Source organism: Schistocerca cancellata, chromosome 4 (genome assembly GCF_023864275.1).
Source record: "Schistocerca cancellata isolate TAMUIC-IGC-003103 chromosome 4, iqSchCanc2.1, whole genome shotgun sequence".
NCBI lineage: Eukaryota > Metazoa > Arthropoda > Insecta > Orthoptera > Acrididae > Schistocerca > Schistocerca cancellata.
Window position 1 is genome coordinate 318,233,746 of NC_064629.1, and position 72,089 is coordinate 318,305,834.

Below are 72,089 nucleotides of genomic sequence, written 5' to 3' on the forward strand. Positions count from 1 at the left end.
CTTCTTGTTATACTCCCTAGATGTCTCTTCCATTTCATTCATAATGACTCGTAAACTCTATTGCCTATCAATGTTTCCATTTTAACTTTCATTAATATAATTTCCTGTGTTAATATAATCGATAAAAACTACCTAGGTACTAGCGTCCACTAGGTTATTTATCGAACCCGTAACTCCAACTCCTCAAGCCATTTCCTGCTCCTCATTTTCTGTTAAACCATTCATTTCGCATTTTTGACCATCCTTAGCTATCGCCAGTGAGCGAATCTATAGTTCCATGAGCCATGAACTGCTCTGCACTCTCTACTAAAGCATTTATCCCAACTTCGTGATGTTCCCCTGCGTTTCCAAAGATACTTTCCGATGTATTTTCTCCCCACCATCTGTTAAACCACTCATATTAACAATTTAGCCTTTCGCATAGCTTTCTTCAAAATTCTTATAAGATTCTTCTGCTTCTCTACCGTTACTTATCCACACGCATTTGTAGAAAATTCTTCGTCAGTAAATTTTATGTTACTTTGAGTATTCATATTAAATTCTTCTACTTTCACATTTAAATACTCTAGAAACTTAATAGAATTCTGAACAGACTATTCTATTCTCCCACAGAGAACACTTAACTTTTCATCAACATCATCCCATGGTATTCCAAATTTATTATACCGAGCGAGGTGGCGCAGTGGTTAGACACTGGACTCGCATTCGGGAGGACGACGGTTCAATCCCGCGTCCGGCCATCCTGATTTAGGTTTTCCGTGATTTCCCTAAATCGCTCCAAGCAAATGCCGGGATGGTTCCTTTCAAAGGGCACGGCCGACTTCCTTCCCCGTCCTTCCCTAATCCGATGAGACCGATGACCTCGCTGTCTGGTCTCCTTCCCCAAACCAACCAACCAACCAAATTTATTCCAGGATTCTACACATTCGCCGATTTCTTCTTGATTCCTACCGACTTCACGTGTTTTTTAAATCAGTCTCCTTCATGTTGTCCCACACGGCACTGTTAATGTCCTAGACATATGCTTGAACTTTATCAGCTTTATACTAATACCGTGTATCCTAAGACTCATAAGTTCTCTCCTTCGCTTTTGTACCATTTCCTCCAACTTTCGGTTCGTATCCCTGATGTATTTACTTTGTTCGTCCTGAATGTTTCAGCGTCATCAGCAGTACATTTTGTTAAATCCACAGTTCTTTCACTTCCTCCTAGCTCCTCGCGTACTTCTAACTTACTCATTTCGCCCCCCATTATTTTGAAGGAACTCAAAGAGAATATACACCATATTACTTAATTAATAAATTCAAGCACTGGTGTCGCTAACGTACACCTAGATTAACCTTCTGCGAGTTTCTGCGCTCTTTTTTGACGATGTAACTGTCTGAAGAATGTGCCTACTTCTCGCCAACGCACCTGATACCATACCTCTGCGAATGCGCTCTAACGCACCATACACTGATGCTGTTGTCACCCACAGTCGTATGCATGTATCACGGCGAACAATCCTGCGTTACTGACATTTCAGAAAAGTGGGATTCTAAGGACTATAAAGCCATCCTGCGTCTTTTCTGGTTTCACAGCAAGGGTAGTTCCTTTACCAAGGTACGTACAATAGCCTCATCCCCCTCCCTTCTCATTTCCTTCCCCTGCGCGCAGCTATGCCTCCGCTGCATGCGTGGCTATCCTCACCATGTTTGTTGCTGCTCTCTTCTTTATACTTCCTCGCAGTGTTATCTTGATGATCATTAGTTATGTCTCACTCGCAAAATGTGAGTAATACTTGGACACGACTTTTTTTCCCTCGCAACGCAAACTTATTATGTTTCGTGACACACATTTCGGACTGTGGGATGCACGCAATTATTATTTCACGTTTCAACTCGCCAGCAAACTTTCACAGTTACTTTCAGTTTATCGTTCCATTTTTGCTTCTCGTTCCGATCCACATGATTTAATATCGCATTTCCTATACTCAACACAGAAAATTTATTTTGCATTGCAAGAGATGCCATCTGCAAGATCTGTCATGTGCAACCCATATCTTCAGCAAAGGTTTTTAAAACGTTGCGCCACAAGGCGATGTTATTTACGAGATCCCCTTATGGTACCAGATCTCCATAAAAGTTTTTTTGCTGAGAATGACACGGTGGCCGGTCGGTACCGCTGGGCCTTCATGGCTTGATCTGGCAGAGTTTAGTTTGTTTTCTGTGTATTTCTCGTTGATTTTCTCCTTGAAGCAGTTCTTGTAGCACACTGGATCCCTCGGAAGATGCAAGCAGGTAATCAGTAATTATAAGTGGAAGAGTGGGTAGCTAATAAACTTTAAAGACGTCCTGTAATGCCATTATGGTGCATTTATTAGCAAATACCACAAAACTGTTACAGTTAGATTGTATGGGACGATATGTCTTCAGAAGTTAATGAAATTAGAGAGAATGGTAAAACCGACTACCACAGTATGGCACATTCTGGTTCCCTTCCGTCGTCAACTACCATCTGCCGTCGACTAGCGAGTTTGGCACGCAGCCAGAATCTCTTACATACTTTGTGAAACCTCGTAGCTATTCGTACATTTCGGTAGCTTAATAATATTCGTTTGTTTACTGATTTCACTGGTTTGCAAGTCCGCAGCTCGTGGTCTAGTGGCTAGTGTTGCTGTCTCTGATCACGGAGTCCCGGGTTCGATTCCCGGCCGGGTTGGAGATTATATCTGCCCGGGAACTGGGTGTTTGTGTTGTCCTCATCATTTCATCATCATCATTCGTAATAGTGGCTACATTGGACTGCGTAAAAATTGGAGAGTGAAAAAATTTGGGACTTCGTGCGGGCGCTGATGACCGCGTAGTTGAGCGCCCCACAAACCAAACATCGTCATCATCATTATCACTTGTTTGCAGCATAGTAATATTCTATTAAAGCTCTCCTGTATTTAATGTATGAGAAGTTAATCATAGTAGCTAATATTTAACAAAGAAAATATTGAATTTCGCACCTGAATGATTGTGGTTCCCATATGTACTGATCGATGAGCATGAATCGGGCTAGTGGATTGATTACACCTTCTCGCTCCAGTGACTCACTACTGTGCCATATGGTCAATCCTTAACCGATGTTCGAGTGGAAAAGAGCACCTCAGTCACTTCTGTCATATTCTACAGAGCTGCTAGAGGTAGCGAATTATTTCTGCCATGTAGCGTCCCAATAAAATGTCAAATTTAGAAAAAAATAAATGATGTCCAAAATAGTAGAAACCTTACACTACACATGATCTACATACAGATCACTGTATTGGCTGCTAGTAAGGGATGATAACAGCAGTCCCATGATCTCCAGCCGCTTGGCGTAGTCGCGTGTTCTTAGAGGCCTTGCCACGGTTCGGGCGGCTCCCCCCATCGGAGGTTCGAGTCATCCCTTGGGCATGGATGTGTGTGTTGTCCTTAGCTTAAGTTACTTTATGTTAGATTAAGTAGTGTGTAAGCCTAGGGGCCGATGACCTCAGCAGTTGGGTCCCATAGGAACTTACCACATCTACCACCACATTACTTCCATTTGATACTGCGTAAATATATCAGCACTACCCAAAGAGGCCAGAGGTACGAAAATTTATCTGTGCCCAGGCTTATGACTGAATATTATGAGGCTGAATGTAACTGATATGAAATCGGGTATGTTGGTTTCTAAAACAATGGGCCCATTCTTTTTGAAAGGTATCCACAGTATGGGATCTCTCATTACTGCTCTTGACAATAGTTACATTGAGGTATTTTGGATAGTATTCTATCCCTGGTATTGTATACTTACGGTATGGAGTGGATGACGAAGCTGACTGTAATACAGTGTGTGTCTCATATTTAGCAAGTATTATGTGCTGTGCAGATTGTTTTATTTCGTAATTAGAGAAAATTATAACGTAAATCTCTGCATTTCAGCCCTGGCTGCAGCATCTCACGCTCCGTTATCTGAGAAACAGCGGGAGTGCGTTCATGAATCTTCGATTGAGTCTCTTGAGTTAAGTGGATGTGAAGGCGACAACAGTCCTGAAGCGTAAGTACCCATTGTATGATATTAACTTTCACTTAGATCAACGAGAGAACATGTAGATATCGTAACATACCTTTGTTCTGCATTATCTACGTAATTTCGACTAAACTCATGTTCTCTACATCACATGGAATTTTTTTCGATGTGTGTACAATCTACGTCTTCAGACACTTTCAACAGATGTTCTGTCACTGTATTGCATACAATCGTCATTTAAATTGTCTCTCATAAAAAAAGTATCTGAAATCGGTGTTTTAGGATGTTTACTACTAATCTGTAAATTTCTTTGTTGCAGTACACATTAGTGCATTGCACACCTTAATGGTACCGTATCGTCCACAACAGTTACAGGGGAGAAATACTCATCTAGTCAGACAATCTAATTTTACTTACACTAAGGAAGAAAGGTGTTCTTAAGACCAAGACCAGAGATCCAAAAAACAGTGACACCAATAAGATAGTTTTTTTTTCATAAAAGTCTGCAGGGAATATTATCCGCTTTATGCAATAGTTCTTTCATGTTCTTTTGTTCTAGTCTGAACAAAACAAGAGATGGTTACCGAATCCAAAATCTCTCTCATTTGATATAAAGCGCAGATCCGTTCAAAATATTTCTGTCTTACTTCGATATTACTGACAACAAGTTTATATTTGTTTTCCACTACATTATAACGTTCTTAAACATTGTTAACTATGAAAGTGAGGCAGATAAAAAATGTAGAAGTGTAAAAAACAGAAAATGGTAAAAGTAACCTGCAGCTGGTCAAGCTCGTAATAGTGTGCCGAATGTGGTTTCTCAGTCTCGAAAACGAATTCCTTTCCACAGGAGTTGAGGCAATATATCAACACTAGGGCACTTGCATTTTCCCAATGTAGATTATAGTAAAAAGCGGAAAAGTATTTACTGCGGGTATAGAGTAAGTAAAATTTAAAATAAATATTTAAGATCTTCAGTTGACCTCCCATTGCATATATGTATCACGACAATACAGTACTGTGTTGCTGACCTTTGTAAAAAATGGGATTCTAAAGACTATAAAGCCATCCTGCGTTTTATCGTGGTTTTACTGCAGTGGTAGTTCCTTCATCAAGATAGGTACAATAGTCTCACTTCCCTTCTCCCATTTCCTTTCTAACTGCTACAATGCACAGTCTCTAATAACCTCAAGGTAGTCAGTTGTAATATTGTTTCCTTTCATATTACACAGAAATTATTTCATCTCTCATCTTAGGAAGTTTTCTCTACACCGCTCGGATCAAAACCAAACCGTGTTATTTCTATCGTTTAAAAGAAAACAACACAACACTCATATATTTTTTAAGAACCATAGATTAAAACTGCAAAAAATGCGGAAATGTAGATAATTAAGGAGAGGGTTGGTTGGTTGGTTGTTTTGGGGAAAGAGACCAGACAGCGTGGTCATCGGTCTCATCGGATTAGGGAAGGATGGTGAAGGAAGTCGGCCGTGCCCTTTCAGAGGAACCATCCCGGCATTTGTCTCTAGTGATTTAGGGAAATCACTAAGGAGAGGGCACCTGGGTAAATTGACACAGAGATGCTTGAGAGTTTCGAAAGAGAACTTTAGACAACAACTAGCTGAAACAGGGGAAAGACATACAATATAAGACAAAAGGATAGCTTTGAGAGACGAAATAGTGGAGGCAGCAGAGAATCAAACAGGCAAAAAGTCATGTTCATGCACGTAAGTAACTATGTAAGAAATGCACCAGACAAAAGGGAATAAAGACGTCTAAGAAGTTATACTGAAGCTGAAGAATGCCACCTGGAGTAGACTACATTCCCTGACAGTAATTAAGATCCTCGGAAGAGCTAACCAGGACTAAGGTATCCCATCTGATATGCAAGACATGAGACAAGCGAAGTACCTTCAGAATCCGAGAAGAATATGGTAATTCTAATTCCAAAGAAGTCATGTGCTGACAGGTGTGCATATTACCGAATCAACAGTTTAATAAGTCATGGTTGGAAAATATTTTCACGAATTATTTACAGGAGAATGTCTATACTAGTAAAGCCAATCACAAGAAAGATTATTTTGTATTCAGAAGAAATGCGAACATAGATACGAAAAGGTTTGCGAGACGGCGAAATGATACTTTCTCCAAGGACAAGCCTGTCAGGAATTGCGTGGTACTAAGGATGGGAGGTCAGAGTTCGATAACAGTGGCGACAGAGCTTCTTCGGATAGTGTTTGTTATCCTACTTAGTTATGCAAACCATCCGTGGGCAATGTAAAGTAACGCCCGCGAAATGCTTCCATTTCTAAAGATCACGTTTCAAAATAGAACACATGTCAGGAAATTCACAAAAGCGTGTAATCAGAATAATAGCTGGAGTCCACCCAAGATCATCCTGCAGACATTTATTTAAGGATCTAGGGATATTCACAGTAGCTTCTCAGTATATATACTCTCTTATGAAATTTGTTATTAACAACCAAACCCAATTCAAAAGTAATAGCAGTGTGCATAACTACAATACTAGGAGAAAGGATGATCTTCACTATTCAAGATTAAATCTAACTTTGGCACAGAAAGGGGTGAATTATACTGGCAATAAAGTCTTTGGTCACTTACCAAATAGTATCAAAAGTCTGACAGATAACCAACAAGTATTTAAGAAGAAATTAAAAGAATTTCTGAATGACAACTCCTTCTACTCCATAGAGGAATTTTTAGATATAAATTTAAAAAAAACAAAAAAAAATATTAAAAAAAATAAAAATAAAAAACACAAAAAAATGAAAGAGTTGTTATATTAACTTAAGTATGTTGTTAAATTAACTTAATTATGTCATGTATTGGAAAATTTGACTCGTTCCACATCATTACGAAATATCGTATTCATGATCCATGGAACTAGTATTAATCTAATCTAATCTAATCTAATCTGAGCGTTGTGGGGCATCGAAGAAAGAGGACGATTTGGATATGATGAGTGAGTATTCGACATTTCGTTAAGGAACCGAACGAAGATGACACTCCGTGCTGCACATAACAAAAGGAGTTCATTATTGTGGTCTCCAACTTGATTGCAGGGTGCACACCGGTGGATCAGATTGACAAACATTGTGTAATAAATGCAGCTGTGAGTTCTGTATGTTATTCGCAGCGACTAGTTTCTGATCTAACTGTACAGGAGTAACCACACCATAGTGTTCATACTACAGCACAGGAAATTCTGGCGTGAAATATGCTCTGGTGACAGTGATGGGCCTTGAATAGGTCCCACTCTTCTAGTCGTTAGATTTGGGACGGTGGCGCCACGGTGGTAACCCACAGTTGTGTCAAAATGAGCTGAAATTCCGCTGTTTTTCAGCTACAGTCTTATTTATCCGAAGTAGCACCTGATTCAATATCGTAGGAAGTTCATCTTTGAGAAAAATGAGTTATATCGATCATATTAGTCTGATTAGTATATAGATGACAAATGATCCCAACACATATGTTCGCACTGAACTTGTATTAATTCTCTGTAACCACTTACCCACGAAAATATTCGTCTGTTGAAATACGAGTGTTCTGCAAGTACAAAGACAGATGGAAAGAATGTGTGCGTAATGGTTAAAAAAAAGGAGGGCAGCTTTGATTAAGTTTCAGCTTTAGGAATTCAAAAGGGTTTAGAAGGCTTTACTAACACCTGCAAATCTATTATGCGATTGAGGAATGGGATACTGTTGATTCATACATCTCGTTCCTACCAAGCAACACACCTCCTCCAGACAGCTAAATGCCTCGGGGAGTGGGCTATCCAAACGTAGATACACATCACGTTGAACTACAGCAGAGGTGTTGTGTCATGAAGGGATAGAATAGATATTCTCAAAGGAGAACTTGGGAATGAGTGGGCTCAAATAGAGGTGAAAAATTTCGTGAAAAAGTAGACGTCGAATTAGTGAAATCGGGCTCCTTCGCTCTTTCGTTTAGTAGTAAAATTCTTCCAGGACATTTCAAGGCAGGTTTAATTGGTCTAACCGTGTGGCCTTATATACCCAAACCAACGTGCTGTCTTAAATGTAAGTAATTTGGGCAGAGCATTCGAGCGTGTAAGGAGAAGCCACTTGTGACAAATGTGCGAGGGGTGCACACAGAGGAGTCGTATGCTCATCTCCTAGGAAGTGTGTTAACTCCTCTGGGGGACACCCTGTGTGGAGTAGAGACTGCAGTGTCTACCTTGAAGAAAGGGAGATACAGGAGCTAGGAAAAACGAAGTTTATTCTGTGTGCTAATGCAAAAAAACCCACTCCCACCAAATCCTTTGCTTCAGATCTTAAACAGCCTGTTCAAAAAACCAGTGCTTCAACACAAACGGAGATTCATAGTTCTAGCACTAATACCTGCATTTGTAAATGCAATTGCAACGGTGCTGTTATTGTGAAATCTGTAACTCCTCCTTAGAACATCTGATAGGGCTACAGTTGCTGGCATTGTAGAGCTTCTGGCACCTGAAGAGTCACGCTCCAGTAAACAGGTCAGCACTGACGCTACCACTGTCACGAACGTTCCTCCGAAGTCCCGTTTGGCAACCAAACGGGAAACGTCGACCACAGAAGACTGGTCACGAATTGGCAGATCATAAAGATGTCATTCTATATGACTATTCAAATGATGCGGCACTGGAGATAATGGAATAAGGAGCCTGCCCGAGACAACCACCTAACCCCCAAGATTAAGCCTCCATCCGTGACAGGATCTCTACCACAGTACATACATAGGCTGAAAGAAAAACCTCAACAATAAAATGATCTCACACTAAGGTGGAAAATCAATGGGTGTAGGTCACATTGGGAGAAACTGAAAGTCCTATTGCAGGCACGTCCCCTGTGTTTGTGTTTGCAGTAAACACATTTAAAACGTACTGACGCCAGCATGACATGGGGCTATATCGTCTACTGCAAGGATGACTTGACTGGGAAAGTGCCAAGGGAGGAGTAGCTGTGTTTGTCAATAACACACATACTACTCTTCTGCTGTTTCCCTGGTTACCGTCCTGCAAGCTGTTTCCATTGAAATTCATGTGTCAAAGAATCACTATCTGCTCTATTTATTTACCGCCGCAAGTATGATAGATTATGAGCGTTTCACGGATCTTAGAGACCATTTCCCCTGACCGTTTCTCTTACTTCAGTACCTATAATGTGTTATAGGGTTCTCACTCTATTTGCCTGTGGCATCGTTTCAAGGAGTCTCATAATGTCTCAGAAGCTCTGCATTCTCAACACAGGCAGTCGCACTCATTTAAAAGCTCCTACTGGTCCCTCATCTTCCTAGACCTCTCGTTTTGTTCTGCAGCCCTCGCAGGTTCTGCTCAGTTGGACGCTACTGATGACCTTAAGTCCAGTGATCACTTGGCATTCTGGAGCCATCCACCAAATGGAGCAAATCTCGAAAGGGAACCACCAAGCTGAATGATCAGCAGAGGTAACTAGACACCGTTCAGCCAGCTCACTGTGTCTGAACGCCGAGGTGGCGTTCAGGAATGGTTGCACCACAATACAAGTGCGATCCACCATGCTGCCGACTAATTCATTCCTAAGTTATTTGGTGACCTTCAACGGCAGCCTGTATCTTTATGGACTGATGCATGCCGCTCAGCAGTGTGGGTTAGGCGTGAGGACCTGTTACGGTTAAAGTGATCCCCCAACATCAGAAAACCCGGCCGCCCTTCGAGTAATGAGAGCCAAACATCGACGCCTAATCAAGAAGAGTAAGGAAATATCGTGGCACTCTTTCGTAGCCTCTTGTTGGTCACTCCACATGTTCTACGAAGGTATGAGGAGTCATCAGGAGGATGTGAGTTAAATGCAGTTGGTTGCCTATAGCAGTGGTGCTGAAACAGGGTTGTCTCCAAATAACGCCCAGAGACATAGCCTGGACAGTGGCAGAGCATATTGCGACGACTAACGCTGCTGTCAGCTGTGATCCAGCTTGTCACCGCTACCTTTCCATCAAGGAGAATGGTGAGTTGGACTTCTTTTCCAACAATTCTGAATCGTATGCATATATGTTTGATTTAGAACAGTGTGCGGATGGTGATATTGTACACAGTCACGACTAAATCCGATGTAGAGCGCTGTGTAACTCGCAAACAACGTCAAAGGAAATCCTCTTAGAATGTTTTAATTCTGCATTGCGGACAGGACAATTTCCCAACTCGTGGATGGAGGCATTTTGATACCTCTCTTCAAACCAGAAAATGTCCAAACGTGTCCGAATAGTTAGCGGGGAGTCGCCTTAATCTGTGTGGGAATGGCCTTGAAGTGAATAGTAATCCATCGTCTGGTCGGCAAACTAGAGACAAGATAGCTCCTTATCCGCTCTCAATGTGAATTATAGAGATGTCGATCCATTGTCGCCAAGTTGGCTCAAATGGCTCTGAGCACTATGGGACTTAACATCTGACGTCATCAGTCCCCTAGAACTTAGAACTACTTAAACCTAACTAACCTAAGGACATCACACACATCCATGCCCGAGTCAGGATTCGAACCTGCGACCGTAGCGGTCGCGCGGTTCCAGACTGAAGCGCCTAGAGCCGCTCGGCCACCAGCGGCCGGCTGTCGACAAGTTCACCCTGCCAGAGAGTACTACCCAGCAGGCTGTCCTACGTAAAAAGTAATGTATGAAGATATTTTCTGACATAAATGTGGTGTGCGACAAAACGTAAAGGGATAATATTCTCAGTTAGCTTCGCCAATGGGGCTTCCTTGGCCACCAACTCATATTCATTCGGTCCTTCTTATCTAATAGCTTTCTCAAGAACCAAAGAGGTGTCGTGCTGACAGACAATTATGAGCAGAAGAATGGTGTTCGCCAGGTTAATGTTTCAGATGCCAGCATATTTGTCATAGCCTTTATCAGCGTAACGTTTACGGTAAGTAGTTCTGTGACTTACGATTTTGCATTGTGTGTACGTGTGTGTGAATCCCAGTCAACCAGATGCACGCTTCACTTTCTTCCACGCCAGAGTGTGTGAGTAGGTAGAGCGAGAAGGGGAAGAATGTGCGAAAGTGCCTCATGTGGCGTGCGCCTTTGTTTCATATTTCACATTTCTTAATGGCATAGATCACAAACAAAACGAATGTTTAGTATTACTTAGTTATTTTTGAGGCGCTGAAATTTATACCTGGCACGCATTGTCGGAATAAAGACAGACGGAGACAGTTTCGCAGAGTTGCGTCACTCAGGTATCCACGTAATCGTGACTTACTTAGTTTCATAATCGAAAAGAGATTTCCACGCATATATGTTGATCGAAATATTGATATGACGTTTACAATCCCATTATGGTAACGTGGAAACTGTTGCCGAGGAAATCAACGTACAACACCGGACCATTCTTAATGTAAAGAAATTTGTCTTTCAAACAGGAATTACACTGCAGATCGACCAGTTTCATCTGCAGCTGCACAGGGGAACTTTAACTGAAACGGCAAACGGTCTCGAAAAGCACAAAAACAGATGTAAGGTTGGCAGAGTCCTCAAACGTCAACATATCTGTTCCTGTAGTTCCTTGAGTACCATAATGGATTGTTCAAAATTCGCGTTTCCTTTAACGCCACTGAGCTTAGTGTAATGGACAATGTGCCATATCAGAAGTTGTTCGTTCTTCAATGCGATTTTCCTTTCGAATGTATCCACTTCCGCCATCAAATCAGAAAAATAAGTTGATTTGCGCCTTACTGAGGGCAGTTTGCAGTAAACTCTATTTAAAATTCAAGATTTGTAATCCATACCAGATCTTGTAATAATTGTTCTTCTTCCCTTTTTCCTTTAGATATTTAACAATGGCTGGTCGTAATTCGAAAACTCATTCCTTGCCCTTTGCGTTAACCGACGTACTCTGCAGTAGAAGCTAACGTCTCCGTACTCTTCGATTCCATAGAAAACAGTTGCAAGAGAGGATGTAATAATGCACGTGACTTCAGACAATTTACTATTCGCATCACCAATCCATCACGTCTTCCGTCCCTCCATATTTAGCATAGGTTAATGCTTGATGTACGGAACAATGAATCCCGTACAAATCGTGTGTCGTTCGTTACAATTTTTAACACTGTCATCGTTAGGAAAATCTTTAAATGCACTTTGCACATTGTTGTGATGCTCTTTAATATAAAATTGTCACTGCCCGTCGTTTTGAGATTACGTAATAGATATTAAGAGTACTCACGCTTCACGTCTGAGACTCCCATTCACTTGCAAAGTATTGCGACGAGAGATCTCTAGGCTGCCTCTTTTTGCGCCTAACCTCCACTGGACCTGTAAACTTCCTTTATGTGCCGAACAAATAGCAAAGAGTAAAAAGTGCTTACACCACGATTGCACAGAACTGAAGCAAGTCGTGCCGACCAAAATAAGCCGCATCAAATACTAAAATAAAGTGTCACACCGAAAGGCTAAGTAAAATGTCGCGCTGTACAGAGAAGCACTGAGAAAAGCTGAGACGTGCCGAGATAAACCGAGCCTCGGACTGCGCGCGTACGGCACATTGTGTATGCGTCTAAAGGTGCGTTTACACCTGTGCTCCTTACGGCTCCTCTCCTCACGGCTATAGCCTGCCCTACACAGAATCAGAGTCGTGCATATAGGTGCATGCCTCATCTTTCACATATGTGTGCGAGTGATTCCATTCACATCTGCGTTTACATTGGGCGCCTCTACTTCCGCATGCGGAAAGCTACAAGCCCCACAGGTGCAAACACAAAAATGGTTCAAATGGCTCTGAGCACTATGGGACTGAACATCTGTGGTCATCAGTCCCCTAGAACTTAGAACTACTTAAACCTAACTAACCTAAGGACATCACACACATCCATGCCCGAGGCAGGATTCGAACCTGCTACCGTAGCAGTCGCGCGGTTCCGGACTGAGCGCCTAGAACCGCTAGACCACCGCGGCCGGCGGTGCAAACACAAAATGACTCTGAGCACTATGAGATTCAAAATGGTTCAAATGGCTCTGAGCACTATGGGACTTAACATCTATGGTCATCAGTCCCCTAGAACTTAGAACTACTTAAACCTAACTAACCTAAGGACAGCACACAACATCCAGCCATCACGAGGCAGAGAAAATCCTTGACCCCGCCGGGAATCGATCTGGGAACCCGGGCGTAGGAAGCGAGAGCGCTACCGCACAACCACGAGATGCGGGCAGCACTATGAGACTTAACGTCTGAGGTCATCAGTCCCCTAGAACTTAGAACTACTTAAATATAACTAACCTAAGGACATCACAAACATCCATGCCCGAGGCAGGATTCGAACCTGCGACCGTAGCGGTCGCGCGGTTCCAGACTGTAGCGCTCAGAACCGCTCGGTCACAGCGGCCGGCTGCAAACACACCTTGCAGCGCTGAGATAGGAGTCGTGGACTGCAACGATGAGTTTTACATTTTCTGCAGATAAGTGTGTGTGTGTGTGTGTGTGTGTGTGTGTCTGTGTGCTAATTTTAATCAGTCTCCTCGTATTATTAACTTACCTGACTTGCATATGAGGGACACGGATCTACATTTTAAAGCCTCTGTGAAGTTTCCCGACACATTTTTTTATCCCAAACTGTCCTGATTGTAGTAATCAGGGGACTTGAAGGCAAGGACGCAGAAAATACCGAATATCTTTAAGTGCCTCAGCCCCAGGTCTTAGTGAGATGACAGGGTGCATCTACTTACACTACAAAAGACTTTAATGCAATCATGGCTAGACTATCAGGGCTCAGTGTACGAATCAGAGATCGCTCTTACCTGAAGATCATTGGCGCTATCCACCATGAGGGGATCTGGCTGGCCACACGTGCTTACACAAACACCGCCGTACCCAGTCTCTGTGCTGAGGATGGGAAACCACCACTCACCACCTGGTGGCAACTCCTCATCGTGCGTCAGATGTAGAAGATCCTCGCTGTTCCCAGATCACCAACATAGCGTACTACTGCTCGTCCAGCTATAGTACACGTTTCTCCAATCGTCCACAAGCAACACAGTCGTTTGGGATCTGCGTGAAGCATGTTCTGAGGTCACTTGGTGTAGGGCAAGGACAAACCCAAATCCAGGTTTGGAACTGGAAATCACTCTGGTTACTGCAGTGGCCCAGAGAAATATTAGGAAAAATTGGGAATTTGTGGTAAGATCTTATGGGACCAAACTGCTCATGTCATCAGTCCCGAAGCTTACACATTGCTTACTCTAACGTAAACTAACTTTCACTAAGGACAACACAAACACCCATGCACGGGGGAGGACTCGAACCTCCGACGGGGGGAGCCGGAATATTAGATTTAGAGCGGTACAGAAGAGGCTGCTCTCCTGCATCTGTTTTTAATACCACACTTTAGGACATTTCAAATTAGCACCACGACTACATAGATGTATAGAGGGCCCAAACAGTGGGTTTAAACAGTTGGACTCCGCTGAGTGCTCTCTTGATTTCCCTAACCGTGTCCTCAAGATCCGATTGTCTCAATAAATCACCGTCCGCCCCCAGTAGCTGAGTGGTCAGCGCGACAGAATGTCAATCCTAAGGGTTGGGGCTCGATTCCCGGCTGGGTCGGAGATTTTCTCCGCTCAGGGACTGGGTGTTGTGTTGTCCTAATCATCGTCATTTCATCCCCATCGACGAGCAAGTCGTCGAAGTGGCGTCAAATCGAAAGATTTGCACCCGGTGAACGGTCTACCCGACGGGAGGCCCTGATCACACGACATTTACATTTAATAACTCACCGTGTTTGATGTAGAATGATGAGTGATCTTGAGGGCACTGCAGCAGATGAGATTTGTTGCGACTGCTAAATTCCTCGTCTGTTCCACCGTACCTCTCTACAACACTTGCGTCCAGCCGATAAAGTAGTGCAGAATGTCCAGGATGCCTTCCTCCACTTACAAAGGCTGGGAAAGAAGTGTCTTTCTGCTGGAAGGAGAAACGAAATGGTAGATGTAGCAATCAGAGGCATGTCGCGATAATCAAATCGTTCATTTCACTTTCCCCTTACATGCTATCTTTGCACGGTTGAGTACCTGAGTCATGCGTAGATAGAATGTAGATAGGCTGTCAGAGACAGAAAAAAAAAGCTGCATCTTATAAAGTCAACAAATCGGCCACGGCATACCTCCTTTCAGCCACGCAGATGGAATGATGTGCTTCTTGTTCGTATTTGCACAGGACACAGTTCCTTAATGCATGGCTGCTGGCTCCGCCAAAAGGACGCTCTACTGTGTGGTGGTTGAGGTGTACAGATCACTATGCGCCACGTTTTAGTAGAATTTGTTTTATATTCAGACAAGAGGGCAGCGTTTAACTTACCGAAAAATTTGCCAACTGATAACCAAACGAATGCGGTATCCCGATTAAGGTACGTGGTGCATTCAAGTTCTAAGGCCTCCGATTTTTATTCTAATTAACTACTCACCCGAAATCGATGAAACTGGCGTTACTTCTCGACGTAATCTCCCTGCAGACGTACACATTTTTCACAACGCTGACGCCATGATTCCATGGCAGCGGCTAAGGCTTCTTTAGGAGTCTGTTTTGACCACTGGAAAATCGCTGAGGCAATAGCAGCACGGCTGGTGAATGTGCGGCCACGGAGAGTGTCTTTCATTGTTGGAAAAAACCAAACGTCACTAGGAGCCAGGTCAGGTGAGTAGGGAGCATGAGGAATCACTTCAAAGTTGTTATCACGAAGAAACTGTTGCGTAACGTTAGCTCGATGTGCGGGTGCGTTGTCTTGGTGAAACAGCACACGCGCAGCCCTTCCCGGACGTTTTTGTTGCAGTGCAGGAAGGAATTTGTTCTTCAAAACATTTTCGTAGGATGCACCTGTTACCGTAGTGCCCTTTGGAAAGCGATGGGTAAGGATTACACCCTCGCTGTCCCAGAACATGGCCACCATCATTTTTTCAGCACTGGCGGCTACCCAAAATTTTTTTGGTGGCGGTGAATCTGTGTGCTTCCATTGAGCTGACTGGCGCTTTGTTTCTGGATTGAAAAATGGCATCCACGTCTCATCCATTGTCACAACCGACGAAAAGAAAGTCCCATTCATGCTGTCGTTGTGCGTCAACATTGCTTGGCAGCATGCCACACGGGCAGCCATGTGGTCGTCCATCAGCATTCGTGGCACCCACCTGGATGACACTTTTCGCATTTTCAGGTCGTCATGCAGGATTGTGTGCACAGAACCCACAGAAATGCCAACTCTGGAGGCGATCTGTTCAACAGTCATTCGGCGATCCCCTAAAACAATTCTCTCCACTTTCTCGATCATGTCGTCAGACCGGCTTGTGCGAGCCCGAGGTTGTTTCGGTTTGTTGTCACACGATGTTCTGCCTTCATTAAACTGTCGCACCCACGAACGTACTTTCGACACATCCATAACTCCATCACCACACGTCTCCTTCAACTGTCGATGAATTTCAATTGGTTTCACACCACGCAAATTCAGAAAACGAATGATTGCACGCTGTTCAAGTAAGGAAAACGTCGCAATTTTAAGTATTTAAAACAGTTCTCATTCTCGCCCCTGGCGGTAAAATTCCATCTGCCGTACGGTGCTGCCATCTCTGGGACGTATTGACAATGAACGCGGCCTCATTTTAAAACAATGCGCATGTTTCTATCTCTTCCCAGTCCGGAGAAAAAAATCGGAGGCCTTAGAACTTGAATGCACCTCGTATTGTGAGTTGCCTGACTTGTTCCATAAATTTTAGAGACAGTTTTATAACGCGATATCAGTGTGGTTGGCTCATTCACGTTCTTTCTAAGTCCCAGTGACATATTCCTATGTACTTATTCTACTATCTATTGAACTATTGAGTACAACTACTGGAGCTTCCTCAACTCGTCAAGCCTCAGCAAGACACACAAGAGTGCTGTTATTCACCACCTACAATGTGACTGTTAGGGGCTCTAAATACATCAATGTAGGCGTAGCATCTAACAGTGACCTTAGAACAGTTATAGAAATAGAAAAAATTTTAACGTATTAATTGTATTTTGATTGACAGTCATCTGACAATTTTGATATTATCTTATGGGATGTGAGATAGTGTGATTTTGTGGCTGAGATTGGGAGTGAGTAGGTGCAAACTGACTCTTACTTCTTTTATCATTTTTTTCGACGTGTTAATTGCATTTGTTTCTACTGCATTTTGTAAGGGCGCTGATAATTTCCCTGTTGAATGCCATATACCGGAAGTCTCTCTCTCTCTCTCTCTCTCTCTCTCTCTCTCTCTCTCTCTCTCACACACACACACACACCACACACACACACACACACACACACACACAAACAAACAAACAAAACTACTCGCGCAGGATTGCTCAGTGAGTGTATCTACACTAGACTAAAGGCTATTAGCAGTAGAGGGTCACTGTGGGTTCCAACCAAAACCTCTGGCTTAGCATCATATTTTTTTCCATTGTCATATTATAGCTGATGCAATTATGAATGATATACTCAAGATTAATAGCGACACATGTATACATCACCACTCCTGTCTCCTCCCTTTTCTTCTCCAACTTTGCTCTAACAAAATATGAAGCGTTTGATGTATGTACACAGTAGTGAAAGAATGATCGTGAAGTGTTGTCAGCAGAGATTGTTCAAAAAGCTGATGAAGGTTGGAAATAAGTATTTATATTTTAACTAAATATATCAGTAATACTGTTATTAGTCATTTATAAATATATTCGTTTATATTTGCGTTTCGTTACTTTTTATTCGAGCAGCACAGTGTCCCCTGCAGAACTGTTGGAAGAGGACACTCAAGTGTTCAATATACCATTACCCATGCCACAAAAGCAGGAGCCCAGAGACGACCTTCCGGATTTATCAGACTGGTGTTAAACTATTAAGTACAACCACTGGAGCTTCCTCAGCTTGTCAAGCCTCAGCGAGACCCACAAGAGTGTAATTACTCACCACCACATACTATGTGACTGTTACAGGTTCTGAATACATCGATGTAGGCCTAGCGCCTAACAGTGACCTTAGAATAGTTATAGAAAGAGAAAACTTGTAACGTGTTGATGCTGAAGTGCACTATTCATGGTATGAGTGGGACTGACTGTGCAGCATAGGCTAGAAGGAAATGATGACGATTACGATCTCATAAGCCAACTGACGTCCCAATGTTTGAATGTAAAGTGTCAGTAGTTTATGTGTACAGTGAAGCTGTGTTTGAATTAACTTCACGGGACAAGTGCATTTACATGAAACATCCAGGTGTTCAGAACTTGTTTGATCTATACTGTGTGTTAATCATTGCGGCAGATAGGCAAAGCCGCTGTGGTCTATATACACTGATGAAAAAAAAATCTCAGTACCAAGAATGACTTGTGCAAAGAAAACGAAAGTTGGTAGCTGTGTTTCTACATCTGAAAGATGATGTCATTCAAATTTCGCTCCAATCGCATAAGAGAGCCGTTTGTAGGGCCACTATGAGGATGCAAACCAGATAGGCTGTAACGGTTGTGAGCAATATTTACTTTTGAGACTGGGTGTTGTGAGTTGATATTAGTCAAGAATGCCTTTAATGTGACACAGACACCATTGTCAACACTTTGCACACTTCATAACAATGAGCCGTATCCGTCTCTTATAATAAGACACTCTGACCATATTAACTGGGGCTAACTGATATAAATTCCTCTCAAAATTCGCTGTGGATATCCCAAGTCATCGTCTGAGCCTAATGTCAGACACTGCACACCAAACCAGAACTGGAAAATCTGGTAGGACCCTACCTTACTCTCCATTGCCAAAAATGACAAGAAAGCAGTTCTGAACTCCTCCTACCACGTTCTTGATGCTACACGTTGCGGCTGCCGACGACGTCCACGATCCAGCTGTCTGTGGCGGGAACAACTGTGACATCACTTGTAGAATTTGGGGGTGTATGACTCCTACGGATTCTAGTAGAGCAGGGCTACTAGTGGTCAGAAAGGTCTTCAGCTCTTCACCCACGGCGTGGTTGCAGCTGTGTGGTTAGTAGGTACCAGGTAGTTATCAGACGTCAAGTCATAAAAAAACATCAATTTCAGTCATATATTTATACTGTACCAAAATACATCAGTCATGGTGGTATTAGGCGGCGGTCAGTGCCCCCTAAAGCGCACGCTGGTCTCAGGTGGTGACGTGTGCTTATATCAGTAGATGACTTGTCACGGCCAGTGTGTGACGTCGCCTCCGTCTAGCAGGCTGCAGGCGAAACTACATGGTCAGCAACCAAGCGGTGGAACGCTGATTCAGTCTTTAGGCAGGGCGGCGTGCAGCTGCCGGAGAAGGCAGCCACACCAACTGCACACAGATACACAGCTTAGTGTGGAAGAAACTACTGTGTACAGCCAAATTCTGGACCCCAGTGTGGACAGCATTGGTCACAGTGGTGTAGTCAGCCCACACAAAGCGACGAATATCAACAGCGTTTGCCTGCAAAGAGCGTCGAACAGCAGCAAAGTTTGCCCATACAGGGCATGGCAGCTGGGCGGCTAGTTGGACTAAGCACGAACTGCGGGCCTCCAAGGTAGTCAGTCTACCACTGATGGAAGCAGTAGGTACACCACCCGCTGGAAGGCACCAAGTCAACAGAAGTAGTTCTTAGCGCGGATACCAGACATGCAGATAGTGAAGACGGCGTCTGGCCTCAACAACTCGGTGACCAATTTCCTAACGAAGTTATGTGCAGTCTTCTCCTCGTAGCTGGCTTCTGTCACTGACAGACACCGTCTATCTAAAACGGGTACGGTAGTATTGATACGAGCTCGATTCATCATTGTTTCTGAAATGACAGCACTTTTAGCTCCTAAATCATTAAAGACTCGAGGTGCAGTGCGTGGCTGTTGGGAAACCATATCAATATACCAGACTTTCCTGTGTGTCAGCGATTCCACAGGCCTTGCTACGCTATGTTAGTGTAGTAATTACACCTTCCAGGAGCCTTGGGCGATAATTTCTGCAAAGCCAACTTGATGTGAATACCACTTTTTATGCAAGAACATCTCTCTCTGTCCCTTTTACTGTTGTATCTACCGTCACCCTTACGATGACGTCTCTTCCTAAATCGGTCACAGGGTTATTCTGCTACGCCAGGTGGGACTATGTTGCAGCAGTGGACGGCTGGTACAAATTATGTACGGATTACCAAATGTACCCCTTGAGTCAAATAAGTTTAGAGGCTGGATTAATAAAAAAAAACAGAAAAAAGCTAGGATGGCGGTTTTAACCCTTCAGCTGTTCTACGCAGTCTCCTCTCACTTGAATTTAATACGCAGAACGTTCATACAACCATGTGAAACTCTCAAAAACATCCTTCTCTGAAATTTTGTTCAATTTGCACATCCCAATGGCTTGAAAGTCATTTATGCTGTCAAATTTCTGCTCTTTGTCATCTTGTAGTATAGTACGCTACTGGCCATTAAAATTGCTACACCACGAAGATGACGTGCTACAGACGCGAAATTTAACCGACAGCAAGATGATGCTGCGATATGAAAATGATTAGCTTTTCAGAGCATTCACACAAGGCTGGCGCCGGTGGCGATACCTACAACGTGCTGACACGAGGAAAGTTTCCAACCGATTTCTCATACACAAACAGCAGTTGACCGGCGTTGCCTGGTGAAACGTTGTTGTGATGCCTCGTGTAAGGAGGAGAAATGGGTACCATCACGTTTTCGACTTTGATAAAGGTCGGATTGTAGCCTATCGCGATTGAGGTTTATCGTATCGCGACATTGCTGCTCTCGTTGGTCGACATCCGATGACTGTTAGCAGAATATGGAATCGATGGGTTCAGGAGGGTAATACGGAACGCCGTGCTGGATCCCAACGGCCTCGTATCACTAGCAGTCGAGATAAGAGGCATAAGACACCTTCCTCTTCCACGTGCTATATCAAGGTCACCAGTGTTACAGGATTTCATAATGTCTTCTTTAAACGATTTAATGACATCAGGCTACTCCTCAGACCTTCCAGTCAGTGATGAAACTCTGGAATTGCTGCCTTTCTCGTAAAACAGTTTCACTAAGAGCGTATGGTCTCTCTTCTCGATCGCCATACTTTTCACTAACGTTATGGTTTGTCAGATGACAAAGTGAACACCGTACCGTCGAACAAACAGTGTACAGCATTTTCAACTGGTGACCACAGTTGGGACTAATACGTTATCCAGCATAAATGGGTTCCGCATTAACGCATTAGCATATCTACCAAGTTTTGCTGCTACACGACAATTACAGCCCACAGTGGATTTCCGTGAGTTCCTGCAGTTTAATTATAACCACTCGGTATGTTCCTATTGCTAATACCGTGTCTCGTCACCCACAATGATTTTTTCCAAGAAATAATAGTCTGTATTTTGCATTTGAATCAAATCACAGCAGGTGTACATGCATTGTTTTTTGTTTGGGATTCAATGTGTGGAGGACAATTGATTTAGACATGTTCCACCATTACAATTTGTGACACACGGTGGCTCCAGGTCCAGTACTTAACACTGCGTGCTCACAACTGACTGGTCGAATTTACATTTGTTGTTTGCAGCTGTTAGTCCAAGTTTCTGCAGCAGTGACTGCACTGATGTCGCGCCGATAAAGCCAGTCTCTGAACTTTCTGGACGGACAGTGCCTCTGTGGGAGACGTATTTCTTCATGTCCAAACAGAGTGGAGACAATCTCCATTCATCAAGCTGATCTTTAAACTGTCTTTCTACAAGTTGACAAAGTCCTAATATCTGTTGACTCGACAAGTAGTGTAAGGAATGGTAAGTGTTAGTGGGCATGGACGGTCACATCAAAGTCACATGGTATAGGGTGATTCAGCAACAGATTCCACGCCACCCGTAGTTTCTCAGCTCGGCGATCACGAGAAAATAAATTTGTTGCTATTAGCATCCTAAGAGCAGCTTACAATAATACTAATAAAATGAGACATTTGTTAAACTTAATACCCTCTTCATACTGTGATTCTTGCCTCATTGAAGAATACATTGCACATACTGTAACAGAAGGTTGTAAAAATAATAACTCAAGAATAATTTAAGTTTCAATAATTTCACTCAAAAATATTTTAATAATTAAGGATTATTTTCTCATAGAGTAACTCTTAGTGCCAGGAAAATGTCCATTGTCAAATATATTTACCATTTCATCCGTCTCTGTAGAAGATATTTTTAAAATCTGAGGAACTTTCCAAATATTTCATTATGAAAACTTCATATACAGCGTGAATCAACAAAAATATTCACCTCAAATATTTTCGGAATCGTTTAAGACTTTGTTCTTTTGTTTGACGCGAATTAACTGTGAGAAAATTGTCGCTTAATGACTTCCAGCCTCTTTTCCTAACTATTTTAAATAGAGAAATATCGTTGTGAAATTCTGTTTTTCAAATAGAACTATAGTAATTGCTTAGTACAGTAGTCCTAAAAGGGGAAAATTCAATGACGTTTCAATTTTAAAAATGCGATTACTGGTTTCAGAATAATTATAATATTTATAACTTAGGATTTGTCTATTTTGAATATGAAACAGATTACTACCTCACCCGGAAGTTCATCATTTCATACTCAGATAAGGAGGTAACAGAGTGCTGCACCGCCGCACTACCAGTGTAAAAGGTGTTCGCTCATACGTGTCCAGCGGTGCCTAGTTTGAAAACACAAACCGAGAGAGAGTGGATATGCTACTTTCTTTACAGAGTATACAGAAGGAACACGAAGAGAACAGTAAAGTTGTACGTATAAAAGTATGCTGACAGGCGATGTCCAACAAGCATGACTATTCAACCAATGTGCTAAAAATATTATTGGAAGAACGGTGGATTACTATACAAAGTGTAAGGAGCAAGCCTGAAACATACAGAGCGAACAATATATATGGTTCGGCAGTAATTGCTCATAATCCACATGTTATCTCCAGAGAAACTGTGTGCGCTTCTGGAATAAGACAGACCATAGTTGTTCGCCTTTTGCTCCCAAACAATTTCCATCCGCATCGTTTTACTTTGTCAGCAGACTGACCAACAGGACTGCAAAAGACGCAAGGAATTTCGTAACTCGGTTCTGATTCGCCATCATGACAGTACGTTCTTCCTTCGAAGAATCCTCTGTACCCATGGTGACATCTCAAAAATAGTGGAAAACAGAAAGTAGGATATATGCAGTATTGGGCCAATGTTTCTTACTTCACTGGATAAACATTAATGAGTACGAGATATTCACAATTTCTTACAGAAGTGCCGCCGCGTCTCCTGGAGGGATTATCACTTGAAATAGGTAGAAGTATGTGGCACCTCCCGGCTTGCTACTTGCTTGCGGCTAGGAAATCTCTCAACCAATACTTGCCTGGTCCCTGGATAAGACGTACATTCATTATCAGTTGGCCTACATGTCACATGATTTGACTCGACTGGACTATTATCTCTGGGGAAAACTCAAAAATGAATTTTATGCATTAGTTCAGATGCTCCAAGAGTATTTAAATCTTTGCGTTGTTGCAGAATGTGCAAAAATGACGAAGGAATCTTTTCGGTCTGTACTGAACACTTTGCGCCAGTATTGCAAAGCTGTATTGCAGTAAACGGTGGCTGTTTCGAACACTTGACGACATAAATGGAGCTTCAAGAAAGTTTTTACGACCACATTCCTTAGGTATGTCTTTTTGATTCTATTGATTTTATTTTGCATTTTAAGTGTTTATCTTGACATTAAACTCATGATTCCAACTTTTAACGGTCTTAATACCTGAAACCTCTCTTTTAAAAATCTGTTCAAATTTAACGGGCGCCTGTCTTTCAGGGCTTTGACAGAAACTAGAGCAAAAGTATTATCATAGGTAAATTGTGCTTTGCGCTTCAGTTTGCATATCGATCCAACAACATGTAACCAACTGAATCACTGCCAATTTTACATTAAACATTTCTGTCTTATTCCGCCATTTCATGTTGAGTCTCCTAACGGTGTCAAGCTGGAGGAACCCAACGGCCTGAGACGACAGTTCCGCATAACAACACGAACATCTGTGTAAGATAGCAATCGGTTTCCTGTTCAAAACAAATAAATTTCTGACTATTAAATCTTGCAATTTCTTTGAAACGATTTGTCGAATTTAGAAAAGTGGAAAGGTGTTGAATATGTCTCTTTAGAACTACGACACTAGCAGTAGAAATTACTATAGTTCCATTTCAGAAAGTTAATAGCTCTGTAGTTAATGCAGCTATTGAAAGTGATCTACACTTTCTTAGTGAGGACACTTTAACAATTAATTTGGGTGAAAATAGAATTACGGAATCTTAAACTGTTTAGGTAATGTTTTGAAGTGAATAGCTTGGATAATTTGGGTGAAAATAGAATTACGGAATCTAAAACTGTTTGGGTAATGTTTTGAGGTGAATAGCTTTGCTTAATATATATATAGTGTTCGAAACACACACACACACACACACACACACACACACACATATATATATATATATATATATATATATATATATATATGTGTGTGTGTGTGTGTGTGTGTGTGTGTGTGTGTGTCTGCAATCAGAATAATGTACTTTGTGACCTAATTATATCGCACAGTTGTTCGCTTACGGTATCTTTATAGAGTTTAGCTACATAAAGCATGGTGTTTTATATTTTGTAATGAAGTCAGACAAATGTCTTGTTCGTATCATTATGTGACATAACTAGTTCTGAAAAAGTGGGATTTGTCTACAATTAATAAAAAAAAATTAAGTAAAAATACGAACGATTACAACCGCAATCTTGAGCTACCTTAGGAGAGTAATAGACGTTTCAACTTCACTAAAGTAAGCCTCCAAGAAAAGAGTCATTTAGAGCAGAGCAAAGAAATAATTCTTAAGGAAACAATGATTTTCTTTGATGCCGAAATGTTAAATAGTTCCAATCTAATGTAACCTAAACCCGTTGCTTTAGCGATTTTCTATCTCTGACTGACTTATAGAAGCTCCGTCTGTAATCAGAGACGCGGCAGAGTGGCCGCCGGTTTGGCCTAAAGTGTTTTTTATTCTCTTTCCTGTAAATAGGATTAGTAGTAAAATCTTTGCGAGATAGAGAATAGTGGTTGCCAGAAAACTTAAGAATCGTATTCAATATCACATATCAATAAGTCCATGTGTCGCTGCTACGCTCACTAGGTATGATGAGGGCTGTAAAACTGTGAGTATTAATAAACTGATATGTGAACAAGGCATTTCTGTCTCTAATTTAATCCGTTTCAAAGGTCACCGGTTTCCATCGTAGGCGTAAACGATCTCATTTTGCACAGGTAAGTAATTATCTTGCAGATAGATGAATTTTTTCCGTCTCTTACAAAATAACACTTGAATCGGGATGAAATAAGCAAATACATCTTTTAGGATCATGTAGCTTAATGTCACCCCAAATCTTTGTAGCAGTGTTCACTGGAAACATTGTAAGAAGCGGGTAGTTTTTCATGCTTCCGTGAAACAGCCTATTTCCATGCGTTTTGTTCTTGCTGTTAGGTGTGTTTTTCTTTCCCACTTTTATTTAAGGACATGTTCTCGTGAAGCTATTCAACACAGTGAAACCTATGCCATCTTACTAATTACCGTATTGAGTTAAATCAGCTTAGGAAAACTTTGCCCCCTACTGCAACGAACAACTTAACGCAGATCTACATTGAATTCTGATTACCAGTCAACACAACACTTGACTAAACACATGAGGCATTCCGAAATTCAGTCGCTATGTAGTTAACAGATAGACTGATATTAGGATTATTTCTACCAACGGAGTCTACTCAACCACAATCAGAACACGGCATAAGTTAAATATCTATTCTTAACTATCACATTTTGATATAGTTTCCGTATGAATATTCTAATACCCAAAAGACGTTGTTATTATGGTCTACCAGGACTTAAATTAAGAGGACGAGTAACAGGTGATCGGATAATCTTTTAAAGACAAAAATGTTTCGAATTACCTTAGAATTTCGGAAGAGCAGATATTCTTTGATACCTCTATGTACAATCATCGCTGTGAGCGATGTATGTAGCTGTGAGCGATGTATGTAAAAAAGTGACATATAAACTGTCACAGATACTTCAGCTAATCTCACTCAGCGTGTTAACGTGTGTTAAATGACACATATTGTAATGAATTTGAGTTTAAGAGCGTTAAACAGAGCGTTCTCTCTAATAACTCGTTTTTTGATATATGGAATACCATGGTATTAATTTACATCTGGATCAAATCCCGTAAGGAGAGATGTTCCCTGGTGTTTTCGTATGGTAACAATTTGCAGTACTCATACGAGCGTACCGTCAAATGGACAGAGGTCCACCAAAAGGTTTACTTCATGTAGGCTACATAAAAATAATGCTATCCACAACTTAGATCGTTTGGATATTTTTGAGCATCGCAGTATAACGTAGCCTACAAATGCATATCGAGTTTTTGAAGGTGAACCTATTTATCGAAAAATTCGCTAAATTCATAGATTACACTAACTACAAGGTATACATAGAGCATAATATTTCATGGCTGCAACCTTTTTAGCGTAGATAAGGCTTTCTATATGGTAAATTACGAAACTTTGTTTTTCTATATGTACGTGTGTATCCAAATGCTTAAAATATTTTATGTTTCATGGAACTTGACGGCAATGGCATGTCGTGTTTAGTTTGGCTGAATTACGTAAGTTTCTGATATCAAGTTTCGCTGTTTGTCTTTAGACACACTCACGTGTCAAAGATAGCAATATGCACATATACAGATGTCGGTAGTATCGCATACACAAGGTGCAAAAGGACAATCCATTGGTAGAGGTGTCATTTCCACTCAGGTGAATGATGTGGAAAGGTTTTCGACGTGATTACGGCCGCACGACGGCATTTAACAGACTTTGAACGCGGAATGGTAGTTGGAGCTAGACGCATGGGACATTCAGTTTCGGAAATCGTTAGGGAATTCTATAATTCTGTGTTTCGAGATCCACAGTGTGAAGAGTGTGCCGAAACTACCAAATTTCAGCCTGACTGCCCTGAGGAGGACAATATTTATTCATGTGGAATTACGAACAGTACACTGATTTGAGACTTGTATGATTCTTTAAAGACGCGCGTAAAAATGTACAGAAAAAAACATTTATCAGTCAACGTAATTGTACACTACTGGCCATTAAAATTGCTACACCACGAAGATGACGTGCTACAGGCGCCAAATTTAACCGACAGGAAGAAGATGCTGTGATATGAAAATGATTAGCTTTTCAGAGCATTCACACAAGGTTGGCGCCGGTGGCGACACCTACAACGTGCTGACATGAGGAAAGTTTCCAACCGATTTCTCATATACAAACAGCAGTTGACCGGCGTTGCTTGGTGAAACGTTGTGATGCCTCGTGTAAGGAGGAGAAATGCGTACCATCACTTTTCCGACTTTGATAAAGGTCGAATTGTAGCCTATCGCGATTGCGGTTTATCGTATCGCGACATTGCTGCTCGCGTTGGTCGAGATTTAATGACTGTTAGCAGAATATGGAATCGGTGGGTTAGGAGGGTAATACGGAACGCCGTGCTGGATCCCAACGGCCTCGTATAACTAACAGTCGAGATGAGAGGCATCTTATCCGCATGGCTGTAACGGATCGTGCGCCACCTCTCGATCCCTGAGTCAACAGATGGGGACATTTGCAAGACAACAACCATCTGCACAAACAGCAGCATGGACTATCAGCTCGGAGACCATGGCTGCGGTTACCCTTGACGCTGCATCACAGACAGGAGCGCCTGCGATGGTGTACTCAGCGACGAACCTGGGTGCACGAATGGCAAAACGTCATTTTTTCGGATGAATCCAGGTTCTGTTTACAGCATCATGATGGTCGCATCCGTGTTTGGCGACATCGCGGTGAACGCACATTGGAAGCGTGTATTCGTCATCGCCATACTGGCGTATCACCCGGCGTGATGGTATGGGATGCCATTGGTTACACGTCTCGGTCACCTCTTGTTCGCATTGACGGCACTTTGAACAGTGGACATTACATTTCAGTTGTGTTGCAACCCGTGCTTCTACCCTTCATTCGATCCCTGCGAAACCCTACATTTCAGCAGGATAATGCACGACCGCATGTTGCAGGTCCTGTACAGGCCTTTCTGGATACAGAAAATATTCGACTGCTGCCCTGGCCAGCACATTCTCTAGATCTCTCACCAATTGAAAACGTCTGGTCAATGGTGGCCGAGCAACTGGCTCATCACAATACGCCAGTCACTACCCGTGATGAACTGTCGTATCGTGTTGAAGCTGCATGGGCAGCTGTACCTGTACACACCATCCAAGCTCTGTTTGACTCAATGCCCAGGCGTATCAAGGCCGTTATTACGGCCAGAGGTGGTTGTTCTGGGTACTGATTTCTCAGGATCTATGCACCCTCAATGCGTGAAAATGTAATCACATGTCAGTTCTAGTATAATATCATCTGCATTTCTTCTTGGTGTAGCAATTTTAATGGCCAGTAGTGTATTTAAAAACAACATCGATTTTATTATGTATATTATTCGTTCTTTTATGTTAAAAATATTAATAACTGTGAAACAGTCGAACGGTTCTATGTAATTACCTACTCCAATTTTGATCTTGGGTGAGGATTGACGTGAACGACGTTGTAAGTATACTCGTGTTACATTTTGGTTAAATATATGCCTTTATTTGCTCTTAAAAGCTCTATTTATGTATCTTTAGCATCCCGATATGTTAGGAAACTAATGACTTATTTTTTCAGAGTATCAGAACGCGCAGTACAGCGCGAACCTGTGATTCATTGTTGTTGGCCATTTGCACACCAGCAACGTTTTATTTGAATATTGCCAATATTAAACGGCACAGAGACGCGGAAATAGCTTACAAAGTTGGCATTTTAATTATATTATGTAACTTCAGTGTCATTTTAATTTATTTGCAAAGACTAATATCAGTTTTCACTAATTCTTGTGCTTGCCGCACAAGTATCTTTTGTCTCAGCTAGGTGAATTCACAGAAATTAACTTACTTCGAAATGATCAGTGCTAAATATGCCACACATTAACATTTCTCGACGCGAACCCTTGACATTAAAGCACAATTAATTTCAATGCAATGCAAAAAGAACCTCAGATATTTTGTTAACATACGAGCTAGCGCCGTGCTTCACACCGCTCTTCTCGTGTTTAATATTGTGGGCATTAAATCTTCAAATAATATTTTCATAAAAAAAGTGTGTGTAATTTGGCCGTTGTGTTGTCAATTTAGTTTATGTGGCGTCATTTGATGTGTCACTATACGTATATGTGCCTGAAATCAAACAGTTTAATGATCAGCCCATGTACACACAATTAAGCCCACCACTTTTCGTACAGAACAGAGCACAACCACATACATATTAAAAACCACACAACAGACAACGCAATGTCAAATGGCCTTCACTTAACGACCGACAGCAGCGGCGTTTGCATAGAGTTGCCAGTGCTAACAGACAAGCAGCAGTGAGTGCAATAACAGAAGAAATCCATGTGGAGCATACGATGGACGTATCCGTTGGGACAGTGTGGCGAAATCTGTAGACTGTGTTTACATGGAATGGACTGGGTCCTCTGGATGTTCGGCTACTTTGAGACCATTCGTGGAATTCACGTTCCCAAACAACAATTGAATTTTTATTGATGGCAATGTGCCATGTCACTGGCCCAATTGTTGGTGGTTATTTTGAAGAGCATTCTGGACAATCAGAGAGGATGATTTAGCCACGCAGATCGCCTGACATAAATCCAATCGAACATATATGAGACGTAAGCAAGAGATTACTTCGTGCACAAAACCCTCCTCCCACAACACTTTTGCAATTGTGGACAGCTATAGACGCAGCATGGCTCAGTATTTCTGCAGGGGACTTCCAACGATTTGTTGAGCCTATGCCACGTAGAGTTGTCGTACTACGCCAGGCGAATGAAGGTCCGACGCGATATTAGGTGGTGTCTCATGAGTTTTGTCACCCAAGTGTGTTGTCAATTTACGTAGTGTCTGCATACTCTCTGATTACAGGGTGAAATGGGTATAAGCTCAGATATTTCTGATACTTCTATTAGTGACTGAGGACGGTGTACTGAACAGCTTTGCATTAGCATTTACGTTTTTTGCAGACTAATAATTATAGCTATTAAAGGTTGCATCTTTTTTAGGTTGGTTTGTACCTCCAAGTACATGTTGCAAGAGCGATCCATTAACGTATATTCTCTCCTGGGCAGCACATCAGCTGTCGAAATGTGGACGTGTGGACGCAAAACGGTTAGTCTTCAGTGATAGGCGTAGTTCACGTGGTGGTGCAGTTACGGCAGTGCAGAACACACCTGGTCATAAAGTTTGTGACGTGTTAGCGGGAAGACTGTTCGACGCAGGGAAAAACACAACCAACACACTGATCAGCGTGCGTATTAAGGTGATACATGTAAAAATATCTGCACTTATACCCGTTACACGCTATAAAAATACTGTATTAATAAACTCAGCCAGATGATGATAGTGCCATAGAAACTATTCGATGAATGACATAAACGCATGTTGGCGCTTCCCGGTGGCTATGCATTCCTTTTTTTTTAAATAACTATTATTGTTGCTGTTACTAACGGTATAAACGGTAGTCATAATTAAACTTTTAAATGTCTCTCACGATAAACCAGAGATCGTAGCACGATGAAACTTTCTGTGAACATTTAAAAGGACGTGTGAAAGGCAAATAACAAATAAACCATTGAAATAAACACATTTAATTTCCAGATGAGAGGGTAACATTTTTAATTGCGTATGATGTTTACGATCTAGGTTACAAAATTTGTTCAATATAATGACCATCCTCAACCATGACAGCCTGGAACCGCACTAGAGGTAGTATTTTACAATTCTTCGGAGCACTTTTGAACGGTGCACCGTGGAACTTGGGCCGTCGTGACACAGCTCGTGCTTTACTACAAGATCGCCCATTACGTCCAGCCTTCTCAGTAGTGGCAACAGTAACTTCTTGAACAATTTGTGGCGCAATTTGACGCCGGCTTCTCCCAGGAGCAGTTACCCAATCTCCAGTTAATTCGTACTTCCGAATCATGTTCTTCAACTCCAGTGCAAAAAGAGGATCTTTCCTTATTCTTTCAATGAGTCGATAATCGTGAAGAGCAGCAGCACTATACAGGGTGACCCAAATTTCCGTTAACATTTGAAAATACAAGGAATTATGTAGGTAGAGAGGTAAAAATTGTCGCACATGTCTGAAATATATGAGGTTTAATTGAAACCAAAAACAAGTGCAAAAACTGGCCAACAGATGGTGCTGGACAACAACACGTCAGTGACGCCGCATGAGAATCGCGTATATAATGAGATGTAGTGAGGGAGGGAGTCAGATGTGTTAGCTCATTGTAAATTTACCGTAAAAGGCATTGTTATTGAAGTTTTAGGCCCTACTATCAGAGTGGAGAACCCGCTACTGCAGCTTTTCCATCCTGTCGCGTATTTGAATGGGTAAATGTCCTGTGATAAATATAACTGTGAAGAAATTGATCATGAAGTTCGAAGCCACGGGGTGTTTAAACGATTGGTCCCGTAGTGGGCGGCCAGACACAAGTGCTACTGCTTTTCAGGCGGTTCAGTAAGAAATGTAGACTTCAGCGGGTTTATTTCCACATGGTGAACTCAGTGTTCGTGATGTCGCATGTCTGACCGGTACTTCAAGCACTTCTGTTTGGAAAGCACTTAGGAGTACCCTCCAATGCTATCTGTAAAAATTCCAGCGTCATCATGAACTGTTAGCCACAGATTTTGTGACACGGAGAGTCTTCGATTACTATCACAGGTCCCATTCAAGCACCGGAGAATGCCTCCTATAGCGTAATACTGCTCCCACCATCCTGTGTCCATAGCGCACGGCACGTTTCGAGCCGCCGTTCACCTCGATGATGGCGTTTGTGCAGACGACCAGCGACCTAATGTAGGAAGAATGTCATTCATCCAAAGAGCCGGTACGTTTCCATTGATCGATGGTCGAATCCCGATGGTTCCGTGCCCACTATAGTCTTAATTGGCGATATTGGGCCAGGATGTGAACAAGTAGTATGGTCCGCTGCGGAGCTCCATGTCCAACAATTTACAATGAAACGTGCTCAGAAACACTTGTAGGTGCACCAGCATTGTACTCTTTAGGCAGAGATGCCACAGATCTCTATCTATCCTACTTTACAGGGCAGAAAAGCCTTTGAACCCAACGTTCTGTGCAGAGTTGTGGACATTCAATCATTTTGCGCCTAGTGGTAGTTTCACTGCCCTCCTAGCTCTTTCTGTAGATGATCACGACAGTAGCACATTCGACCAGCTTCGCCGTATTCGACATACTCGTGAACGGGCTCGAGTAATAATAATCTGCCCTTTGTCATTGTCGCTTATCTCAAAGATTCCCCCATTTACAGCTGATATCTTCGCTAGAGTGATCACCCGTCCGTGTCTGCTTACATACTTTTGTTACCGCCTCACGTGCCCGCAAAGCCAACTGGCGGAATCCAACATCGCGGTGGGCAGTGTCATAAGGTTTTGGCTGAATAGTGTATATTTATATATAGTTAATTAGTATATGAAATGGTGATTGAGAAAATGAAATGCAATTAAGAGAATTTGATGTTTGTTTCACAGGTCAGTGTCTCACTACACCATTTCAAACGTAGAAGACGGTCAGCATCATCAAAAAAATATGCTCAGCCACTCCAAAGAGCGGGTGAGTACAATCTTCATGTAACTAGTACTTCAGTGTAAGTGCAACTAGTGTCAGATACTATTTAACCAAATCTAATATTCAAAATGATGTTAATTCCATCATATCCATAGCCTCACAGAGGTATTTCAACCAGAGAAATAGTGGTCTGAACATCGTAATCAAAGGTGGCTAAAGAAAAGAGGAACTGTTTTGTGACAGCTCACCTATGTAGTATTTAATTGGAAAAGGAACAATTGTCGTGATTTTTTTAGTATGTATATAATGTTTTGTAAAGAACTAATCCTGAGAAAAAATCGGTTACGAATAAACTTCCGCCTTTATAACCACAACAGAGATACAAAGGTATGATCAAATAAGAACAATAAGAAACATTACTTACTTCGGCCTTGATATTCAGTTAGTTCCTGGAGAATTTCTTTCACTTATTTAATTATTTTTATGTATTTATTTACTTGATAATATTAATTTAAGGAGAGCAGGCCTTCTCTTACTTACTTACTTACTTGTCTTACTCATGCAATACAATCACTGTTATTTGCAAAATAATGAACATTATTATATGATACTCAGGAATGGAAAGATAGTTGTAGAATAAAAAACGGTTTGAAACAAGATCTGAATTTGTGTAATGCCATTTAGAATATCAGTAGTGACTAAGTGCGACTAGCAATGTGATACCAGTACAACTGCTAATAATAATAATAATAATAATAATAATAATAACAAACATAGTGGCAGTAAAAGAACAAAATGTTGGCTCAAAGCACAAAAACAGCACACTGGTCTCTTTATAGCGCTGTAGATGGAGTACAGCTTATAAGAGGAGGTCATCTGACCCTCTGCCACAGTCATAGGAGTGGAATGTTGTGGAAGTGTCAGCCAGTTGTATGGAACAAACATAGTAAGATGGGCCAACGTATAACCGTGACAGGTAGCCGAAACTACTATAGTGGTCAGAAGTGCCGATGATCAGACGATGAATGAAGTTGCCTAGCTGCACATTCCCCCACCGCCACGGCAGATGAGGAGGATGATACTGCAAACACGCCACATTTAAATGGCAGCGCGGTCGCACTATATACGACTTGGTCTTATATTTCACATTTATTAACAACATAGATCATAAAAAAACAAATTTTCAGTATTTTTTTTCCTCGCTGAATACATAGTATAACTTTTATCTGATACAAACCGTCGGCACATAGACTGATGCGGAAATTTCACAGATTATCACACACAGGTTTCCGTTTAATCTTGACTTATTTTGTTTCATAATTGGAAAAAAGATCTTTCACACACTTATGTGGATCGAAGTGTAGCACTTTTGTAACCGCTACCTAAGGAAATCAGTGTAAACGTCCTGCACAGTTTTAAAGTAAAAAGAGTTATCTTTGAAATGGAAATTACACTGCAGATCATTTTGTTACCTGGGCGATTTCAACCGAAACGGCAGACGGTCTCGAAAACAGTACGAAAACAAGTATAATATTCGCAGTATCCTCAAAATGTCTAGGAAACTATCCTTGTAATTCTTTCAAGGCTGCAATGAATTCTTTAAACCTCACATTTTCTGTAACGCCAGTGAGCTTAGGAAAAAAGGCAGTATTTCGTGTCAGAACTTGTCTCTTCCAAAATGCGTATTTTTAAATGCATCCCCATCAAACCGGAAATTAGTTGTTTTTCACTTCGCAGTGTCTCAATGTAGTCAGCATTCAGTCCTGTACACTTAAAATGCGAGGTCTGGAATCCATTCTTGATGTTGTAATTTTAATTCCTACACCATTTTTCCATCATAAATTCAACAACTGCGGTTTTTAAATCGAAAAAATTTTCTATGCATCCTGCTTGATTTAACCAACGTACTTCGCAGTATTATGTACAGGGTGGTCAGAAGCAGTCTGGAAAGCATTTAAGGGTGTTTCTGAGTAGGTTGTGCTGAGAAATAATTTTTCAGAAAAAATTTCGATACGTTGTGCCGTTTCCGAATTAATTACCATTCAAGTTAGCAAATCAGGTCGTTGCGTCCGCAAATACAAGTGGCCCGCCGGAGACGGTTTCGCTAAACGTGTTCTTCATTTGGTTTCCTGAAACCAAACAAGAGAGTAGTACAAAAATTGGACACGATACAGTAGAAATTATCGAACCCGAGCCAAAGACTGAGCCATCTCGTGCACTATCATCTACGCTCGGAGAAAAACTGACACCAATTGTATCTGGCGGTCCGCTTGAATTTTCACGCGCAGCTGCCTGATTGGCTAACATCAATGCTAACTAACTCGGGAAAAGTGTAGTGTGTTTCTTAAGAATTATTTCTCAGCAGAACCTACCCTACGGCACCCTTACACGCTTTTCACGCTCTTTCTGACCACCCTGTAAATAGTGTCTTCGTACTCTTTGTTCAGTTCAATCGAAAACTGTTGCATCTGACAGTGGAATAATGTGCGCGTCTTCAGAAATTTTACTGCTCGTATCTAAAGTTTCTTCATGTGCTCCATGCCCGTAAATTTAACACAATGTCCTTGTTATACAGAACATTGAATCTCGTATAGCGATCACTGTAATATTTTTGTTCTTTCATTGACGGCTAAATCTTTAAATTATATCTATATGGTCCTGTAATGTCGCTTCATATAAATTTGCAGTTCCCGTCGATTATTCGATTGTATAATGAACATTGAGAATTCTCATACCTCTCTTCTGTCATTCCCATTCAGATTTTTAAGGCTTGTGACGGTACATGGCTAGCCTGTTTCTTTTTCTGCAAACAACCACTGGAACTGTGAACGACCTTCATACCATCAACAAATACCGAAAGGTAAACGTCGCAGACACCACGATTCTGCCAAACTGAAAAGAGAGCTGTGCTGACCTAAAAACGCCTCACCGCCAATACACCCACTGCTCGCGGGCTGTTGGTCACGACGTAGCCGACCCGGTCTAATGTACACACAACGTATGGCGAACTACTCGCAGCCATGTAACACGGCGAAGGAACACAGTGGTCCTAACAAGATCCTAACAGGCAGGGACACCGACAGGGACTGCTGCTGTCTGTCAGTGAATGCAGGTCCATCTCAACTAGTTACCAAGAAATCATTGTGAAGAGAACTACATGCAATGGACATTTAGAGTCGGGTACCTCGCAATAGGCCACTGCTCGTAGCAGTACAAAAAGCTGCACATCTGCAGTGGACCAAACAACAACAGAAATGGTTCAAATGGCTCTGAGCACTATGGGACTCAACATCTTAGGTCATAAGTCCCCTAGAACTTAGAACTACTTAAACCAAACTAACCTAAGGACATCACACACACCCATGCCCGAGGCAGGATTCGAACCTGCGACCGTAGCAGTCCCGCGGTTCCGGACTGCAGCGCCACAACAGAAATTAGACAGTATCTAACTAGAGGCGTGTAGTCTGATTTGAAGAATCGCCATATTGCCTGTTTTCAAGTGATACAGAGTCGAGTGCACCGACGACCCAATGAGCCAGTCAACCCGCAGCGTGTGTGATGGGTGTAATTGAGACGAGAGATGGTTCTTTGATGTTTTGGGGGTGTTTTACACGTCATGATTTTGCACACTTTTTCAGTATACAGAAAACATTAACATAGAGGTTTATTTCAACATTCTCAGTTACCAACTTTTGCCTGTTTCTGTAAATCGTTATGACTAGTATGGCGTGGACATTCCCATGTTTCAAGATGATAACTGCCTTGTTCACAGGAATGTACGAATACGTTCTTGGTTTGACGAACATTCAGGCTCCTTATCACACCTCCACTGGTCCGCTAAATGACGCTTTGTTAGTCCCGTGGAAGTCTTGTCTTATTTATAACAGTAGGTGAAAAGTAGCTAACAACAGCCCCGCAGTTTGGTAGCTCTAAGGCATCTAGTAATCAATGAAATGCTTGAACAGGCTATGGCATACCAGACGAAACTTGTGAACTCTTTCCTCAATGAATGGGGTATTACCAAGGACAGAGGAGGTGCGGCATGATAGCGGAGTGTTGTCTCCTGTGGATTAATATTTGTTTGTCTGATGTACTTGTTTATGGGTGTAACTACATAAGCTTTTATGACATAGTGAGTTCTTAGCGAAATAAATTCAGATAGACTGCTCCAGATAAGGACACCGGGGATTTAGACGACAGTGCCCTGATAAAGAGCGTCGCCTCCCCTACAAGCATTCCCATTTGATTTCAAGAATCATATCTATAACATTTGGGTGCAGATCGAACCCACGGGTAAAAAATATAGCAGCACGCCTCTGCATTTCTTCGCTGTTAGCCTTTAAACAAAGGGGCTGCAAATCCTCGAACAGTACTCAAGAATGGGTTGAACTAGCGTTCTATACGCTGTCTCCTTTATGAATGCGCTACCTTTCCCTAAAATTCTCTCAATAAAAGGAACTTAGCGAAATAAATTCAGATAGACTGCTCCAGATAAGGACACCGGGGATTTAGACGACAGTGCCCTGATAAAGAGCGTCGCCTCCCCTACAAGCATTCCCATTTGATTTCAAGAATCATATCTATAACATTTGGGTGCAGATCGAACCCACGGGTAAAAAATATAGCAGCACGCCTCTGCATTTCTTCGCTGTTAGCCTTTAAACAAAGGGGCTGCAAATCCTCGAACAGTACTCAAGAATGGGTTGAACTAGCGTTCTATACGCTGTCTCCTTTATGAATGCGCTACCTTTCCCTAAAATTCTCCCAATAAAAGGAACTCGAGCATTTTCATTCCCTAATGCCAACATGACGTGCTCATTCCATTTCATATCGCCTTCAACGTTGGGCTTAGACATTTAATCGACGTGACTGAGCCAAGTAGCTCCCTGCTAATGCTGTAGTCGACCATTGCAGGTTTGTTTTTCCAACTCATCTGCATTAACTTACATTTTGCTACATTTAAATCAAATTGGCATTCGAAACAACAACTATAAATCTTGTCTAAGTCATCTTGTACACTCCTACAGTCACTCAGGTACAATACTTTACCGTACACCACAGAGCCATCAGCAAACAGCCGTAAATTGCTCTTCACGCTGTCCGTCACCTCGTATATGTATACAGAGAATAAGAGCAGTCCTATCACACTTTCCTGGGGCAGTCCTGACGATACCCTTGTCTCTGACGAACAGCCGGCCGCGGTGGCCGTGCGGTTCTGGCGCTGCAGTCCGGAACCGCGAGGCTGCTACGGTCGCAGGTTCGAATCCTGCCTCGGGCATGGGTGTGTGTGATGTCCTTAGGTTAGTTAGGTTTAAGTAGTTCTAAGTTCTAGGGGACTTATGACCTAAGATGTTGAGTCCCATAGTGCTCAGAGCCATTTGAAATCTGACGAACACTCGCCACCGCGGACAACATACTGGGTTCTGTAACTGAAAAAGTCTTCAAGCCACTCACATATCTGCGTACCTAAACCGTATGCTCCGCCCTTCGTCAACAGTCTGTATTGGGGCACCGTGCCATAGCTGTCAAGAAATCTAGGAATATGGAATTCGTCCGTTGCCTTCCATCCACGGTTTGTGGGACCTCATGTGAGAAAAGGGCAGGCTGAGTTTCGCAGGAGAAATACTTTTTAAATATGTGCTGGTTTATGGACAGAAGCTTTTTTGTCTCCAGGAAATTTATTATATTCATGCTCAGAATGTGTTCCAGAATTCTGCAGCAAACCGATGCTAAGGATATTGGTCCATAGTTATGCAGGTCCATTTTTTACCTTTGTTGTTTACAGGAGTCACCTGCGCTTTTTTCCAGTCGTTCGGGACTTTTCGCTAGGCGACAGCTTAGCGATAAACGGAAGCTAAGTAAGGGGCCAACGCTGCAAAGTACTCTCTGTAAAACCGAACTGAGATTCCATCGTACCTGGTGACTTATTTGTATTCAACTCCTTAAGTTGTTTCACTGCCACGGATGCTTATTTCTATGCACTCCATGCAGGTGTCTGTACAACAGTAAAATGACGGTGTATTTGTACGATTCTCCTGCGTGAAGGCTATCTAAAACATGAAATTTAAAACTTGAGCTTTCCTTTCGCTGTGTTCCATTGCCATCCCAGACTGGGTGACGAGTGAGTGGATAGAAGCCTTCGACCCACTTAGTGATTTTACGTGTGACCAGAATTTTCTCTCGTTCTCGGAAAGATCTTTCTATAAATTATGACAGTAGAAATTGTTGTACGCTACTCGCATTGATATTTTTACGGATGGATGAATTTCTATGAAGATTTGCGTGTTCTTTTTTGTGACAAGAGTGCAGCAATCTGTTTCTTCAGCAATTTCCGAATTTTTTATTAAACCCTTAATCCACTCACTTGGCACACCTCTCCAGAGGGCGATTTACGAGTTTAAAAGTTGCCCATAATTCCTCCACGTCCGTCATAATGGAGCTAAATGGTGTCCATTCATTGTCTCAGCGGAATGCTAACAACTGCTTATCTGCTTTATCGAGCATAAATCCTCTCCTGGTCAGAACTATTCTACTGTCGCCAAAATACAGACTGAGTAGGGACCATATATGTAAGATGCGAGAAATGAGGCTTTTAAATTGTCGTTTTCCCCGCGCTGTATTTGCGAGTCGAACAGGAAAGGAAAGACTAGAAGTGGCACCTGGTACCCTCCGCCATGCATCGTACGGTGTCTTGCGGAGTGTGTGTGCAGATTGAGATGTAGATGTAGAAATTAGGAAGAACTGGTGGGAAAAAAGGGTTCTCAGGTGAAACAGGGTAACTGCTGCATACAGAGCAAAGACATACATTATTGTTGTTTTAGTTTGGATAACCTTACCTGTGTTTTGAAGCTGGGGAAGTTATTTTGCTCTCTGATAAGGGAGGGAGATGATTCCAGACACTGCTACCAAAAATGATTTAGAGAACGCCGTTAAATGATGGAGTGGGATATAAGGTATTTTGATCTGATGGGAACGTGTGTTTCTGGTGTATCGTTCAGACAAAGACATTAAGGTCGTGGATACATACAAGAGACTTTCTTTGTTGCCAAAACGATAAAGCGTGGATGTTTCTGCATCTGTCGGCACGTAGCAAGGATAGCTGTTCATATGATGGCGAAATATGATCAAAAAGTTTAATGTCACAAATACTTCATTACTCACCAACCCCACGCGCAGTATGCTACTCAGGACAATCTTGCGGTTAACATCACTATAATCAGTAATTGGAAGTCTAACCGTATATACAGTCTTCTTTTTCAGGTCAAAAAGAAAGCGTTTTCTGTAAGTTTATCAGGCACAGAAAGATGTTGAAGTCTTCCTGAAACTTGTTGCTGTGTGCTCAGCGTAATCTACGTTTCCATCAGTTGATAGTACTAGACTATTTGCTGACAGAGATAAATTTATATTTGTGTCACTTTGGATTAAAGATGGCAGGGATATTCAAGTTTCGGTTAGGCTAGAATAACCAACCAGGAGAGCTTGAGTTTTGATTGGACTGAGCTTTAATCTTACATTCTGTGTACATTTCGATAATACACAGGCAAGCGCTAATATTCTCGATACCTGTACTCAGTCTGATTAGTTTTGCTCTTACGTATAACTAGGCGTCATCAGCGTACATGTGGTGTTATTAGTAAGATACAATTGATGACACGTCATTGGTGTACTCCGAGAAGAGTATCGGATCCATTACCGAACCTCCCCAGAAGTCCGCAGCTCGTGGTCGTGCGGTAGCGTTCTCGATTCCCGCGCCCAGGTTCCCGGGTTCGATTGCCGGCGGGGACAGGGGTTTTCTCTGCCTCGTGGTGACTGGGTGTTGTGTAATGTCCGTAGGTTAGTTAGGTTTAAGTAGTTCTAAGCTCTAGGGGACTGATGACCAAAGATGTTAAGTCCCATAGTGCTCAGAGCCTCCCCAGAAGCTAGATTTATGTCGCCTGTTACTTCTACTGAAGCAGATGTTGTGCTATGACGTTTGAGGAAGCGTTATTGGTATTCGTCAGGTAAGCTGTTCAATTTTAAGCAGCCGGTAAGCTGAGAGGGAATTATACAGGGTGAGTCACCTAACGTTACCGCTGGATATATTTCGTAAACCACATCAAATACTGACGAACCGATTCCACAGACCGAACGTGAGGAGAGGGGCTAGTGTAATTGTTTAATACAAACCATACAAAAATGCACGGAAGTATGTTTTTAACACAAACCTACGTTTTTTTAAATGGAACCCCGTTAGTTTTGTTAGCACATCTGAACATATAAACAAATACGTAATCAGTGCCGTCTGTTGTATTGTAAAATGTTAATTACATCCGGAGATATTGTAACCTAAAGTTGACGCTTGAGTACCACTCCTCCGCTGTTCGATCGTGTGTATCGGAGAGCACTGCAACATACATCGCGTTTCTACAGAATGATCTGCCAACGTTGCTCGAAAATGTCCCACTGGAAACGCGTCGACGTATGTGGTATCAGCATGATGGTGCACCTCCACATTCCGCAATTAACACTAGGCTGACCCTTGACAGGATGTTCGACGAGCGTTTCATAGGACGTGGAGGACGCATAAATTGGCCAGCCCGTTCTCCTGATCTTACACCTCTGGACTTCTTTCTGTGGGGTACGTTAAAGGAGAATGTGTACCGTGATGTGCCTACAACTCCAGAGGATATGAAACAACGTATTGTGGCAGCCTGTGGCGACATTACACCAGATGTACTACGGCGTGTACGACATTCATTACGCCAGAGATTGCAATTGTGTGCAGCAAATGATGGCCACCACATTGAACATCTATTGGCCTGAAATGTCGGGAAACACTCTATTCCACTCCGTAATTGAAAACGGAAACCACGTGTGTACGTGTACCTCACCCCTCAAGGTAATGTACATGTGCGTCAGTGAAAAACACCAATAAAAAGGTGTTAGCATGTGTACGTAATGTGCTGTTCCAGTCTCTTCTGTACCTAAGTCCATCACAGTTCCCTCTGGATCCCTACGTAATTCGGTGCTCTCCGATACACACGATCGAACAGCGGAGGAGTGGTACTCAAGCGTCAACTTTAGGTTACAATATCTCCGGATGTAATTAACATTTTACAATACAACAGACGGCACTGATTACGTATTTGTTTATATGTTCAGATGTGCTAACAAAACTAACGGGGTTCCATTTAAAAAAACGTAGGTTTGTGTTAAAAAACATACTTCCGTGCATTTTTGTATGGTTTGTATTAAACAATTACACTAGCCCCTCTCCTCACGTTCGGTCTGTGGAATCGGTTCGTCAGTATTTGATGTGGTTTACGAAATATATCCAGCGGTAACGTTAGGTGACTCACCCCGTATATTCTGAGGATTTGGACGTGCCCGAAGAATACAAATTTGTGGTTGGAGGGTGCTATGGTTGGGTCCACTTTGACAGCGACTTGATAAATTTTCTGGGACACATGGAAATCGTTAACGGTCGAGCAGTGGTTGAGAACACCTGTTATTATTTGCAGTATTTGGTTGTTGTTGTTGTTGTCTTCAGTCCTGAGACTGGTTTGATGCAGCTCTCCATGCTACTCTATCCTGTGCAAGCTTCTTCATCTCCCAGTACCTACTGCAACCTACATCCTTCTGAATCTGCTTAGTGTATTCATCTCTTGGTCTCCCCCTACGATTTTTACCCTCCACGCTGCCTTCCAATACTAAATTGGTGATCCCTTGATGCCTCAGAACATGTCCTACCAACCGATCCCTTCTTCTGGTCAAGTTGTGCCACAAACTTCTCTTCTCCCCAATCCTATTCAATACTTCCTCATTAGTTATGTGATCTACCCATCTAATCTTCAGCATTCTTCTGTAGCACCACATTTCAAAAGCTTCTATTCTCTTCTTGTCCAAACTATTTACCGTCCATGTTTCACTTCCATACATGGCTACACTCCATACAAATACTTTCAGAAATGACTTCCTGACACTTAAATCTATACTCGATGTTAACAAATTTCTCTTCTTCAGAAACGCTTTCCTTGCCAGTATTTGGTATAAGCTTGATAATTTGGGATACGTTGCTACCGTGTACTGTAGATGTTGGTTTGATACGTATGATGGATTTTTTAAGGTATTAACAGTAACATGCTCAAGCTAAGGTTTTCGCTGATGCCGTCATTTACGCCGCGAAATAAGTCCTCGTTTTATTTGCAGCCAGTGACTTTTACTTCAGTCGGTGACTTCTGCGTATGAAAAATTTCACGGTATTTCATGCTTTGAATTCCACGTAAATCTCTATGTTCTTCTACATTCATGAGCCAAAACTTTATGACCACAGCCTACCGCAGCATTGCATGCCGCCTGGCTGGTGGTGTTGCGGGCCCGCGAAGCGGTAACTATAGCACATAAGCAGAGGAGACACGGGCGGGGTATCACCCTAGCGAAGACATGGGTTGCAAATAGGGGAATCCATTGAGATAAACGAGTTTGACAAAGAGCAGATTATTATTATGCAGAGCCCATGAAGGAGCATCTCGTAAACGGCGAAGCTGATCGAATGTTCACGTGCTACTGTCGTGGGCATCTACAGAAAGTGGTAGACGGACAGTGAAACAACCACTAGGCGAAAAGTGGTTGGACATCCACGACTCTTCACAGAACGTGGGGGTTGGGGGCTTTTCTACCCTATAAAGTAGGATAGATAGTCACCTTTGACATCTCTGCCGAAAGAGCACAACGCTGGTGTACCCACAAGTCTTCCTGAGCACACCATTCATCGTACATTGTTGAACGTGCAGCCCCGTAGTAGACATGTTCACATGTTAACCCAACTACATCGTCAGTTATGATTTATGTGGCGACAAGACCATCGGGATTCGACCGTCGATCAATGGTAACGTGTTGGCTCTTTAGGTGGATCACATTTTTGCTCCACTGCGTCAACAGTTGTTTTCACAAACGCCGTCATCGAGGTGAACGGCAGCTCGAAACATGCCATGCACCACTGACACAGGCTGGTGGGAGCTGTGTTATGGGAGATATTCTCTGGCACTTGAATGGGACATGTGGTGGTAATCAAACACACGCTGACATATGCAAACCTCCTGCCTCCCTTGTTGCTTGATGTCTTCCACGACGACGATATTATCTTTCAGTAGTCTAATTTTTCGTTTCGCGGAGCCAGAACCGTGCTATAGTGATTTCAGGATCGTTAAAGTGAACTAACGTTGATGTCTTGGCGACCAATTTCGCCTGTTGTAAATCGTATGGGACCCATCTGGGTCGCAATCGAGCGCCGTAACCGCGTACGCAAATCACCGGCTCGTTATTTACGCGAATTAAATTACCTGTGCGTAGACATCTAATGCCACGTACGTCCACAAACTTATCAACAAACTCTCGAATCCCTAACATGCAGAATCAGTGTTGTACTTCGTTCCAAAGACGGACAAACAAGCTATTAAGCAGGCAGTCATAACGTTTTGGTTCATCGGTGTATATCTCCCTGTCTAATATGGTCTTCATGTGAGAGAAAGACGTATCACAACCGTCAGTGCTAAATCTGGTGTAACATTACCGTCTTCAAACCATGCTAGTGACAAATTTATCTTCTTTCCTTACTGATACAGGGTGAGTATTTTGTCAACGTGACTCGTAGTTTGGTAAGGGCTTCTAGACCCTTTCAGTTAATATGGTTATATCAGAGCTGGTGAAGTAGAGATGTGTAGGAGCAAACGGAAGTGTACCAAGTGACGTAACAACAAATATCCTCCTACTGCACTGACCATCGGTTGCATACGTTTTGGGATGTGAGTTGAACGTGTCGCGATTATTTTCATGTCAATAACCGTTCAGTCATTGGCTTGCAGTACGGAAATATTTGTACAGCTGTACACACAACATTACTTTCCTATTGCTTTCATTTATTTCGGTAGCCATTTTTCAAGGATCTGTCAGAGCCAGACAGAGAGCCCATGGCAGAGCATGCGTCATCGTTAGCAGTAGACAGGAGAAAGTAGACGAAGCACGCAGATGGAGCTAGAAGAACAAAAGCAACAGAACCAACGAAAGAAGAAGTGAGAAAACATAGCTTGCGTACGTTCATAAGTGTACTGTTTTTTTTTTCCAGAACTAATCATTATCTTGTGTGCTAATGTATTACTGTACAAACTAGCTTTAAATTTTTTACAATGACAATAGGCCAGAAAGCTCCTATTCTGGGTGACTATAACGAACACATCACTGAGACATAAAATTCTGTAAAACTTTCGAAGTAAATACAGAATGAATGAGGGTTAGGGTTTAACTTGTCCTCGACTGGCTGGCCGGTGTGGCCGAGCGGTTCTAGGAGCTTCAGTCTGGAACCGCGCGACCGCTACGGTCGCAGGTTCGAATCCTGCCTTGGGCATAGATGTGTGTGATGTCCTTAGGTTAGTTAGGTTTAAGTAGTTCTAAGTTCTAGGGGACTGATGACCTCAGATCTTATGTCCCATAGTGCTCAGAGCCATTGGAACCATTTTGTCCTCGACAACGGGATCATTAGAGATCGAAAGGAAGCTCGGATTACAGAAAAATGGGAAAGGAAATCGGATGTACCATTTCAAATAAATTATCCAGACATTAGCCTTTAGCAGGTCACGGAAATCACAGAAAACCTAAATCTGAGTGACCGAAAGGGGATTTTAAACGCCGCCCTCCGTTATACCAACTCACTATCGTACCACTGTGCCACCTCCATTGGTGAGGCAGAAGTTACCTCACAGCTACTGAAGTAGAGATGCACTGTTACGCGTCCACCCAATAACGTATGTGTACTCGCTACATACAGACAGCGCCTCGCTATGTGATGAATCAAGAGGGTCGAACACTAGAAAACTCCGTGCAGCGCGCAGTCTTTCTGCTACAACTCATGAACTTTCAACAAGCAATTGACACATTAGCCATTGCTGCCTCATCACTCGCAAAGTAGCGCATCAATACATAAATTTCTTCGCGTTTATACATCCAATACCTACAACCTCCCTACTACTTCTTTACGTTTTGTATGTCTGTGTGAAATGACGTTTGTCTAATATTACTATCAGAGTGCCTATGGGAGTAGTGTATGGAGATCGGATTAAACTCTTTACAAACAGAAAATACTAGAAAGGGAAAGCTTATTTTTGCTTAAAGACATCTCGAGTACTGCTCATTATTGAATAAAGGATGACTTAAGGAAAACAGTAGCTGTGTCAAAAGAACCTACCCACCTCGCCTGAAGTGATTTAGGGAAACAAAGAAAATCTAAACTATGACGCACGGGCTGGTATCTGAACCCTGCTGCTTCCGCACGTAAGTCTTGTGCCTTAATCACTCAGCTACTTCGCCCGGTTTCTGTACTTCAGATACTCCTTTTCTAGTGTCAGACGCAGGGAAGAACCAACACACTGATGAGCGTGCGTATTAAGGTGCTACATATAAAAATATCTGCGCTTATACCGGTTACACGCTGTAAAGATATTGTATTAATAAATTTAGAAGGATATGACAATTAAAAATGCAAAGGATCAGTCTTCTGTTAATCAAATTTGATACCTAACCGACCAAAATAGTATTCATGTATACGCAGTAAAAATATTTCAAAACTAATTTCTTTTGAAAACAAATAGCAATCACACAGCGCTTTGCTAATTTATCGAGACCAGCCTTGAGCTACCCGGGAGAAAAGATATATCTCTCTGGTTATTCCACGCCGTATCTTCAATAGTTTTATTTAAAAACAATGCAAATTGCTTTTATTTTTTTACAAATGTTTCAGATTTGAATTTAATCATGCAAATGACTTTAAGATGTATTTGTTATCTTTGACTCCATACGTGATACCAAATATCTGTCATACAGTGGGCTCTCGCACGAAGAGCTGGGCTGTATTATAGCGAATAATGAAGACCTATATCCCAGAACACAGAAAAAGAACGTAGCAGCTGACGAATTAAACTCCGTCTTGCGTGAAATGTTTGTGGCCTCATGGTTACATATGATGAAGTTGTAGTCCACAGCTTCAGCGCGGACTCTCACACAATACTACAAGGATACATAGATCAGCCAGGATTCAGTGCGATGTTAGGTTAATACGTGTGTCGATGTCAACCGTAAGCACTTTGAACATTTCATGTAAAAAATGGTTCAAATGGCTCTGAGCACTATGGGACTTAACTTCTAAGGTCATCAGTCTCCTAGAACTTAGAACTACTTAAACCTAACTAACTTAAGGGCATCACACACATCCATGCCCGAGGCAGGATTCGAACCTGCGACCCTAGCGGTCACGCGGTTACAGACTGTAGCGCCTATAACCGCACGGCCACCCCGACCGACTATTTCATGTAAAAAACCGTTTTTATGTTGTTTGCTGGTGCATACTATTCCTGTGTTTACTCAGAATAATGTATTATGGTGAGTTACAGAAATAAAATCCAACATGGAAATAAATCTTTTCTTGTCCGTATCCGTATAAAACATATTTTTTCATCTATGTATGACGAATGTCTCTTGAAATGTTGGCAGTACCAGTCCCTGATCTTCAACAAATATTTTACTGTTAACGTTTCCATCCATGATGGTTTGAACATTTGTCTATCATTTGACAGCAGTTTGGGAGATGTTGTTAGTTACATCTTCTTTTTAATTTTACTACTAGAGGTTTCATATATTTACCATTTGTGATATTAAATTCTATCTTTCTATAGTTTATACTTTCCTACGTACGATCATTCTCGAAAGTATCCCGTCGATCTGAATAATTTTTCACTTGATTTGTGTGTAACGAACAAACGCAACTCTCTTGTAGGTCCTCTACTCCCGATTTTGTACAGTCACTTGACTGTACAAAGCATTTACCACAAGTGACTACTAGAAAACACTGCTCTGTATGGCAATAACTCCAGATGTAAATTAATACCACGATACTACAAATATCAAGGAACACCTGAGACTGAAAGGTTTTAAATTAAAATTTATTACAATAATTGACATTTCTAAAATGCTGCCACTCTCATTACTATCTGACGCTAATAATGCCCGTAATTCTAACACAATAACCATCCCCTTATCCTTACTCAGAACTACTTCTTTTTGGGAGTAAGGGATTCTTCGGGAATATCTGCACTCCCAAATTTCAACGATAACCCTGAGTATTCTTGCTCTCTAAAACGTTTCGCAATCACCTCTTAACCGTCGTTCATTAAGCGAGTGCTCTTGCATAAACTGATTAATGAAGTAACCAGTTACAAAAACATGATTAACAGCGTCAAGCGCTCTACCGAATCTTCACCATTAACAACGTATCATTAGTAATTTCATAAATGATGGCACTTTCATCGATGTGTAGTTCGAAAATCACCTATCTCACTTGTTATCTAACAGATCGTGACATTAAAAATTAAAGTAATTAATTAGCTACTAGCTGTGCATATGTTCGAACTTAAAGTGACAGATCTGTTATGCTCCGGATGTGGCTTCAAAATTATCCAGAAACCATTGTCGCTGTTAACGAACCTCGAAAGCTGTTAAATATGGTTTCATTCCTAGTAGCAAACATGAAATGACGTAACGTATGTGTTACACGGCGATTCGCATCCATCCGACTGTTATGTAAGCATAATCATATGCGACCGAGCGAGGTGGCGCAGTGGTTAGACACTGGACTCGCATTCGAGAGGACGACGATTCAATCCCGCGTCCGGTCATCCTGATTTAGGTTTTCCGTGACTTCCCTAAATCACTCCAGGCAAATGCCGGGATGGTTTCTCTGAAAGGGCACGGCCGACTTCCTTCCCGAGACCGATGACCTCGCTGTCTGGTCTCCTTCCTCAAACAACCCAACCCCATAATCATATGCCAGATATCGAATTTTCTTAGTAGCAGCGAGATGTGTGAAACTGCAATGACGAGAAAATTGAATAATTTTGCCTTCCCGGGATTCAAATGCAGCACCTATCGCCGTTGTTTTCTAGCCACGAATGGCTGTTGAATATAGATTTCTATCACCAGTAGCGAGATGTGCGCATGTTTGAACTACAAAGGACGTGACGGAGAATACAGTGATGACAGGGAATCAAGCCCCGTACACATCGTCGTTGACTACGCACGAAGACACGTTATCTGCCGAATTCTTTTCCACCAGTAGCTAGGAGTGGCATGTTTGAACTTGAGATGATGTGACTAAAATATCTGTATCTGGGAGTCGAAATAGTCATATAATGTAACGAAAGAAGAAGCCGTAAAAATCAAAATAAAATTCGTCAACAATTAGATATGCTCATGCTAAGGCTTGTAAGGACATTATGAAAACCGTTGTTTCGAACCAGGATTCAAACCCTGAAGTACTTGTGGAGTTTGGAATCTTCAGGAAACAGAAAACTGATGGCACTATGTCGTCAGGGATAGATCAGATCCCGCCAAAAGGAAGATCCAAGTTCGAATCCCAAATCAGACCGATGTATTCAACACTAAAACTTGTAATAAAAGTTATTATAAGTGCCCTGTGACCTTACATGCCATTTGGTTCCTCAACTAAAAAAAAATACTAGTGTTAGAAAAGTGACTGGTGACAGAGTTTCTACATGCTGCCACTGAAGCCTCTGTCATGGCCCAACCTAATGTGTAATCGGTGGCGAGAGAACGTCATGCTTAATGTGAGTCTGGAATCGCGGTGGAATCGTATGTTCTTCCTTTGGCAGAACTTGCAGTAAATAGGATCTGCTGGTGCCCATTACAAACCTTCGCGTGAAGTGGGGGTATCAAATTCTGACGCTACGTACAACATCCTAGCATCAAGCCCTCAGAACATTTTTGTTCAATTTAGGTGTATTTTTATGCTAAGTACCACGTCCAAATTCACTGTAAATACACTACAAGGGTATATACATCATTGGTTATTAATCACACATTCCGATGTTTTACTTCAAAAAAGGCAAAGAAAATTATTCCGATTATAAGAATATTATGGGATAGCCTACAAGGAAAAAAATTTCGAATGAAAAATAGCCACGTTCAAGAATCTAACGTGGACGATCGATTTGGTAGTCCGACGCTTCGACTTATTTTACTCACTTTACCACTTTTTCTTTTGTTGTCACTATTTTTTCTGAACCAGAGGACAATCTGAAGTTTTCGCTTGGCGTTACCTGTAAGTAGGATCTATATGTGTCTACAAAAAACCATCGTGTAAAGTGGGAATCGAACCCAGGCCCTAAGTATAAAAACTTAACTTTCTTAGTTAACACGAATTACTATCCTTGCCCAGACCATGAGGGATCCTCGTCGATATCGGTCTCTTTCCACAATGCGTGGGTTTAGAAATCGTTTTCCACGTTCTCTCCAGAGGCGAATCCGTCGAGAATCACACTCTACACCAACTCGGGAATCAACTATGAAAAGAACATTGACCCACTATTCGACCATATTGGTAGCATGTCGACGACTCCACTCCAGACGTTCCCTTCTGTGAAGACGTGTCAGAGGTACACATATAACAAGTCTCCGACAGCAAAGGTCACTCTGTCTAAGCCTTAACCTTTTGCGTCGATACAACACGTCCAGTGGATGCTGTGAGGTCAAATACCAGTCGCCGTGCAGTACTAGGGCGGTGCCATTGTAGTCTTACAGCCAAATAATGGCCTTCTCTTTCTGATGTCACACGTGGTCGGCCCTGCCCTGGTCTTTGGGATTCAGTTTCAGTCTCTGCAAATTGTCGCTACATCCGAGAAACAACAGAATGATTCACATCAAGCCATCGAGCCACATCAGTTTGCGACTGTCCTGCTTCCAGTCTTCCTATGGCTCTCCAGTGCAGAGCGTCTGGTAGACTTCTTCTCTGTGCCATAATGCACCGTCTGTGACTGTGTATACAGCGATGATTGTAAGACTACCCGAAGAATACTACTCCGCTTGATGGGTGCCCTGACGTCCTCGTTGGCGTGATTGTCCGTTGACTGGAATGCCAGCTTCCGTGCAGAATACGGTCGTACGGCCATCTGTTGACATTTGATATGATAATACCGTGACTTAGACACAGGACGCGAAAATTGGGGTTTGTTGCTTTAATTTTGGACACCAGTGTATTATGTTCCTCTTGAAGTATGTTCCTAAGTCTATCGGCAGCTCTGACGGAATACCTTCTACTCCCGAGACATTGCTTCGGCTTAGGTCTTACAGTTTTTTGTCAAATTCTTCTCGCCGTATCATAGCTTCCATCTCATCTTCATCTATGTTCTCTTCCATTTCTATAATATTGCCTTCAAGTTCATCACGCTTGTATAGACATTCTGTACACTCCTGCTTTGGGGGACTGATGACCTTAGCTGTTTAGTCCCCCTTAAACATCCCAACAACCACCACCACCACTCCTGCTTTTCAATCTGAGCTTTCGATATTCTTACAGCTGCGTCTTTTTCATCCAAAGGCCTCTTTAATTTTCCTGTAGGCGGAATCTACCTTTCCCCTAGTGAAATATGCTTCACCAACTTTACATTTGTCATTTACCCATTCCTGCCTAGCCATTCTGCACTTCCTGTCAATCTAATTTTTTAGATGTTTGTATTCCCACTTTTTGCGGGAGGTGGGCTGTGTGGAGAAGTTTGGCATACTGGTGTCTGTACATGTAGGGTTTCTGCACCATTGATAAATACCTTTTGGTTCTCTTTTAATATTTTCGTGTCAAGAAAAGATATGGCGTTGTTCTCTTCATGCTCAAGGGTGAATTGGATATTTTTATGCAGGATGTTGAATTTATTACAAAGATTTGTTACTTCATCACCTGGCACATCAGACTGAATGAGGGTGTCATCCACATACATTTTATACAACTTAACTTGGCTTCTGATGCTATCTTTTAGTGTCCAATAAATATTTCTGCTATTGCGCCACCAAGAAGGCTTCCAATTGCCAGCCTTAGGCCCTGCTTGTAAATTTTGTTGAAAGAGAAGTACTAACGTGAGAGTAATAAGTACTTGTGTAATGTCTGTTATTTCTTCTCTGTTAACTGTCTTGCTTTTCAATAGGTTCTTCCTTATTACCTCAACTGTTTCATCTACAGGTATTCTGCTGTATTGGTTTACAATGTCTATGGATAAAAAAATTACCTCGAGGTGCTACAGTCAGGTCATTTGCGCTGTTAATAAGTTCACAGTTGTTCTTTATGAAATGCAGTTTTGCAAAAAGTATGTCATTTAGTTCTCTCATTACTTTGTAGGCTGGGACTAGTAACCGAGTTCACAATAGACCTTATTGGTTTCTTGATCTTAATTAATAGCCCAGCTTACAAATTAATAGGAGAACAAAATGATTATGTGTTGAAAAATAAATGATGTGAAAAATCATAGTCTATAAAGAACAGCTATAAACTTATGAACAGGATAAGTGACCTGACTGTACCACCTAATGCTAAGTTTTTATCCCTAAATGTTGTAAACCTGTACGGGTGAGAAATTCTGGGTAAGGTGTGAAGTGAAACAACTGTATAAAAAGGAGGAACACGTCGATAGTCTAGCTTACTGCAGTTCTCTGGATTAATGTTAATAGCACATCCTGCACTGATCCCATTAATACATGATATCTTTGGAATCACAATAAAACCTCTTAGGAAAAAAATGTATAGCACTCATTGAAGTAAGCTCAACAATTTGATAGAAACACCTTTGAATAATAAAATAAATAAAAACAGTTATAAGTTTTTTCCTTGAGTTATAAAAACAATTTACATCAAATGCCAACAGTGTCAAATGGCACCACTAAATAAGTGCATGAAGCATAATTTAAATCCAAACAATAATCACAAGAACATAAAAGTCGATACATGCTCGAAAAGATAGCTGCTGTTTTTGCAAATCTTAACTGTGGCCAAACAGCACTAGACCTTACCACTTATAAAATTATAGAAAAACACATAGGTACTAAAGTAACAAAAACAAATAATGTTGAAATAAGTGTACTTAAATTCATCAATAATAAAGTGCAAAACCATAATGCCCTGACAGCAAAATTTGATCATAGTCTGTTGGGAAGCATGCACTTATCGGTATGCCTAGCATGGCAAACAAGATATTGATATTTCTCCGGTGCACAGCCACGTTCAAGATAACAGCACCTAGTGCATGCTGAAAACACAGCGAACAAAGAGACTGAACAATAATTTTACGTAAAATTAAATTTTTAAGTATTGTTACAAAACTCAGCTGTATTATGTACAAATATCCTGATGTCAAACGTTTTGAGTCTCAGGACGATCCGATAATTATTTTTTTCAGGATCCCAGTTTTTTTCGAAATTTTAAAAGCGTGTAATATTAAACTTAGATACTCGTACTTTTGGAATTAAGATTAGTTGGTGACTCTACCTGCGGTTTCTTAAGCCGTAGGGAGTTGGGTTATGCACAGCTCAGCTTGGAAAGGATGGCTTCATGAAGTCGTACGGTAGAGTCATACACAGTTACTTTCATGACTAGCAGCCAACTCGCTGCAAACCTGTAGCTGTGATCCTACAGTCAAATAGTCTATGCATTGGCTAGAATTGCGAATTAATAAAATAATCAAAATGTAAAATAAAAGATAATGACAGTACAGAATTATTTTGATTAATGTTTATTCAAGGAAGCCATCTCAAATAAACGGAAATTGGTCCTACAATTACCAGTTACACAAGAGACAGAAAAATAGCCTAATTAAAAAGCAATAAAATTGCGTTAAGTGCATTACAAGAATGCTAGCAGGCTCACCCAAGCTAAATAGTCATCCAAGATGACCAAAAAACGAAGACCATTTCGTGATCACAATACACGAAATATTTGTCAGATCACAATAATCCAGAGTTCAGCATGACTATTTACGCAACGACACACGAGAGACAGCGAGTAGGAATTCATACTCTGTCTAGCCTCAATTCAGTAATACAAGCTGATAGTTTAAAGTTCTACACTGGTCCACCTTTGACCTCAAGAAAGTTAAATTTCGTGAAAAGTTAAAGTATTCTAGCAGCCGTTCACTGCCCATAACCTATCAACTATACGACCGAATTTGAAACATCCTCCGGCATTTCTTCAAGCACTCGACATGAAGTGTACTGAAATGCTCCCTTGCGTTCGCCATTCCAAAAGTACCTTTCTACACTTGACTCGAGTAGTGTTACGCCACTGCCTTATTCTCACTGATTGGAGGCCTTCCCCACCAAAAATACATCGTTCTTATGTTCTACGGACATGATTTTGACTCAGCGTGTCCACTTTCTGTGCGGAACTAATATATTATAATAATATTTAATAAAGAAGCGTTATAAACATTGTCACACTAAAACTATTTACAATAAATATAAACAATAGTTTATTCATAAATAAATATTCCTGCATTTGTGTGCATGTACGCTCTCGTTAAATTACAAGAAAATATTGTTAATACTGTTTAAACAATTACTTACATCTGCTCAACAGAAGCGTCATTGGCACTCTTTTCAATGTTGGTGTCAGTTAACGTATATGACTGATTACTTTTAAATTACCATGATTTTTAATATCAGCTTTAATCATATTTAAATAAAGTTACTTGCAAAAAGAATAATATATTCCTTAAATAACTATACAAGTATGACAAGATATGAGGTATTCATGCTGCATTCAGGTGCTGTGATATTTGTTGGGGTACAATGTTCTGATAAACATTTGCCCAATCAAAAAGCTATAGAAACGCAATAAATCAGTAAATAAAATCGATACAGATGAGTGGGTTCTATAGATGATAGCTATAGTGCTATGCTATCATACGAGACATCGTCTGTTGACATAGCATGAAGCGTTTAATGGTTGTTAAATCTAAAGTTCATCGTGACAGTAGTTATTCACTGTACAATCTTAACATTTGTACTATTAAGATGTTGAAATACTGCTGTTTCATTGTATGTGTCTCAGTTTTCTGATAGCGCAGATGTTATCTGAATTGCTTTATTATGGAACTGTGAGTTCCTATTGCTTTTCTAAGCGCTATAAGTAGCCATATTTCAGACTGCCTGATACTCCGCCACTTCTAGTGCATCTTCTGCATCCTAGTTATGCGAGTAACAGCTGTCCACATGCTCCCTGCTCTGGGATTATCCATAACCGGCTATGCGCTGCTTCCCTTTGTACCTGTGCTAACCCATTCCGTTCACCTCGCTGGGATGACTACGGTACGTCCTCAGCCCGCCAACTAGCTCTCAGATGCACAAACATATTCATCTTGCCTCATAGGGCCGAAAAACTCACCACATACACATAAAGTTAAAAGGTAATTATAAAAACATTCTGTAGAGGTTTTCATGAAGCTACGTCATTAGCTTTTTGAATTATTCAGTTGTTTTTTTTTTTCGAAAACTGAGAAGCAGGTGATATTGAAGTTAGAGAGTTCTACCTTTGGAATTAAGTTCAGTTTATCATACAAACACATTGTAGAAGTTCTCATAAACCTACCTCCACAACATTTTTAACCATTTAGTAAAAACCAGTTTTCGTGCCAAAAAGTGGAAAATTGAGTTTGGGTTAACTTACCTTATTAAATAAGATACGAAGGTAAAATGATACCGTTGTATTTGACATAAGTAATAACGAAACTTAAGCAACTTTCACAGTGTTATTGTAATTCAATAAAGGTACAAAAATTAGGAAGAGGCTGCGCAGAGGCCACTATCTATTCTCAGTTCCGTTTGAAAAATTCTGGAGGTTAAAAGTTATCGGGCTGCAAATTTTCTACAATATAAGCTGGGTATAAATTTACTTAAAGAAAAATTGGGATTGTTGTAGATCTTCAACTAACAGCGATATAAATAATTTTGTAATCTAAAATGCGTTGGATGAGCGCTCCTGCCAACGCTGTAATCAATTTTGGAGCGAGTGTTTCCTTCGGTGGCTGGACCAAGAGTATATGAAGACCGGCGTGTCTGCACTTGCGTTCATTCTATCATCGTCAGTCATGTGGGATGTGTTACGCATCGCTACGTAAAGTGACTTGCGTTTGACAGCGTCCATGTCGATTTAAGCCTCAGATGATGTCAATGACGACTGACACGATTGTTTTTTTGTTTCTTTCGGTCGAATGAGACATCTCGTATATCTTTTGAAACTGGTAAAAGTGACCTTACGTGGATTGATAATTTAACTAGAAAACCTGTGCTTCGTTTTCGACTTTGTTTTACATGTGCCGCCTGCCGGGGTGGCCGTGCGGTTCTAGGCGCTACAGTCTGGAACCGCGCGACCGCTACGGTCGCAGGTTCGAATCCTGCCTCGGGCATGGATGTGTGTGCTATCCTTAGGTTAGTTGGGTTTAAGTAGTTCAAAATTCTACGGAGCTGATGACCTCAGAAGTTAAGTCCCATAGTGCTGAGAGCCATTTTGTTACATGTGCCGCCCTTCATAGTTCAGAAAAGCTCATGGCAAGTTTGTAAAATTATTCTCCAGTTTAAGGTAGGCAAATAACTTACATAATTAGGAACAGAAAGTAGCAACTGTCCCTGAACTGTGACGATCGCAGAATACGATTAAAAATCTTTAATTTTTTTTTCAAAATTAAAACTTGTGCATGTGAAATTTTGTTGGAATATACTGCTCAATTAAACAAAACCAGACATTTATTTATCGTCGTGGTCCCTGACCACTCTGCGTTATTCTTAGAGAGTTCCAACATTTTATTTCAGTTTATGCAGACTGAATTCTGGGACTGTGGACTGAAGATTATTGAACAGCACATTCACCATTGCTTTCTGCCTGTTCACACAAATAGTTTTCAGGTTCCTGAAAAAAAAAAAAAAAAAAAAAAAAGCCTGCGGTCTCCAAAAATCGCACAAGGGTACCAAACATTAAAAATGTCCAAAACATAAAATTAACAAACGAAATATAATAAATTTTTACCTGCTCACATATGGTGCGAATTGGTGTGGGAAATAGCGCAGTGAAAGTGATCTGCATAAAAAGTGAGCTCGCTAGGCGCAAAGAGGATACAGAAAAGAAACATATGGAGGCAGGATCCAGTGAAACAAACAGAGGAAACAGTACTATCTTTCATTCACGAGTGTGTAGCCTAGACATTGAATGCTATCAATGGCGGTTTGCACCATCACAGCCGCCATAGCTACTGGTACTGAATTGCTTGTAGAGTTGAAGCAATTAAAGTTCCATTCATTCCAGTCAGCCTATAAAATAAGCGATTTTTTTAAAAAAAAGAGTGAAATAATCAACATATTCTTTATCGATTTTTGGCCAATATTTTCTGATATTTGTAAGAAACTGTCATCGTTTAGCCGCTCCCCCCGTCACCCCCCCCCCCAATCCGAGGAGTTAAATTTGCACTGTCTAAAACGAGGTGTATGCCAACAGCCTTGCCGCAGTGGTAACACAGGTTCCCCTCAGATCACGGAAGTTAACAGCTGTCCGGCTTCGTTAGCACTTTAATGGGTACCGTCTGGGTCTTTCGAGCGCAGTTGGTACGCGGGGTGAACTCAGCCCTGGTTTGACACATTGAGGATCTGCTTGATTAAGAAGTAGTGGCTCCGGCCAAGAAAAGTGACAACGATCGAGAAAGCTGTCTGCTGACCACATGTCCCTCACGCTTATGGGATGACGATGACACGGCGGTCGGTCGGTGACACTGGGCCTTTAGAGGCCTGTTCGGAGGGCGGAAAGTAAAACGAGGTACGTCCAAGCTGGAAGTCCTGCAGTTTCTGCAGATCTTATCTGAAAACGAACAGAAAACCAGTTTCTTAATCAGTAGGATATTGCGCACGGAGTAGTGGCACTATTTTTTGAATTTTGAAAAAATAATAAAATGGCGGACGTTGAAACAAAAATGTAGTTTTGCCGTGTTTCTTTGGTCACGTTTTTTGCAATAACTAACGAGTAAATTAAAATACAAAAAAATTAGCGTTTCACTCCTTGCAAAAAAATTCCGAGGAGAATTCAGCCAAGTTTTAGGAAGGTATATCTTTGTTAGCGTGCCCGCAATCAAATCCGTCAGCTTGAAAATCACTGCATCGAGAAATATGCATTTAAAAACAAAAGTATGACTTCTATCAGATTAAATATGTATTTGTGTAAAAATTTTCAGACCCCGAGATAATCCACTATCCTATCATCGTATACGATTCCCTCCACGACCTCGAAATCATCCTGTTCCACGGTTTTGGCATGTTTGTTGGCCGCTGGAGCTTCATGGGAATTGTGCAGCGCGCGGCGGTGAGCGTGCTGCAGGCGATCATTGTCGCGATCGACGGCACATGCTTCTGTATGGTATCCAACTTAGATTCCCATGATGTGCAACATTTCCAAAATGGTCTGAAACCCTCAGAGAAAATCGAAGTTGCCATAAAGCCAGAAGGAAAAAAAGACATTTCAGTCGACTCAAGAGCACATAAAGTATTTATTAACTGCTTCTAAACCGGCCGGCGTGGCCAGGCGGTTCTAGGCGCTACAGTCTGGAACCGCGCGACCGCTGCGGTCGCAGGTTCGAATCCTGCCTCGGGCATGGATGTGTGTGCTGTCTTTAGGTTACTTAGGTTTAAGTAGTTCTAGGTTCTAGGGGACTGATGACCTCAGAAATTAAGTCCCATAGTGCTCAGAGCCATTTGAACTGCTTCTAACGACTGTCAAAGATAAGGCCTACTGTAAAGGGAGACGTAAAAATTAATACAGAACCACTTCCTGATGATGACGATGAGGTAAAAACTTGTCGCAATTCAAAGGCGAAATCTACTGTAGTGGATTATATTACAATTAAAGTAGAACCGTCTCTGAAGAGGATGGGAAAGCGACAGAAATTAAAAATGAGGGTTCTTCGAAAGTAAAAGGAAAGGTTGTAGAAAGGCTGGATAACGAGACTGAGTTTGATAATTTAGGAATACAGGGGAGTCAAACAATGCTGGGAAATTCATGTTAGCCAGTTAAAATTCAACCTACAAGTGTAGGCACGCCAGATTGGATACAGTTATTGTTTTCGAACACTGAAGCAGCCAACAATAAATTGGGATCCAGCATAGGTGACCTGCAAAATAAAATGGATTCCAGTTTAAAGCATGAGATAGAATCAAGAAACAGTGAACTGAAAAATAAAATAGAATCCAATCATAATCCACTGAGGGGTGAACTGAAATCAGATATAGCTAGCTTATGTTTTAAAATTGGAATCACAATGACTTGAAAAGCAGAGTAGAGCAACAGTTAACTGAATTGCACAATATTCTGAAAACCGACATCGGTAAAGTTCGCGATGAATTAATAATAGAGGATAAACAGCTACAAAAGAAATTAATTGAAAAAAAAGGCAAGGAACCCGACCTTTCTTCTAGGCAATGTCAAGAAATAAATACTAAAGAGCACATGTCTCAAACGGTAGTCAAAGAGGTAAAAATTGATTCTAGAAAGATGTCTGAGAAGGTTGAAGCAGTAGAGCTCCAAGTAGGTTTTAAACTGTAGCTTTAGTAGCATAGAAAATAGAGTATTCTCTGGTAGTTGGTGTAACACTACTGTATAACATGTTGCTTCTGTTGATGATGCTTTTATTCGATGAAGGGAATTTCTAAGTTTTGATCCAGACAGGCAAATACATCCATTAGACTTCTGGATTGATTCTCGAGATCTGAAAGGGAGGAAATCTCTTTTCATAGAGGTCAGTCGTCGGGAGACGCTTTGCGTTGGTCTGTTAATATCATGGTAGGATGTAAGACACAGACTGAACTCAAATCTGATTTCCTAGTGAATACTGGTTCCACAATAAACATAATGATGTATTAAAGCTATTATGGAGTGGTAAAAAGTACATTAATAGTCGCGAAACTATCAAATCGTTCTCTATGAAATCAGTTTCGCGTCCGTCGCATCTGACAGAAAAGATGAAACCAGAAATGACAATTGTATACAATGTGGAAAAATAGAGTATTTATTACGAGTAAAGAGAGTGGCTGCTAATCAGGAGCAGATGCACAGTAATAATAGGCCCTGTAACAGAAATGTAAACAATCGAAATGGTCAAATTGGAAACGTAAATGTGCGGAGCTTAGAAGCTCGAAATACGAACTCTATTTTTCGTGGAAGAGGTTTTTAGATTATGATGAAAACAGACAGTTAGAAAATCTTCGTTTGAGACAGAACACGTAGCAAAATGCTTAACAACCCAAAATATAACTAATCAGAGTAATAGACCGCGTGAGGGAAACTAATTCCCGCCTGTGCGGAACCTGGCGCTCATCAGACGGGGACACTAACTTAGCCAATAATGGCAGGGATGATGATTCAGTAGCAACTACTAGTACTGAAGATTTGCTCAAACATACTGATTATCTAATGGAAAGCGTTGTGGACACACCAGAAGAGTGGGATAAGCTTGAAAAGGAAAGTAATACAAATAACAGAGAAAGGCAAATTGATTCATGTGTAAAAGTTACTAACAAAGATGAGATAACTGATTATATTTATGGTAATGATGGAAATCTGCTGACTAAGATTCCTCTGGAGGATGTAGATTCAGTATTGCAAGTTCTGAAAAGGAGGAGTTAATATATGAATGGGGTAACAAGTATAATAAGGTTGGGGAACTAATGAGTTGGAAAAACTTGTAATAAGGAGTTGAAGCAGACGGAAATTAATACGGCAGTGCTGCAAAGGAAGACAGTTGCTGAGAAAGTTTACGAGATGTGAAACAAAGGTATAAAATCTCGTCAAATTCTTTGATTTCAAATTGGTAGACAGCTTTGAAAAGACAGCTGAAAACATGATCATTGAGAACCCGGTTAATCTAAGGGAAAATGTAACTGCAACTCTGGACAGTCTGATAGCACATGGGCTATCGAGAACTGCTGAACTGCGCAGAGAATCTGGAATCCCCTTAAAGGAGAAGGTTGAAGTACGTGTGTTTGCTATGCACGAAGTCAAAGAGGAGATTATTTTAGTTGGGGGCAGATTGTTAAATATATGCTGGGTAAATTTCATGAGGCATCTGTACAAAGCAGAATAAGCCACCCTATTATAGAGTAAATATTTGAGACATAATAGGGCGCTGTCTCACTGACAGTGGCAGTGAAGCAAGTGCATTTTCCCAAATTTCTTTGATTCTTTTCCTGACGAGAATAGGTTAACGCTAATGAGAGCGTCTGGTTTGAGAATAGTAGGTGCTAATGGAAAAATTTCTAAGATAGTGAAGCAAGACGGATTGATACCCATAGATATAAGAGGTGTAATTATAGATCATCAGCCCTTAATTCTTTCAGGTTTACATTTCGATTGTTAACTGGCATTGATTTCCTACCAAAATACTAAGGAAAGAGTGACTTTGATCAGAGCCAAGTAGTGTTAACTTTGCCAAATTGTGATGTAATTGCTGTGCCTCTGCCGGCCATGGTGGCCGAGCGGTTCTAGGCGCTTCAGTCCGGAATCATGTGGCTGCTACGGTCGCAGGTGCGAATCCTGCCTCGGGCATGGATGTGTGTGATGTCCTTAGGTTAGTCAGGCTTAAGTAGTTCTAAGTCTAGGGGACTGATGATCACAGATGTTAAGTCCCATAGTGCTTAGAGCCTTTTGAACCATTTTTTTTTTTTTTTTTTTTTTTTTGCTGTGTCTCTCATTGGAAAGTATGTTTTAAATATAATGAGACGCTGCTTAGAAATAGAGGATAAAATACAGTCAATTGCACAGATTTCCTGTGAGCAAAGGACAGAATTATGAAATGTGTTAACCAACCATTATAATGTATTGCCGATAAAACCAGTTGTCATAAAAGTTTATGAGTTTCTTTTAAATGTAAAACCTGGCCAAGTTTTATTCAAAAATTTGAACAGGTACATGTTGCAAGGAAATAAGCAGTAAATGGATGTCAACGTATGACAGACTGGAGGTGACTGAACAAGCAGTTAGTGAATTTAATAATCATCTTGTTGCGATACCTGAACGTTACGGAATCGGCAGACTGATTTTGGACACCTGCAGATTAAGTGAAATCGTAATGAAAGAGTGAGCGCCTCGAAAATATGGAGGAGTTGCTGCAAAACTTCCAACAGGTTGCATATCTCATTTCATTCGATATAACGTGTGGATATTGGAATTTGTCTTTGCCAAAAGACTCGTATAGATATACAGCTTTTTTATACGAAAGAGTATGCTACCAATATAAAGTAATCCCTTTTGGATTAAATACTTGTGTGTGTGCTTTTGTAAGAGTAAAGGCTTATGTATTGGGGAAAGAACTGTTGGTGCATGAGACAATTAATGTAGTGATATACTGTTGGCCAATACCACATGGAGGAGCATATTAGTCTACTAGACAGGATGCTAGAAGCAGCAAGAAAAGGGAGACATGACATTAAAGCTAGAAATGACCGAGTGTGTTAAAGGCAAATTAAATTTCTTGGGCAATGAAATTAGCAGAGAAAGTATTTTACCAGATCCTTTCTAACTTGCAGTTATTGAGATGTTTGAGGCTCTTAAGAACAAAGAGTAACTCAGATCTACGTTGAGATTATTCGGGTTCTACTAAAGTTTTGTAGGCGCTCAATCATGAAAGGCTTCTTGCCTAAACCATTCACAGACAAAAGATACCTATTGGCTTTTGCCTAAAGAATGCCAGTCCGCTTTTGAAGAAGTAAAATATTTTTGATAGATAATCCAACATTGCATCATCCAGATTTCGGAAAGCCCTTTTGTAAGCCAGTTGATGCAAGTGGGTACGCAACAGCAGAGGAAGTGTTTCGAGTGGAAACACAAAGAGATAAAGACGCATATAAAACGATCACGTTCGCGAGTCGTCTGCTATAATCTGAAGAGTTTTATTAATATCTCGGAATTAGAGGATCTAGCCATAGAATTCGGTACGCTGAAGTTTGAACATTGCTTGTAAGGTCACAAAGTGATAATATAAAGCAACCGCAAGGCTGTTATATTCTTACAAAATTGGAAAATAAGGCATGCAGCCTAAGAAGATGGGCCTTAGATCTTCATCAGTTCGGCGTTGAAATTAGATATATGTCCGCGGCTTGTGGTCTTGCGGTAGCGTTCTCGCTTCCCGCGCACGGGGTCCCAGGTTCGATTCCCGGCGGAGTCAGGGATTTTCTCTGCCTCGAGATGACTGGGTGGTGTGTGTCTTTCATCGTCATTTCATCCTCATTCACTCGCAAGTCGCCGTAGTGGCGTTAAAGAATTTGTGGAGCGGCGGCCGAACCGCCCCGCGAGGGGTCTCCCGGCCACCAAAGCCATAATATATATATATATATATATATATATATATATATATATGCAAGGTAAGGACAGTCTGATAGCACATGGGCTATCGAGAACTGCTGAACTGCGCAGAGAATCTGGAATCCCCTTAAAGGAGAAGGTTGAAGTACGTGTGTTTGCTATGCACGAAGTCAAAGAGGAAATCACCTTAAAGAAAACTTTTCAGAAATTAAGGAGAGAACAGAATGATGACGATCTAATGAAAGAAATGAAGAGTCATGCTCTCCTAAGGCAGCACCATAGTACTATGGTCTGCATAAAGGAATTTTGTTCAGAAGACGAAAACTAGATCCAGCAGAATGGAAGCTATGTTTCCCTTCGCAGCGTGTAGACTTGTTGATAAATAGTGTACAAATGGTTCAAATGGCTCTGAGCACTATGCAACTTAACATCTGTGGTCATCAGTCCCCTACAACTTAGAATTACGTAAACCTAACTAACCTAAGGACATCACACACATCCATGCCCGAGGCAGGATTCGAACCTGCGATCGTAGCGGTCACGCGGTTCCAGACTGAAGCGCCTAGAATCGCACGGCCACACCGGCCGGCATAAATAAAGTACATTTACGATATGGTCTTTATGGGACAAGGACGTGTGTGTCACTAAATTATGTGAAAAGGTGATTTTTGAGAATGTGTATCGTAGAGTAGCAAAGAACCTGAATTCCTGTCTTGTGTATCTGATGGTAGCTGTAGCGAATAATATAGTGCCAGTATATGCACACTGTAGAACTAAGTGAATCCTTATAATTACTGCCAACTGATCTATGGTTCAAATGGCCCTGAGCACTATGGGAATCAACATCTTAGGTCATAAGTCCCCTAGAACTTAGAACTACTTAAACCTAACTAACCTAAGGACATCACACACACCCATGCCCAAGGCAGGATTCGAACCTGCGACCGTAGCACTCCCGCGGTTCCGGACTGCAGCGCCAGAACCGCACGGCCACCGCGGCCGGCGCCAACTGATCTATCTGCCCCCTTTTAGCCTCTGGAGGAACACGTTCTAATGTTTATGCGTTGGTGAATGGTTTCAGTAAACATGTAAAATTTCATCCAATAAAAAGAGTAAATGCAAAAACTACAGTAGATTGACTTGAAAAGGACCACTTTGCAAACGTTACCAAGTTTTAAAGTGCCTTATCGGATAATGGTCCGTAATTTGTATCTGATAGACACCAAACATGTTTGGGAAATGCAGGAATTCGAAACATAAAAATCTTACATGGAACCTTTTGTGCAAGAATGCATTCACCGTGGGCCGATTACATCAAGAAATTTAATGGTATCATCAATTAACTCAAACATGATGCAACAGGATTTGATCCCTGTGAGCTAATGTTCAATCAGGAACCGCCTGATATCATTTCAAGTATGGCTGATTTTCCAGTTGACTAAACCCCTAGATGAAAAGAAAAGAAAGGCGATAGCTAACATTTGTAAATGATCATTGGACAGAAAGGCATCATGACGCAATATCTGCCACCACCAGCTTTAGGATTGGTGAACTAGCGTTAGTCAAAACGAAAGAAAAATCCAAGAAAGTTTCAGCTGATTTCAGGAAGTTTATGTGTTTATAACATGGATCATTTAGAATAAGTGTTTAACCACATGAAATGCCCACAGACTTGAATACCCAAAAAGTAAAAAAGAGTTGGGCCTCAGAAACATTATGGATGTGAAGTAATTTGTAGTAATTAAACTCTATAGGAGACCTGCCACTCTATGGCGGATACACAGCCTGCCGAACCGTGCAGTCCCAACTGAATGAAATAGTATTTTCTCTTAGGTTTCCTTCCTTCTTCTTATTTTTTTTTTTTTTTGGCAGTAGAGTTCAGAATTCTGTCCATAGTGAGTAAGAGTTATATGCCTTCATGTTTATTAATAAGTTACTAGTAAGTAGAAATCTTCTTAGTATAAGTATTCACCAATCTGGACATAGCTAATTTGTGACAAACAAACACGAGAGGGAGGTTGGTATTAATGAATTTAGTATTTTAATTGAGATAATGTGGCTTCATACAAGAGCAGAGGAGATAGCAGGAAATAGGGGCTGTAATACCTGAAAAGTAATGATTAGTAGGAAAAATACTTTGCGTGTAACATGATGAAAACTGAAGTTATCTAAGAAATGTAATCTGCATTAAATTGTATATTGAATTGGTTAATATGTTTCTGTAGTTGAGAGAATCTAATAAGCTTGTCTCATACAGAGGCAAGCAAACGTATTTTTACTGTTATTTGACGGAGATGTACGGAAATGGCGTGAAGCTTCCGGCTGCGCGGTGCATTGCAAAGATCCACTCACCTGGTGGTTCAAAATGGCTCTGAGCACTTTGGGACTTAATTTCTGAGGTCATCAGTCCCCTAGAACTTAGAACTAGTTAAACCTAACTAACCTAAGGACATCACACACATCCATGCCCGAGGCAGGATTCGAACCTGCGACCGTAGCGGTCGCGCGGTTCCAGGCTGCAGCGCCTAGAACCGCTCGGCCACTTCGGCCGGCCACCTGGTGGTGAATTTCTTCTTACACACACGCCTCCTTGAAGTTATTGACATGCTGTTCTCAATCGAAAAAAAAAAATCTGTACACATCATAATCTCAGGTCGCACTAAAATTGTTTTATCGGTGGGAGGAATAGTTAAATGAAGCCGCGCGGGGTAGCTCTGCGGGGTACCCGCGTGGTCTTGAGCGCCTTGCCACGGTTCCCGCTGCTTTCCCCGTCAGAGGTTCAAGTCCTCCCTTGGGCATGGGTGTATGTGTTGTCCTTAGCTTAAGTTGGTTTAAGTTAGATTAAGTAAGACTAGTTACCGATGACCTCAGCAGTTTGGTCCCATAGGAACTTACCACTTCCACAATTTCCAGTTAAATGAAAGTATTTATATGCGTAATATTTCACTCCGTTACGATAACCTTGCATGCACTAGTTACTACCAAGCGTTACTCTAAGCTGTACAAAGTCCGAGAAGTTCACACGCACACCTCATTCATAACGATATCCCGTTTATGGTAATCCTTCACCGAAAGTTTACAAACGGATTATTTCTTCTAAGATTGCTTGCTCATATGTTGCTAATATCAGCGTCACAGAACAAAATGTCCATGTACGCGGGTGATCAGCACGCCACAGGGTCGTTAGTTGTTTAAATGTCTCGAAATGTTCTGAATTTCATCCTGTGCATTAACTAGAATTCCCTTCCACACTTCACGGCTCTTCTCAAACATGTTAGTACCGTAATATCACAATATTAATAATTTTAAACGGACCACATATCAATACGTCTGATCAATGTGAGATCCTAGCCCGACTCTGCTCCTTTCTCTACACAAAGAGGTTTCTATTTTCCAAAATACGCGGGAATATGCTAATTTCTGATTGGCAGAGAAACGTCACAGCCAATTGGAGAGTAGCTCTACCCCACCCATCCATACAGAACTGATCAAAATTCGTCACTGAATCAGAACAGTAAATTATCGTAAATAAGGGACCCAGTAGTTTGGTCCCTTTACTCCCCAAACCAAACAACCATAAATAAAGTTGGAAAACCCACAAATATGAAATTAATTCCATTTTAACAAAACTATTTTACCGAAATAATAATCTCATTTCTCCAGTTCCATAAACTGACGTAATAGTTCATACTAAATTCCCCGGTACGAACGACTAACAAGTTTATCTCGAACACTCCTCACGTGACCTGTAACTTCAATGTATAGTATAAAATTTTTACATAAAACAGTATTTCACATTAACACCTTCTTTCACTCTCAAACTCTAACGAAATACAATAATAGTAGTAATTAATAAACAATTAGAAAATTAAAGAAACAAAATCGGAAATAAAAGCGAAAGTACTTTGACTGCTGCTCCAACAGTGTCCGCCAGCTAGTGACCTTTATCATGTGGCATGGCAGAAGCAAAATACGTTAAAGACACAGGGCACCCTTTCAAATTTGAGGACAATCTTGAAATTATGCACAAAACCGGAAAAAGTAAAAGAATGAATATTATTGAAGAAATGGGAATTTTCAGTCATCGGATAACCGAATTCAAACACTTAAAATTCTTCCGTAGTCTTAAGCCAGTGCTAATGCAATAGATTTTTGATGTGCCATTGTGAAACAAATGACTACCACATAGTCTGTATCGCGAATGTCGCTGTAAAATGTGATAGTCGATACTCATCGACACGCTGCAAAGCATCCATATTGAACTGCAAAAGAAATAGTACAGTGAATTACGTCAGAATACAGCGACAAAGATAAGTATCCCAACAGTGTAACGTTACACAACAACTTCTCCAGTGTAACAGTTACGTAAACGAAGCTTTGGGGCGGCAAAATCGTAAGTGGACAACTGTTGTATATAAACTGCAACACGCGATTTTCGCCTGCATTCCATACAGGCTGTGGTGTCAGTCATAATAACGAGACACAGCTCCACACTAACAGAAGTCATCATGGAACACTAATTCCTGGCCAGCCCCCTTCCCTCTAAATACTCCAACAGCTTCTCCAGCAACGAAAAATAAATAAAATTTTCTACGGTAATTTAGTTTAAGACAGTTTATTTTTAAATAACAGGTTTCTGTTTATATAAAAACGTAAATATTGGCAAAACATGCTCGAAACGCTTTCCGATAGGTTAAACTAAAGATGAAACTATTAAAAAGTGACTCGTAGCAGAAAATACAAATAAAAAATTATTCACACAGTCACGGTCCCCAAATGTAGCCTGTATGGCTACAATTCATGGCTTCATAGGCAGCGAGGAACTGTGAAAAACGTTAGCCAAAAGCAGACCCAAGGATTTTTCTGGCAGCTGTTTGGATCAAAACGCTGAAGGTTCCCAGGCGTCGTTGTCACGCTGATGCAGAAGATGTGTTGAAGCATCGGAATTGATTGCCACGGGAGCTCCAGCAACAGAATTTGCGAGCAATGCTACCGGCGCGAGGCTCAACTGGCAAGCTTTGAAAGCCTCCTGCAGTTCGCTATTCCACCTGAGAAATGTGGAACCACGTGCTGTGGGAAAGTTAGGATCGTGTCGTGTGACGTCTGGACTGAGGCAGGGTGAGGTATAACGTGGCGATAGCAGTTTATCCTGCTTATGAATAAACGCAGTTCTCGCACTGTCGTCGGCAACACATACTCTCTCTGGGTGCCGACCTATTGGGGCATGTGCTGCCATGAGATACCTTGAATCTGACGGTTGTCACTTCTGTAGCAGTGATAACGTACTTGGTTGGAGTCGATATTATTACATAGCGGCAGAAAACTTCACGAAGATGAAGGTCATATTCATACAACAATCACATCATCAACGTAGGCGAAATCTAAGTCTAGCTCCCTTTGCACCTCATCAATAAACCCTTGTAAAGTAATTTTGTGTGTATACTCTGGGATCTGATTGTAAGCCTGGACAAGGTCCAGAGTGGAAAATACCACACAAGAAGAAAAATGACACATGAAATCTCGAATGCGTAGAACGGGATAATGATAGGGAATGGTCCCACCATTCAGTTCTTTGCAACAATTGTGTGCGCACCAACAGACTAGCTTCTTCGCCACAAAAGCCAGCAGTGATGTCCATGACGTTCCGACGGTCGTGCTGTGCCTGCTGAACAAGAGCGTGGAATTCCACCTTGATGATCTGGAGTTTGTTGGGGCCAAGACACCAGGATCGTCAGAAGGCAGGAGGGCCGATTGTACTCCGTATATGGTGCACTGCTGAGATGCATGGGATGCCACACACCTGTTGGACGCGTGATAGGCGGAAACTTTTTTAAGACGTGCAAGAGTGGAGGCAGACCTGTAACGAAGCACACAGCCCGATCACTATAATAAAATAGTTAGACGGCTGATCTTACTGACATTGTTCGGCTCAGCATGAAACTGTGCTGCACGGCAAGTATGGGGTCAAAGAAGGATGGGAAACCCTAGTCTATAATTGGATTGGTGACGTTTGTGAGAGTACAGTGCCACTCGAAAGTTCTCCAAATCCTAGCCTATTATTGTGTGGGTGTCGCTTGTGAGACTAAAGTGCCACTCTAAAGTTCTGCACAAGATTTAATGTCACGCAGCCGAGGGTTACAATAGTGGAGCCGTTTGATGCAACGAAATCAGAGTTGTTCAAATTGGTTCAAATGGCTCTGAGCACTATGGGACTCACCTTCTGAGGTCATCAGTCCTCTAGAACTTAGAACTACTTAAACCTAACTAACCTAAGGACTTCACACACATACATGCCCGAGGCAGGATTCGAACCTGCGACCGTAGCGGTCTCGCGGTTCCAGACTGTAGCGCCTAGAACCGCACGGCCAACTCCATCGGAGTTGTTGCCTGATCTCTGCTGCCCCGAGAGTCTTCTTCTTCGTCTTCCTTTCGTTGGACGTTTGTCCAGCATCTGCACAGGCTCGGCAAGGTTATTAACGGATTTGGTATGGTTAATGTAAGGGGTGGTCGAATGCCCTTCCTGGCGCCACCCAGTTACCCCCTAGGATAAAAACTGTGTACCACAAGTGTTTGCATGGAGTGTTATTCATGTGAAATGTTAATGAATCGTGCAACTGTGGCGAAACGTGGATACTAGGTCGGTATTCAAGTAGTCGGATGTGGGAAAACCACATCCAGGATTGCCAACAAATCGACCCTCGTCGTTAATCTGCCCAGCGGATTCCATCCTGTAGTTGTCGCACCTTCCCGTTCCCGAAGCGGCGCTTTAACATCCACAGCTTTCCGATAGGGTTTTGCTGCGCTGATCGTGCCCAAGGAAATAAACGTATGTCTGAGTTCGTGTCAGATAAGATTGGTTGCTTAATCTGTTTCCACTAGATGACGCAGACTCTGGCCGACTTGCTATTGCTAGAAAGTTCTCATATCGGCAACAGGGGGCTGCCACTAGCGTTTCCCAGCCAGGAGTACCGTAAATGAAATGAAATGATCGTATGGCATTGTTGGCCGGGAGGCCCCATGTGGGGAAGTTCGGCCGCCGTATTGCAAGTCCTTTTGAGTTGACGCCACTTCGGCGACTTGCGAGTCAATGATGATGAAATGATGATGATAGACACACAACACCCAGTCATCACGAGGTAGTGAAAATCGAACCCGGGACCCCGTGCGCAAGAAGCGAGAAAGCTACCGCAAGACCACGAGCTGCGGGCAGGAGTACCGTGATCGGCGTCGACGTGCCCTGCCTATGGAGCTCTATGCCAGATACGTTCTTCCCAATCGGGTGTGGCCAAGGATCGTGCACTACCGGATCCACAAAAATGGAGCGTTCACTTTTTCCGTATGCTGAGGGTGAACTTATCCATCCTTCACGTGCTCCAAGCGCCGCAATACGGGGCGTGAGCTTCTCGAGACCAAATTCAAAGTCTTCCATAAAGTCCTTATATGCCGCTCCTCACGTGGTTAACACCAATGGAGCAGGGAGGACGACGGTTCAAATCCGCGTCCGGCCATCCTGATTTAGGTTTTCCGTGATTTCCCTAAATCGTTTAAGGAAATTGCCTGGATGGTTCTTTCGAAATGGCACAGCCCGTTTCTTCTCTATCGTTCCCTAATCTGAGCTTGTATTCCGTCTCTAATGACAACGTTGTCGACGGAACGTTATACCCTAATCTCCTCCTCTTCCTCCACCTGCGGAGCTGCAACTTTTTCATCCTGTTTACGGTATCTGCTTACTTGTTCAACTGCCGTTCATGTGTCATTGGCAGTAAAAAGCAATGTGTTTCTCGCAAACATCACGTTCATATGGATTGCAGGAATTCGTAGTGCAATACACTACGCACCAACTGCTTAAAGTGACGCAGGATCTACGACGTCTCCCATATCTTTCTTGCACAGGAGGTTCTGCAACAAGTTTGCGCGTTTGTAATTGGGTGACAGCCGCCATACGATCTATTCCTTCAGCCACTCGTATTGGTCTTTCACTGGAGGTTTCATGATCGTATCAGTTCCCCTTAGAGCAGTTTGGCTTTTTAACAACTCTCCAATGTCAGTGTATTTCGTCCCATCCTGTGTTGCGCTGACAGTGACGAAATGAGTCTTGATGTGATAGAACAGTATGGCTAGACAATCAGTTGAGGGACGGTGCTGTGAACGCCAAACAATGCACTTTCACATCTGGAAGCCATAAAAGTACCAGGACAACAGGACTTCTGGGCCAAATATCCACAAAGATCATTCTGAGACTGTGGCAGGTGAAGGCCCAGAATGTGACAGATGGAAGCTGCTCTCCCTACCTTAGACACACCCCTTTCTGTGACGTCATCTTAGCTGTTCCCCTCTCTTCTCTCCCTCCCATCTCTTCCTGTCTCTCCTCCTCCAGTTACAGCCCTATGTTTTACGAGACATTAAAACGTAAAGGCCAGTCACAACCCACTATTTGCAAGTATTATGACAACTTACATCATAACAGGAGTTTCATTTTTTACATCGTATCTGTGAATATGGACTCTACTCCTGACTACTTGAAGAATGTAGAAATGTGATTGTTTCAACAATGGCTTCTTCCGTTATGTCGAAATCATAAGCCAGTCGCGTCTGATTTGAAGTGGTCTGATGAGTTCATGTTTCCTTGTTCTGTCGATGGTTGTGGCCCAATCTCCACCTCGGTCAACCATTTTTAACACGTACCTGTAGCTCTCTTCCTCCTCCTCCTCCTTCTCCTCCTCTGGTAACGCAAATAGAAGAAAGGAAGCTGCACCATCGTTCAGAAAGTTTGTTACACGTCATATCTCCCAACTGTCGACTGAGGCGAATAGCTTTTATTTTAGACTTTGTTGGAAATAGAATTTGTGTCAACAGCAAACTTTTCATACAGAAGATATTTATTTTGCTAACCACTTGTCATATAAGGTTTTCCCAAAGATTCCAAACTCCTCAAAGGGCTCCATTAAAGGCGCATATCTAGGTTAGGCTCACAGTCCCGCAGAAAAGTTTCATTATAGATTTCAGGTTAAAACATCCGGACCCATAGCTACTGGACTAACAGATTTCGAGTGAACGACTGTTCGTCTGTAATTAACAACTACGATACGTGCGGAGTACAGATAA